At 44.1% G+C, this 55867-nt stretch overlaps 1 protein-coding gene across 1 annotated transcript; it reads right to left on the bottom strand.

Moving 5' to 3' along the window:
- Positions 1-5372: 5372 nt before the first annotated feature.
- On the bottom strand, positions 5373-42198 carry UBASH3B (ubiquitin associated and SH3 domain containing B). The gene is made up of 14 exons (XM_021711280.1): positions 42020-42198; positions 40165-40218; positions 39251-39437; positions 36853-37051; positions 33153-33322; positions 27768-27976; positions 22541-22667; positions 21042-21162; positions 20300-20422; positions 17743-17835; positions 16690-16834; positions 9989-10095; positions 8011-8120; positions 5373-6770 (listed from the first exon to the last, which is right to left on the bottom strand). Exons 1-14 carry the CDS (start codon positions 42196-42198, stop codon positions 6633-6635), a joined length of 1962 nt encoding a protein of 653 aa, XP_021566955.1. The 3' UTR covers positions 5373-6632.
- Positions 42199-55867: the final 13669 nt, after the last annotated feature.

Raw genomic sequence — 55867 nt, 5'->3', positions numbered from 1 at the left:
CATAGCCAAAAAAAAAAAAAAAAAATTAGCCAGGTGTGGTAGCTGGTAGCGTGTGCCTGTAGTTCTGGCTATTTGGAAGGCTGAGGCGGAAGGATCGCCGGAGCCCAGCAGGTCGAGGCTGCAGTGGCTGTGAGCGTGCCACTGCACTCCAGCCTGGGCAACAGAGTGAGACTCTGACTCCAAAAAAAGGTGGGGGGGGAGAAGAGTCTAAAGTTTTTAGTAGAATAGATCCCAGTTTGAGCTGGATTTGCCCTCTCTCACCCAAATTCCTCCTCTGTGGATCACTCTTGGTTCACCTTCTTGAGGTGGGTAGTGGTGAGAGATGAAGGCGTCAATGGAGTTTTGGGCCTGCTGCCCCAAAATATGACACCTGGCATATGGAATAGTTTAAGATGAAGGACTGTGAGAAAACAATAGAGCATCACTCTGACCTTCTCCGTATCCCCAACCCTCCCTCCACCTTCTTCCCTGTAGTAGGTCATAAAACCCAGGAAAGACTCTGACCTTTCCCTGAAGCATGTCAAATGGCCCTCATGTGAGAAAAGCCCTTCCTATACCTGTAAAAAAGGAGCACCCTTATCTCTGAAGACAGAGTGACACAGAATGAAATCAGAACAAACAGGTCTTACTATGTTTTCCCCAGTTTATTGCCATTAAATCATACTCTTGGCCCCATTATATTTCTCCATGACTGTCTGTTCTTTCATCAAACTCTGCATACAATTACTCAGGTCTAACTTTTTTTCAGGTCATTTCCTTATGAAGCCTCCTGTGTCATGTGGAGGAACACAGGGAACTTCACCCCCAAAATATCACTCTTTAGTATGAGCATCTTGAAATAAAGGTCCTTAGAGATCAACAGGTGCTGGATGAGACCTTTCCCCTATCTACATAAAGACTGGACAGACTCACCTAGGACAGCAATGATTTTTCCTCCCCACCACCCCCAACTTCTGTCTCTCAATCCTCTACTTCTCTCAAAGCACAGGATAAAGTTGTTCTCTGAAGCTCTCTATCTGCCTAAAGTCTAGATCTACCAAAGAAAAAACAATTACCTCTGGTCCCCTTCCCTGAGATTTTAGTTAACTGAACTCATATCATAGGAAGCAAGGCTGTCAACAAACCTAGGCAGACTTTTGTCACAAACCGTTTTCTGCTCTGCGGGCCCCAGACTTTGTCCCAGACCATTGTATGTTCAAGCCCATTGAATTCCCCCCCCAATCATTTACCATCCCCCTAAAAGCATCCATACTTCTCCACTTCTCTTTTCCCTAAGAAACAGGGTATATAAACATCTGTACCCCTCTGAAGTATTGGGCAATCGCTGTCATCCTCCCCATGTAGTAATAAATATGCCTGCCTTTTCTCCTATTAAATGGACTCTTGTCAGTGATTTTCAGTGCAGCTTCAGAGGGCGAGAGTGAAGCTTTCTTGAGGCCCCAACACATGTGAAACTTAAATTAATTTGTATGCTTTTCTTGTGTTAATCTGTCTATTGTAATGGGGGCAGAAAGAAAGACATCTTGCGCCCCCTACAGTTTGCATATAGGGCAGAGGAAGCTCTGTGAAGCCTGTTTCTTCACCCATGGGTGTTCACCTCCCTAGTCTGAATGACTCAGAGGCTTGGTGCCTAATCAGTGGGGACCAGAGACCTACAGTGCTGCCAGAGCATCCCTCCCTTCCATCAGTAGCGAGTGACCCTCTGACCCTCTGAAAGAAGAATCACACTCTTAATGGATATTTTCAAAATAATAATGACCAAAGTAAAACACCTGAAAACATGACAGTAATAGAGGCCACTCAGAATTTAATATGCGATCACTCTGGATCGACGAAGAACACAGTTTGTCTTTATTAAATCATCTATAAACCATTTAACAGAGATGCTTCTTAAAGGGAATGAACTAGTTACAATGGTGCCATAGCTATGTCAAGAGGGAGCGCTCTCAGCCAGGAAAGCACAAATGCCACGGATAGTTTACAAAGAATTTGGCAATACAGTTAGGTGTGGTTTTCTTTCTTATAATTACAAACGTTTCTCAAATAAATACACCTGAATTACATAGAAAAAAAGAAGATACAATAGCCTTATAAATGAGAAAGAAACCAATATATCTCTCCAAGATAGCCGGTTTAGAATAACCTAAGTTTGCATAACCAAAATACCTTGAGATGGTGTTCCCATCTCTAGTGGTACTCAAAGAAAGAAGCAGTACATATCTCCCATTACACATATCGATCCTGTACAGAGTCCATGAATAGTTGAACAGCTGCAAAATTCTGATTTTTGTGTGAGTAATGGCAGCTAAGTGATACCGTGTAAAATATTTGTAAGAACTGATTGTATATTAAGTTTGACTACTCATCACTATAATTTTAAGCCTACATACACCAAACCTAATGTTATATGTCTTTAAAAATCAAGTCATTTCCTCTGCATTTAGAGACTATCTTTCCCCCCTTCCTTTGAATTTTCATTATAGCTAGTCATTTTCCTAGGAAAATTCAATATGTTGAAGTATTAAAGAGAAGCAAATCCAATTTTAATCCTATGTTTAAAAATGAAAAGTATCTGCCGTCACCTAACAAAATATCCCCCATCACCTTTGTAAAGTGAATATTAGCCTAACTAGATGTTAAATCACTCCTTCCCCCCCCCCCCCCCCCCCCCCCCCCCTCGCCCTCCTCCACCAGTCTCATCTCTCCCGCAAGGCAGGCTAGTTAGACTAGCGCCTCTTCTTTCTCACACGTGTGCCGGATTACAATTTAAATGCAAATAACCCTGCACCTCATTATCTAAGTTCGTGCAGACTTGGTACAGTTGACTGTGCTGAAGCCTGTGAAAATTAAACGGAGGTTCATCTGTATTCTAACACATGCATTACTTAGAGTAATTTCAAAAGAGCAATTCATCACTGCTTTTATATTAAACACTGGAGTTGCAGAGTGCCTAGGTTACGGAGGAAAGCCTTCCTTTTACCACACTGGGAAGCCTTTTTACAAAGGCAAAAAGATAGGAACCTCTCTTACTGTAGCTGTTCAATTAGTTCCCAATGACACTAAGTAACTGAAATAAGAGACTTCATTTTAATACGAATACAGCTAGTTGAGTGGAAAAGATACATTTATGGTAATGCTAAGCACAACGGGAAGACAGTCTATATGCATTCCAAATACCACTAACAAGGAAATTATCAACAATGATTTACCAAACTGACATCACTCCAGAAGATATATTTTTTATTTTTTATTTTTTGCAAAATCATTTTTCAAATATAAGGTTACCTTAAAATAAGTCTTTGGTTAAAGTATAATTAAAATAAAAAGTAGAAACTCCCCCACGCCTTTCACTACAGGGTGAAAAATACCCCCCTCTTTTAGCCATCAGATGGCCATTTAGTCAGCCATTCAGATTCTATGAATCTAAATGTAATGGAAAACATTGTAATCTGAACTCCATACTGGGTGAAGCAATAAGCTCCTAGCTACCAGTGCAGTGATGGTGAAGAGAGCCTGGGAAAATGAAACCCCCAGCTTATGCATTAAAATGTGCCAATTAGTCTCTAGTCCGTGGAGTAATAGACGTGGCATTTTAAAATCCCAGAAAACAAAGTTCCACCTGTGAATAATACTGGGGCATTATCGGATTCATGTGGCACACTTGCAGAAGCAGGAAACTATTTCAGACTTTCAATCCCAGATTAAATCCTTTAAGTTAATTTCATTTCACCTAGTTTATTTCAGATAACTTTCTACATTTAAAAAATTCCTCTGTACAAGAAACCACTTGATTATTATCTGGCATTTCCTTCCTTGTCCTTCCTTCCTTCTCTCCCCACAGACCACTTATTCTAATAAGCATCAGCTTCAGATCAAAAAGAACCAGTTTTAGCTTCTGGCTTTAATATCAACCTAGAATTTTTGTATGAATGTGAAATCAGGTAATACATGTGTCTGTTTCTTTTATTAGACATAGGTTCAACATGACCTTCAAAGATTTTCTCAGTTGCAGTCCAAGGTGTTTTTTAAATAGGTGAGTGTGCAATGAGAGTTTAAATGAATTCAGATCATTTGTGTCAATTTGATAAGCATTTTGGATAAGTAAAGCAGAGGAATATACTCGTTCTTGTACTCAGGGTTTCTCATCTAAATTATTTAGAAAATTATTACTATTATTATTATTTTTTGAGTTGGAGTCTCACTGTCACCCAGGCTGGAGTGCAGTGGCTCACTCACAGCCACCACAGCCTCGATCTACTGGGCTCGGGCGATCCTTCCGCCTCAGCCTTCCTAGTAGCTGGAACTACAGGAGTGTGCCACCACGCCCAGCTTTTTTTTTTTTTTTTTAATTGTAGAAATAAGGTCTCACCAATTTGTTGGTCTCAAACCCTGGGCTCAGGCAGTCCTCTCACCTCAGCCTCCCAAAGTGCTAGGATTACAGGTGTGAGCCACCGTGCCCAGCTAATTTAGAGAATTATTTCAGATCTTAGTCTCCTTTCGCTCATAAAGACCACTGCCTAAGGCTGTGTCCATACTGGACTAAGAAGGATGGATTGTAGCCCAAACTGAGTTATCAGATCATCACAGGACTAAGAAATTGAGAACAGTGATGCTGATAACCTATTCTGTACTCTATTTTATACAAGTACAGATACTGCCCAGAAAAACATTGCTACAGTTTCAAGGTGATCTGATATGAAGTGTTCAAGCATTATTCTGAGCACTCAAAGTCCACGAAAATTTGTGGTGACTCTAATAAATACTGGGCTACAGAACTGACTAGGCAGTGAAGCCACTTCTTTACAGATACCAGAAGAATGAATTGTAGTGACATAATGTTAGAGGTAATGTGACTTTTAAGAACTTTAAGGGGAATATTTCCCCCTAAAACATTTTAAGGTGAAAATATTTATATTAACATATCAATACAGGGATATCTTTATACCCAGAAGCTAGGTCTGTATTTATGCAATGCTAGAAGAAACCATTCTACATTTTTAAAATGTAGAATTCATGGCCTGTTTCTCTAAGTGACTTAAAAAAAAAACACAACTATAATCCTTCTGCTGGTTAACATTTATAGCCAGCATCCTTTCACTTCCTCTTCTTTCCAGGGGTCATCAAATTCTAGTTTCAAATATAAGCATAGATCTATTTTTATATACCATATGTTTTATGCATCTGGATTTTAAAATGTATTTAATGTTGCTATAACATATATAGATTTGTTTCATACTAACTAATGTCCCCTTTAAATGTCTGGGATTTCACTTTGCACACATATTCTGCAGAATAAACTATACCATACCGACTATTGTGGCCATCAACAGTCACCTAGTCACACCATTAAATCTAGACATTAGTAACTGGTGTTTTGGCTTGATTGTCATTTATTTTTCTTTTAAATAAACTCCCTCCAAATGCAGGAAGTAGGTGTAATGAGAAACCACAGGATGTGGTTCTCCAAATTTCCTCAAGTAGCCCTACCTATATATTTTAAATTATCATAGAAAAACAAACAAACAAAAAAACCAGCAGCACAAGTAGCAGTGCAGCCGTGAGTGTCATTTAAATTAGTTCTGTGACCTGACTTCATTATACATCCCTGGAAGAATTGACTCATTTGTGGATGTTCTGTTAAGGTTGACATGTACTGTAGGTGTACAACAACCTGACCCTTGGTATGGTTTGCAAAGGTGTCCATATTGCACAGCATGAGCTTCTTGCTGCAAATAATGTATCTAACATACATTCGTTCAAAATGTCAACATCCTGAACTAGTTACCATGGTCTAGAGTCTAGGAGCAAAGACGAGCAAATGGCAGTGATTGAGAAACAGTATGGGTAATTCCAAGTCACTTCATATTTTGCAAGTTCTCTGCGCCTAGGATTGAATACTTTACACATTTCTCTTATCTTCCTCCTGAGTATCCAAAAGTGCTTTGGAGAGCAAAAGTGCTTTGTCTCCCCATTTCACAGATAGAAGCAAGGGGGAAGGGCTGTAGCAAGGGCCAGCTGCTCTAGAGAAAATGCGGCAGTGCCAGGGCACATGTTAGAGTCTTCAAGTAGCGTCTTGAGCCGGCAACACTGGTGTGTGGGGTCTACTGAGGGTAGAATTTGATGTGTGACCTAAGAACGACTCTCTTCAGGGCACGTTTTCTAGTACCTTAAAAGGATTCCTCAGCTTGGCTCTGCCTAACTGAAAAATGGAGATCAAAAGAACATTCCATCCCCAACAGGTTGCTCGATGCTCCCCCAGCTGGACTCTGGCCATGCTCCTTCCTCATGCATCCCTTAGAGCGAGCTGGCGGCTCCCTTTGGGAGGAGTGAGGCTCCATAGCCCTGCATAGATGGAAGAAAACTACCTGCTGCTAGTGCCCCAATTCAGGAAGACAGTTCTCCAAAGCCTCGCTGGCGAGGCAAGAGTCCAGAGAGAACGATTTTTTTTTCTTCTCTGAATCAAGTCTCCCTTATTTACACAGCCCCATCACAAGAACTTTAAGCGTAAAAAGAAATATGCTAAATTATTCTGAGCTGTCCGCTTAGCATGTGGTATGGATTTTTCCACTGTTACTAAACACACAAAAAGACATGTCTCCAAAAGGCCTTTTCTTCTCATCCACTCATGTGGTTTATTCTTGAAGTAAGGTCTCTCTCCAGTTGAAGCCCCCAGTGGGTCCATGGGTAAGTGGAAGGATAGGTGGGTCTGTTAGCTGCCATATTCCAGTTTCTCCTAATTCTTCACAGGAGCAAAATCCCAGGTAGGGGATCTGAAGTAAGAGTAGTAAAGAAAGAAGAAATTGAAGACAGAGGTTTAATGCTTTAACTTTTTTACCTAGACATAAAGGTATTCAGGTAGCCCTAGAGAATAATAGGAACACACAGAGGCTTTGTAGAAATGCATTCTCTTAAAAAATCAATAAAGAAAATGAGATGGATAAAACTGATACATTACAGGAAAGAGTGTTTACATGGCAAGAGGATTTATCAGAAGGGTCCATTAAATGGGGAGCTCCCCTAGTGCAATTAAGTAATTTTTTTTAAATTGCTGCTTCATAGGGTGGGAGAAAAGAGGACAAAAATATATAACGCTAAGGTGCTAGGAGTTAACTCCTAATTGCAAGTCAAGTTAAAAAGGCAGTTCAGGCATTTCTGAAATTAGCCTTAGACATAAGGGGAAAGATTATCCAATTTTTAAAAATGTGTTTCACCCCATTTTATCTTTTTTCCCTCTTCACATGAATCTGTAACAGTCAAAGCTAAAGCTGTGCCCTCCCTAACATAAGTCATAATGCCAATTTCAAAACGTCATTTTGTATATGTGTCCAGAGCTGCATTCATAAACAATATGAAAATCTCTGAGCTCCAGCAGCTTACAGACTATTGGAAAGAACAGACGCATAAATAATCTTTTAAAAAACGTGGGGAAAAAAATTGAACAAAGTTCCCCCATGGCAGAGAAAGGAAGTATCTAACTCGCCTGAGGGGAAGTGTGTGGGAGGTGGCTGACCAGAAAACCTCTCTCAACAGGCACGGAAAGGAAGACTCCAGATGTGTGGGTCAACCTCATGGGTTTTCTGTTTTGCTGCCTTGTTCCTGGGTTTGTCTTTCAGTCTGGTCATTTTAAATTGCTGCTTTGCTTGACCTACCTGCGAGAGCCTCTCTTTGAGCTAAGTTTTCAGACGATGGATTTTGGACTCACCTCTGTTTATCCAATCCAAGGTCCCTCAGGGAAATTCAGACAATTTGTTTATAATTCTTAGCTGCTTCCTAAATTTTAGCTCTTAGAAGTTGAAACTAGTGCTAACACATTTTTTTTCTCTTATACAAGGCCTAATAAAGTGCCTTACTTTAGTGTACCACTCAATACCTCTTGGTTGAGTGAATCAATAAAAGATCTTCCAAGCTCAGCATAACCACACGCTTCAAAGAACTTAGCTCTCAGCCAGTCATTGAACTTTCATAAAACTGCTAGCCACTATGGGCCCCAAGAGTGCAAGAATGAATTACCTTTCGGACCATTTGTACAAAGTCCTTGGAGTTCTGAGGTGATAGGCCCTGAAGCTGGCAGGTACATGCTTCAAGGGAAGATGCGTGGGCCACAATCAGAATGTTATTTCCTGGGGAAAAAAAGCAAGGAATAGGAAGACCATTTATATAATGACACATGCGAACTATTTTTTTTTGAGTGGGGGTCTTACTCTGTCACTGAGGCTGGAGTGCAGTGGCATAATCACAGCTCACCACAGCCTCAACCTCCTAGACTCAGGAGATACTTCCACCTTAGCCTACTCAGTAGCTGGGCCAACACACCCAGCTAATTTTTGTATTTTTTGTAAAGATGAGGTCTTGCTTTGTTGCCCAGGTTGGTCTTGAACTCCTGGGCGCAAGCAATCCTCCAAACTCAGCCTCCCAAAGTGCTGGGATTACAGGCATGGACCACTGCACCTGGTAAACTTTGTAAATACTGGAAGCTAAGTGCTCTGGAGAGGGACAAACATACTCAAGAAGACAATTTGACCAAGCAATACTATTTTGAAAGTGGTTTGTTACTGTTAAAGCAGCCTAAAAAAAAAGACAAAAAAACCAAAAAAACTCTTATCTTAAAATAATTATAGGTTTACAGGAGGTCATACACACACACACACACACACACACACACACACACACACACACACACTCACAAATACATGCATACCAGGGAGGTCCCATGTACCCCTCACCCAGCCTCCCCCAGTGGTAACATCTCACATAACTATGTTATGTTATCAAACTCAGGAAGTGGACACTGGTACAATTCACACAGCTTATTCAGACTTTACCAGACATACAGCACTTATTTGTGTGTATGTGGGTATGCAGTTCATGCAATTCCATCATATGTGTAGCTTTGTGTAACCCCTACCACAATCAAGATACAGAACTGTTCTATGTCCATAGGGCTCTCTAATATTATTTTCAATGTTGCCACTGTAGAGTTCTTGAGATGTCCTAGTTGAGAGAACATGCTGTGCACCATTATGGTAGTGAGGGGCTAATGAGTGAAAACTGGAAGGTGGGAGTCATCCATACATCTGTTGTCCAGGGTGATCTACTGTAATATTTTCCTGTATCTAATTCTAGTCTTTGCTCTAAAAAGATAAATAATTTTTTTCTTTTTTTTTGAGTTGGAGTCTCACTCTGTCACCCAGATTGGAGTGCAAGTGTCCGCTCCTGCCACCGCAGCCTCGACCTGCTGGGCTCCAGCGATCCTTCCGCCTCAGCCCTCCAAGTAGCTGGAACTACAGGTGCGCTACCACACCTGGCTAATTTTTTTTTTTTTTTTTATTGTAGCGATGAGGTCTCACCAAGTTGCCCAGGCGGGTCTTGAACCCGCGGGCTCAGGCAATCCACTCACTTCAGCCTCCCAAGGCGCGGGATTACAGGCTGAGCCACCGAGCCCGGCTGAAGATAAATAATTTTAACAACAACAACAAAGAGGATGATGGGAATGTCCATACTCTTTTGTAATCTGCCTTTTTCATTTAAAAATTTATGGTGAGCAGTCTTACATAGCATTCAATACTTGAGTTTGATGTTTAGAAAATTCAATAGCAAACAGACTTGAGCTTTATAGGACATTGCTCTTGGTTGGTGTGTTTATGTACGTGTCTTTGTGTTTGTGTGTCTATGCTACTTGATCAATTAAAGGCAAAACAGTGGTATGCTGAAGAACTTTTGGAAGTTGTAAGAGGGAATCTTTTTACAGGGGACAAGATGCAGAATTTAAGATAATAAGTATAGTAACTAAGTCTGTATACCCCTGGAATATCTTCCATTTTGGATACTTAGAGAGTATTAGCCGTTTAATGTGAAAATAGCTAGAAGAGGGTCTGAAAATTTCTTTCTCATTAAGCAAGTTTGCCGAAGCAGGCTGAAACATCTTGAATAGCCTATTAATCATGACAGAGAAATGATCATATATGGAATCCAAAATAATACCACCTACCTTTACTTTTACATTCACTTATTATTTCTTTTGTTACTTGGAAACTTCTACTGATATAAGTGTCATAAGATTCTGAAACCACTAATTTGCTGACTGGAATGTGAGGTCTGTAATAGAAAAATGAACAAAGGAAATGAAAACATTTTGATCTTGAGACAAAAAAGGCTATAACTTTAAACTACTTTTATTTCAAGACTTTTCTAAAGTTTATCTTGGTTTTGAGACTTTTCTAAAGTTCCCATACATCTGTTTATACATTTTCTAGAAATGAAACTACTGTTCCATTATATGGACATGGGGTCGAAATGTACAGAAATGTCAGAAGCTGTCCAGTGTGGAGAAATGTACAGAAATAAAGACTCTGTGTATAGTGTCACAATGACCAATTGAAAAATGAGACATTCACTGCATGTTTCACCCACAGGATAACACCTAAGAGGTTTATTGATGGCCCTAGTCACATAGCTCACAGAAAGCAAAGGAGAGATTAGACCTCTCTACCTATTTAGATCAGCAGGAATCTCCCAAGCCTCTCTTCAGGAGCCTTATACACGATAAGCTGCAAAGATAGATTTTTAAAAGCAGACATTAGGTCCATCTGATTTGTGAGCTTATAACATTTTAGCCAGTCTTTTTCTTTTCCTCTAATTTTGAACACAGAACATATATCTGGTGCTAGAAGAAGCCGAGGGAACATAAAGATGAAGGGAACCCAGTTTCTTTTTTTTTTGAGTTAGAATCTCACTCTGTCCCAGGCTGGAGTGCAGTGGCACACTCATGGCCACTGCAGCTTCAACGTGCTAGGCTCAGGCGATCCTTCCGCTTCAGCCTTCCAAGTAGCTGGAACTATAGGTGTGCACCACCATGCCCAACTAATTTTTTGATTTATTGTAGAGACGAAGTCTTGCCAAGTTGCCCAGGCTGGACACCTTCCACATTGGACAGCTTCTTGCCTATGGGTTCAGACAATTCTCTTGCCTTAGCCTCCCAAAGTGCTGGGATTACAGGCATGAGCCACATACCCAGTGGGAATCCAATTTCTGTGCTTGAAGAGCTCTCTGTGGATGGGGTGAGGAGGTTATTAATGTAAATGATAATTATGACACAATCTCCAAAGGTGTTTACCAGGATGATCAAAGCAGAGCCTTCTGTCCTGTGACCCTGAACATCTTCAAACCCGGTTACTGATGCCCACAGAGCCTGCCTCTGCCTTCCTCCACTCCCTTTAACTATTTAGAATCCCTATGTTGTTTCTGGTCCATGAGATGTTTATCTTGGTTTTGAGTACAACTGTGTCATTTCACTTTTCTATTTTTGTATTTTGTCTTTTCTTTTTTTTGAGTTGGAGTCTCACTCCATCACCCACACTGGAGTGCAGTGGCACACTCACATCCACCCCAGTATTGACCTGCTGGGCTCAGGGGATCCTTCTGCCTCAGCCTTCCAAGTAGCCTGAACTGCAGGCGCGTGCTACCATGCCCGGCTGATTTTTTATTTATTGTAGAGATGAGATCTCACCAAGTTGCCCAGGCTGGTCTTGAACCTTGGGCTCAAGCGATTCACTCGGCTCGACCTCCCAAAGTGCTGGGATTACAACTGAGCCACCGAGCCCAGCCATATTTTCTTTTTCTTTTTTTGAGTTGGAGTCTCACTCTGTCACCCAGACTGGAGTGCGGTGGCCGTTCCACATCAGCCGCTGCAACCTCAACCTCAGCCACCGCAACCTCAACCTCAGCCACTGCAACCTCAACCTGCTGGGCTTCGGCGATTCTTCCACCTCAGCCTTCCAAGTAGCTGGAACTACAGGCATGCGCTACCACGCCCGGCTATATTTTGATTTACTGTAGAGATGAGGTCTCACCAAGTTGCCAAGGCGGGTCTTGAACCCATGGGCTCAGGCTATCCACTCACCTCAGCCTCCCAAAGCAAGGGATTACAGGCTGAGCCACCGAGCCTAGCCATATTTTGTTTTTCAGTGCTGGGTGCTTAGTGCATGGTGGAGGTGGTGGTAAATTTTCAAAGTGAATTCACATGACATCTTAATTAGAATATATGACTACTGCTACTGTTAGTACTAAAAATATTAACTGGCCAGGTGTGGTAGCTCAAGCCTGTAATCCCAGTACTTTGGGAGGCCCAGGCAAGAGGATTGACTGAGCCCAGGTGTTCAAGACCAGGTTGGGCAAGTTGGTGAGACCTTGTCTCTACAATATATAAAAAAAATTAGCTGGGTGTGGTAGTGCACACTTTTAGTTCCAGCTACATGGAAGGCTGAGGTGGAAGAATCACTTGAGCCCAGCAGGTTGAGGCTGTGGTACCCATAACTGTGCCACCGCACTCCAGCCTGGATGACAGAATGAGACTCCAACTCAGAAAAAAAAATTACTGAGAGGTTTCCAGGTATCAGACCCTGTGCAAGTGCCCTACCTGCATTCTAATATTATAATCCTCCCAGCAACCCTTTCATAAACCCTGAATTTATGGACGACAAAACAGAAGCTCAGAAAGGCTGTAGCTGACTTGCCTACACTCACACTGTTAGCAACTCTTAGAGGCTGGACTTGTACTTGGGTCTGAGATCTGCCTCATCCTCCACATCGGACAGCTTCTGACATTGTTCTCTTTAAGGCTGCCCTCTGTGCATGTGGGCTTACTGTCCAGAGAGGGATGCCGTTCCATTTGAAGGACACTTGTCCTTATCTAGCATCCTCTCAGCGTGCATGTTTCTCCCAGGAAACAGCCTTCTGAATCTCACAACACCCTGAAGGAAAAGTAGAGGCATGAATCACCACTTGGTAGGTCTGTACCTCATTGTTCTGGAGCAAATTCCTTCTTCCCTCTTCCCTCCCCATCCCTGCCAGTTCCACTTCCATTTATACCACCTGGTCTCCCAGGTCATTCCTCTATTACATAACAAAAGGCCACTTTGTATGAGAGTCATTTCAAGAGTGAGACCACACTGTAATGTGTGAGATCTATGTGAGTGAAGAATGGCATAGATGCTGGAATTTAATTCCTCCTGGCGAGTTTGTCTTTGGCTTCTCTCAGTATCCTGAAGTTGAACCTAAGAATGGCTCCAGGGTCTGACCAGCCCTGACGGGCATGGGACACAGCCGAAGCTTTCTTGCTGTTGTCAGAGGACTTGTCATGCTGTTGGCCACACTTGCAGAGCCCTTGTGCTGTCTTCAGAATCAGGTGGGCTTTCTACCACCCACTAGGCCTAGAACCCAGTGCTCTGGGTCCTCAGGTGGCATCCCCCGGAACAGTATCCTCCCTGATATATACTCCACTCCCATCCTGCTTTGCTCCAGGCTGTAGTGCATGCTCTGCCTTGAACCCACACCAAAGTTGATTTCTTGTCTGTCAAATGCTCTGGATCCATGCCCTTCCCCAGTTCCCTACCTCCTGGTCAGGACCCTATCCTGAAGCCCAACTCATCTGGTGTGTATTTTGTTTTTCTGCCTTGCTCCTTCTGGCCCAGCTACCCAAGACTGGAACTGCTTTCTATCCTTCGTCTCTAGGTTGGTCTTGCTGCCTGTGTATGAAGCTTAAATATTACTCACTAGCCTGGCTGGTTTCCCTACTTTGGCTCCAGTCCCAGCACCCTTCTGTTTTCTGCTCACCCCTATTGCAAGGTGATAGGACTCTTTGAGCAGAGCTTGCCTGACTCATACTACCCTGGATCTCAGGGCTTGCCCTTCTACCTGCCATCATGTGTCTTCAATCATTCCCCCACTCCCAACCAGCTTCTTCTTCTTTTTTTTTTTTTTGAGTTGGAGTCTCACTCTGTTGCCCAGACTGGAGTGCAGTGGCCGCTCCCGGCCACCGTAGCCTCATCCTGCTGGGCTCCGGCGATCCTTCCACCTCAGCCTTCCAAGTAGCCGGAATTATAGGCATGCACTACCACGCCCGGCTGATTTTTTGATTTATTGTAGAGATGAGGTCTCGCTGTCCAGGCGGGTCTCGAACCCGCGGGCTCAGGCAATCCACTCACCTCAGCCTCCCAAAGGTGCGGGATTACAGGCTGAGCCACTGAGCCCGGCCCAACCAGCTTCTTGCTTCAAAAGGCCTGTTCTTTTGGCATCATTAATTTCATAGGACTGTCTACATGCTTTAACTTCGGCTTTCTCAACTGAGTTTGAGTTTCTCAAACTCAATTAGTGGTTTCATCTCCTTCTCCAACTCCCTCATCAAACAGAAAATGGTTAAATTGAATTCTTTTTTTTTTTTTTTTTGAGTTGAGGTCTCACTGTTGCCTAGGCTGGAGTGCAGTGGCACAATCATGGCTCACCACAGCCCTTGACCTCCTGGGTTCAAGTGATTCTTCCACCTGAGTGGCTGGGACTAAATGTGTATACCACCATGCCTGGTTTAACAAAAAAAATTTTTTATAGAGACAGGGTCTTGCTATGTAGCCCAGGTTGGTCTCAAACTTCTGGGCTCAAATGATCCTCCTGCATTGGCCTCCCAAAATGCAGGGATTTCAGGTGTGAGCCACTGAGCACAGTTGGTTGAATTGAATTTTGATTTTCTAGAGCGGGGAAAAGAAAATCTGGAATAAGAACTGTGTCCTAGCCAGGCTTGGTGGCTCAGCCTGTAATCCCGCACTTTGAGAGGCTGAGGGGAGTGGACTGCCTGAGCCCGCGGGTTCAAGACCCACCTGGGCAACTTGGTGAGACCTCATCTCTACAATAAATAAAAAAATTAGCAGGGCATGGTAGCGCGCGCCTGTAGTTCCAGCTACTTGGAAGGCTGAGACGGAAGGATCACCAGAGCCCAGCAGGTCGAGGCTGTGGTGGCCGGGAGCGGCCACTGCACTCCAGTCTGGGCGACAGAATGAGACTCCAACTCAAAAAAAAAAAAAAAAAAAAGAACTGTGTCCTGACCCCCAGGTTTCCAACACTCATCCTTGCATTGCTGGTAGGGTGTATATTTATGTGCACATTGAAAGGCTTAGCTAGATGAATTCTGGAGACCTTTGTAAGTCAGCTTGGAAAGCACTGCAGAGTGTATCTAAGGGGGAAACTGAAGACTGAGTTGGCCCAAGTTGGCCTGGGTGGGGCTGGTAGTGAGTAATGAAAAGCACTTCACCAATGTTGGCAGCAACACCCTTCTTTCTAGGCCAGAGGGATGATGGCTGTTGGCATGGGAACAACAACTTATTGCTGTTTGTCTGCAAAGAACAAAAAAATAGTGGCTGGAGAGGGGACAGAACAAAATGTGAACTGTATTAGTAGGAGATTCTATTGATTGATCTAATTTTATTTTTGAAGAATGTTAATTCCTTTAAGACAAGAAGAAGTAGCACATAAATAATTAATGAAGTTATCTAAGGTCTTCTTTGCTGAGCAGAAAAATGAGTATGGACAAAAAGGTATTCTCTCCTACCTTATTGCTTTATTTGTGGTTTGAGCAGGTATTTGAAATGAAAGGTCAACAGATAACGCAAGAAAGAAAGTTCTGCTTATATTAACCCCTTGTTCCAAATTCTGCCCTAAGAAATATAAACTTAATTCTCCACTGTAATAGTTGTGACTATCTGTTCTTTCTCAAAGAGATTTTGCAAATGCCTGAGTGGATTTTTAATAGTTAACACAACTATATTATTATTGATTAATTCTTAATTATGCACATATGGATTATTCACCTGTGAGTAATCTACAAATACTACAAATCTACAGTACAAACAGTTGGGTAATGGAAAAAACAAAGGAACAAGAATGAGACAACTAATTGTATAGCAGAATACACAGTGCTTGATATGTAGAAAGTTATTAATAAAGGTTATGTTATTGTTATTATTATGGGTAATCACCAAATGTTTGTATAACTTTAGATGAGCTACTTGAACTCTCTCATATATAAAAGTGGCTTGTCTACATTCTGAGGTTATAGCAATAATAAATGAGGATAATAAAGAGAATTAATAATGCTTTGAGGCCAGGCATGGTGGCTCATGCCTATAATCCCAGCACTTTGGGAGGTGGAGGCAAGAAGATTGCCTGAGCCCAAGGGCTCGAGACCAGGTTGGGCATCTTGGCAAGACCTCATCTCTACAATAAATTTAAAAATTAGCCAGGCATGGAGGGGCATGTCTGTAATTCCAGCTACTTATGAGGCTGAGGTGGAAGGATCACTTGAGCCCAGCTGATCGATGCAGTGGTAGCCATGATTGTACCACTGCACTGCAGCCTGGATGACACAGTGAGACTCTGATTAAAAAAAAAAAAAATCGGCAACCCCCTCGGGTCCCCTCCCACTATGGGAGCTTTTCTGTTCTCTCAATAAATCCTGCTTTCTAAAAAAATTAAAATAAAATTTTAAAAATGTGAAAATTTAAGGCAAGACATTGTCATCTCCCTTACCTCCCAACAAACTTCTCAACCACGTCATCATTAGCTAGTGTTTATTCTTGGAAAGCAAAATGGTTTTATTAGTACACTGAAATACACATATAATAAAGTCAGAAAAATCCATCCTGGGGGGTGGGGGTGGGAATCTAATTGACACTAATGCCAAATACTAAGCGGTGTTGGCTTTTCTCTAACTTTGGCTTCTCAATTCATAGCTTGACTTCCACTAACCCGGACAACTGCCTGTAGGCAATATCTGACCCCTCCTCTCTTTAATGAGCCTGTCCTGGTGCTAGTGCGGACAATATTGCCACACTGGCCACAGGAAGAGCAGTTTCTGAGGCTTACCTGTAGGTTGTATCCACACTCAGGTTGGCTGCGGCTAACTCTGATGGAGGTATCCATGCAGGTAACGTGTTCCCAGCGACCCATTTTGTCCACTCAAATAAGCCAGGCTCTACACGGATCTTCAAGTGATTTTCTTGTTGTAAACCTTATAGGTAAAATAAAGATAAAGGAGGTACTGCTGTGTTCTCAGTGGAAAAATAATTTCTAGGTCAAATTGTTACAAAAATCCAGATATATCAGCTCTTCTCTTTCTAATGGCTGAAGGGAAGTGGTGACATATGGGTTTGGACAAGAGTTTTTAATTTTTGTATATTACAAATACATGAGTTTAATACTCTTGCCATCCCAGGATATATGCTGGTTTTAAGGGGTGTCTGGTTTAAGGAAAAAAAACCAAAACCCATGAGTCATTATCCAGATAATTTATTCAATTATGTGACTATTATAATTTCTTTTTCTAAAGTAAATTCCATGATTGAGACTTACTAAGAAACTTCAGATATTCATTTAGCTTCCACTATTTTACAATAGCTTACGTTATATTTGAATAGCATGTAAATCATTTATTTTCTCTATTAGAAAATCTAATGTTGAATATTTACAAGTAGCAATGCACAAGTCTGTGTTTTATCATAGTGGAATGACCCTCAGAGTAGCTTAGCTCTGTTTTGCATTTAGTCCAATTTTTTCTGTGCAAATTTAATATATAAATGCCTTCTGAAAGTAAAGAGAAGATTTATTTAAGGTTAAAGAATAGAAGACTCAAATATAGTGTCAAATTCTTTGTTGTCTTGTCTATTTCTTATTCTTTCTTTGGTGTCAGTAAATAGTCTAACTCTGTTTCTTTACGTTTTCCTTCTCATGAGGTGAGAATGGTTATACCTGTAACTCACACTTCCACAGACTTTAGGATGAAAGTGCTATACATTCCTTGCTATACATTACAGATTCAAACCTTTCAATTGGCTAATATTTCTTGACTTTATGATAATTTAGGTATGGGGCTGCCTAGAAAATTGGACTAACTGACTCTTGTCAACCTAAGAGCCTTACCTTTCAAGATATTGTGTGCGGTTTGAACACAGCGTAGGGATGGGGAACAATAGACGTGATCAATAATGGTGTTACTTTCTAGTAAGGCTTCACCTGTAAAGAAAATCAAAGAAGAATCAGCCTGGGCTGGGTATGGTGGCTCATGCCTGTAATCCCAGCACTTTGGGAGGCTGAGGAGGGAGGACTGCTTGAGCTCAGGGGTATGAGACCAATCTAGGCATCATAGCAAGACCTCGTCTCTACAAAAAATTAGTTGGGCATGGTGGCATGTGCCTGTAGTCCCTGCTGCTTGGGAGGCTGAGATGGGAGGATTGCTTGAGCCCAGGAGTTTGAAGTTGCAGTGAGCTCTGATCATGTCACTGCACTCCGGTCTGGGAAAGAGAGTGAAATACTGACTCAAAAAAAAAAAAAAATCAGTCTAACGGGTTTACTCAGCCTCAGTCAATGTGAGGGGATGCCAAGCAGACCCTGTAAGCCCCTCTTTCCTAGTTAGACTCATGAAGAGCCAATAGTTCCACCCTTGTTTCTAACAAGTCCCCTCATCAGTGTTCCTAGGCGAGAGGGCAAGCGACAGCCCTTCTTGTTTTTCTCTCCTTCTCTCTGGTGCTAACAAGTGGTACAGCATATATCCAGGAATGATTTAGAAACAGAATAATGCTCTGACTTCAAGTTTGTGGTACCAGCCTGGGAAACTTGGCGACACCTCATCTCTACAATAAATAAAAAAAATTAGCTGGGAGCGGTGGCGCATGCCTATAATTTCAGTTACTTGGAAGGCTGAGGTAGAAGGATCACCTGAGTCTGGCAGGTCAAGGCTGTGGTGACCGTAAACATGCCACTGCACTCCAGCCTGGGCAACAGAGTACAACTCAAAAAAAAAAGTTTGTGGTAGAGGCAAGAGGATTTATACTGTGAAAATTAGGACTTGCTTTAATTATATTCTATGCTAACCAAAATCTCCACTTGTCATATTCTTGGACATTGGAGATGAATCCCAACTCCCAATCCTTTACTGTTTTTCTCATGGAATCCACTGCTTGTCTCTACTGGATAAAGTCCAAACACCTTACTATAATTGTTGAGGTCTTCTGTGACCTTGTCTTTAGCCATCTTGCCAGCTTTATCTCACCCCCAAGCGACTTATTTTGCTTCATGATGTATGCTCTAGAAACAAGACAGCTTGTTTCCCCTGCACTCTTTCTTGAGGCGGTTTCTCACTTCTAAGACTTAGTCATCCTTCTCACTGAGAATGTCCTTCCCTCCCCTCCTGTTCCTTCTTCTCCCAGCTAACTTCCTCCTCAGCCCCCTCTCTTCTCCTCTTGGATGTCTTTTTTTGTGTTCCCATAATGCTCTGTGCACAGCTCTTTTGATAAGTATACCATATTGTATATTTATCCACACATATGACAGGGACCCCCCCCAAAAAAACCCCAGAATTATTTTTTGGAGGGCAGGTCCCTTGTAGTACAGGCCTCCTCTACTAGGTAAGTGTTCTAGGAATCCATCAGCATCAGTGTACTAACTAGGGTTGTTGTGAGAGGTCGCGTTTGGCTTCAGTGAATTTTTTTTTTTTTGTGGTTGAGATTCTTTAAACGTATTTGCCTATTTCATGATGAGTGATTTACACGAACAACCTGCCCACCCTGGGCTGAGTGTTCAGCAGTTTTTGACCAAAAAACGGCATGACCCTCATGCCGCACCCTCCCTATTCACCCGATCCCACCCCCAAGTGACTTATTTTGGTTTCCCCATGATGAAAAAAGTCTTCAAAGAGAAACATTTTGCCGTTGTGAAAGACTTGATACAAAAAACGGCAGAAGCACTAAAAGGCATCAAAATTGATGAGTTCAAACACTGTTGTGAGTAGTGGAAAAAGCATCCTGATCAAGTGTACTGTATCAAATGGAGAGTACTTTTAAGGTGACTGAAGGTTAAACATGTAAGAACAAATACAGCATTTTTTAATAAATAAATTCCAGGTTTTTTTGTGTCTCTCTCGTAAGTTTGTTTTGCTGAAACTAACAGTTGGGTCCCCAACACCTAGCCCAATACCTTGCAGAAAGTAAGTGATCAATAAATATCTGGTAAATGAATAGGACAAGGTACTATCTCTGCATGGCAGTTATGCAGAGGGCTTGCAAAGAACTGGGCATCTTCAAATTGTCAGTTGGTCTCTATAAATTTAGCAACTTCAAGGGATCCCTCCTGCTCACTCGTGCCTTCTCACAGCCATGCCGGCAGGTGCTACTGTCTTGAACAAGAAGCTGACCTGTCTGCTACACTAGTGACTTATGTAACCCAATCCTGACTGTCCCCATTGACTGAATCACACACTCCTCATATAGGGACCACATTTTGTTCACTTTGCTAAGCCAACCCAGTGCTGAGCCCAGCATCTTGAACTTAACGGTTGTGTAATACATTCCTTTGAATCGAGGAAATACATTACTTGTAGGAAAGTTATAGAAACTTTCAGGAAGTATCCTACATACCTACTGGTACCAGTCATTTGAAGAAGGAACCAGGAAATGCTGTACAGCCACTTCCGGGCACTTACCCACGAGTCTCGCTTGCATACATCCAAACACAGTGATTGGAGCATCTTTCTCATAATCCCGGAAACCACCACTCCGCTGAGGTAAGCTATGAGGCATGTTCAGGTTGGTGCGTATGTAGCGGCCTGGGCAAAAAGAATCATACAAAGGCTACATGAGTTGCTTGTTTCCTTGGTACCTCTCTTTGCCCAGACACTCTGCCCACCCCCTTACTTCTTGGCTAAAGAGACCATTGAGCTCTCTGGAGTTGATGGAAAGTGTCTGACACCTTCTTCAGTAGAGGGACTTGGAATCCACTCATTCTGCTGACAAGAGTGACAAGAGATAGTTTCTAAGTTAAAGTAATAACCAGATACTCTAAAGCAGATGGGATTCTCTGATTAGGCAAGCCTCCCTATCTTAAAATGCCACTCAAATGAAAATGGAACTGAATGAGCCAGGGGGATTGAATTGAGGGAATTCTGGCCATGGCATCAGGACATGTCTCTTCTGGTGACTTTGCCATATGACCCTAGGCAAGACATCTGCCATTTTTAAACCCTGGTGCTCCAGTTTATAGAACGGGGACAAGAATATTTACTTCTTCCCTGAAACTCAAGACAATGAGGAAGGACTTACAGACAACAGGAATTTTCTGTAGCACACAAACTATAAATGACTCCATTTGGATAAATGTAGCTTGACTGTGCCCCCAAGAGGCCACAATTGGAATGTCATTGCTAAGCTGACCCACCAACTACTCACCTTTGGCATCAAAGCACTGGGATAGCCAGTACTTCCCAAATACAACATCCATCCTCTCACCGTGCCGACACACGAAGAGGCATCGCTTTTGAGGGCCAGGCTGGCTGTTGACCCTCAGGGGCTGCAGAGAAAGAAAGGGTATTAGTAGGGCAACGTACAGCAAAGTAGACATGTCCTGGAGCCAGGTGCCAGGTGAGCTGAGCTCTAGCACAAATTGATTAAGGTATGACTTGTATAAGCCTCTTAACTGTCTTGGATTTAGGTCGGTCTATCTGTAAAACCAGGATAGTAAGACTCATCCTACAGGCCTTGCAAGTCGCAAATGAGATACACTGCAGGTGCTTTGTAAAATCGGAAGGGTTATGAAAATGGCATTATCATTGCTGTGGATGCTGTTGTTATTAGACTTAGCATTTGGCAATTCTTAAAACATGAAGTCCACTTGAAGTTACAACTCTGAGGCAAAACTCGTCATTCATGTAGAGATAGCCCTTTAGTGGATCAGCTTGCTCCCCAAAAGAGATGCGTCATCATTTTCAGCAGGAAGTGAGGTCCAAAGCAAGTCCAAATGTGTCTGCCTCATTTCTAAAGTGTGATGGTCAGACCACAGGGGCCTTGTCGTCCTGCTCCAGCAGTGAGGTCCTATTTTGCCAGTTCCGATCACCGTGTAAGGTCTGCTGTCTGACTATATACGCGTGGTGATCCCAGAAATAATTCAGGGAGGACAACTTCTGCCTCTGGGTGATGAAACAGGCGAATCTAGCCAAAGCCATGTCCAAATGACTTTGGTTTCCATATGTGCTGGCTGGAGCCTTGTAGGTGTGTCTCCATTTCTTCTTTGTGATCTAGCGGGCTGTTTCCATTTTCCTTAGTGCTGCTGGGTGCATGCTGGCCAACAATTTATACTTGCTTCTAGTTGCCCTGACAAGGTCAATATGTGGGATGGTGGCATGGTCTTTTCCAACTCTTTTTCTACTGTTCCCTAATTCAAATCCTGGTCTTCAGCCAAAGGGGTCTATTCCCTGATCCTCAACATGTCTGAACTTTCATTTTGACTTCATTTGTACTGTTCAACAACTACTCCCCGCTTCTTCTCATCTCCAGCTTTTCTTGGAAAAGCTAACAAATACTGAGCACTCACTATAGGCCGGTTATTCAGCTAAGAGCCTAGTTTATTATTTTCTTTAATCTTTACAATAACCTACAAAAGAGATACAACTATGGTATTAGTCCTGTGTTAGGGATGAAATCTCCTCCTCCTCTCTCTGTGGAACAACCTTTACTAGCCTAGACTCAAGTGCTAGTAGTCATTGTCAGAACCATTCACCTGACTCTTCCTATCCTTGAACTTCTGTATATCTTTTGTAACCGTGTGTACTTTCTCCCCAAGAGACTGGGGCCCCTTTGAAGGCAGCAAAGACAATGCCTCATACTTGAGAAATAGGTGCTCAGTGAATCCTGATTCGAGTTGAGGATGTGACCCTAATGATCAGCCTTACCTGCATGGGCTGGCAGATGATAGTAAGGGGTGTCGTCTCCCCTAGTCCCTGGTCCTCATACTGCCGCCTCTCCAATACTCCATCACCAAATGTGAGAGAGTTGGACGTATTTAAGATCGAGTAAGATCTGCAGAGGAAGATAAGGGAGATGTTAACTGCTTTGGCCAGGAGTCATCAGCACTTCATTCTGGGGCTCAGCAGGAGTGTGGGAATTAGCAGAGAAACACTAACTGGGGAGTACAATAGTTGCGAAAGCAGAGCAGGGAGCACCCTTCCTGGGGAGGAATATTTTTTTCTATGCTGAAGTCTTGCAGTTAATAAATTAGGGGCAGATAGATTTCTGTACTGAAGGCAGATGTATTCACCCCTTTGGGCAAGATTGGACCCAGTGACTCTGTGCCTATTGGGATGTCACAGACATGGTTGGCACCAAAGGCAAGCTAAAGAATAATAAGGTATTAATTATGTACCATTGTACATAATTAATTGTACAAAAGAAATAGTCTCTGTTGCCTTTAATGTTTTCCATAATAATTTTCATCTGAAGTGAAGTATGAGTGGGTATTGTTACCATCTCCACCACTTTGCCTGTGGCTCTTTTTTTTTTTTGAGTCAGAGTCTTACTCTGTCGCCCAGGCTGGGGTGCAGTGGCATTCTCACAGCCACCGCAGCCCCAACCTGCTGGGCTCAGGTGATCCTTCCACTTCAGCCTTCCAAGTAGTTGGAACCACAGGCATATACCACCATGTCTGGCTATTTTTTTTTGATTTACTGTAAAGACAAGGTCTCGCCCTGTTGCTCAGGCTGGTCTTGAACCCCTGAGCTCAGGCAATCCTCTCACCTTTGCCTCCCAAAGTGCTGGGATTACAGGTATGAGCCACTGCTCTCGGTGTCTGTGGCTCTTAAGGGTTAAAGATCGCCATGGTCAGAATCCCCTATTCCACCCTTTTCAGTCTTCAAGCCCTGTGCCTTCCTCAGTGACACCTCCAACAAGATGATTAAAGACAGAATTATGTCAGAGGAGGCCATTCTCACCAGATGTTTAGAGCTGTAAGCCAAGAACTCTCATTTCTGAGTGTAACACTGTAACTACAGAAGCTCAGCAGAGTTCCTGCTGAAAGGAAGACCGTTAAAACATGCCAGGTTTAAATTACTGTGACTAGTAAGGCTTCTGCAAAGCTTTATCTAATAAACACTGCTATTTAGATATGGTTGTTAGGCAAATCCAACAAACATCTCCTGTATTACTTTGTAGAGTCAAGGGGAAACATTTACATTTTAGATTTCTTGCTTGCTTACAACCTGCGAAGCCATTGGTCCCAGTCTGCCCAGTTATAGGGCGGGCTTGTGTCTGTCGATCCAGCAATCTGGGTTTAGCACTTGTTCTCGAGTATTCATTTTTAACACAGTATTATTACTAGAGTTTTATTTTTGAAAATAACTTTTCATATTCATCAGTATTATAAACCTAATTAGGTGCTGTTAATCTTTTTCAAAAACTTACATGATTTTAATATTTTAGCATTCTTTCTGCTCTCAGAAATGCTCCTCCTCTCCCTTATTTTTTTGATTTTTACTATAAATGACATGGTTATTCTACTTATAAACAAAGGTCTCAGAAGCCCTATAACCTGAAAAAGTGATCTTCAGCTCTTGTTCATATCAGAATCACCAAGGGACTTTAAAAAATATATTCAGGCCTGGTCCCTTCTCCTCACAAATGGGGACCCAGTAGGTCAGGGGAGGGGCCTAGGAACCTACAATTGAACAAAGCTGCATCAGTATATCTGATGTGTAGCCCAATGAAACCTATTATAGTAAAATTTAAGTACCCGTGGCTCAAGGAAATCTTGTGTCATTTACACAGTCTAATAGAGCAGGCATTCTACTTTATTTTAGACTGAGACCCTTCCAAACATCCCACAGATTAAGAAAATTCAGCTTTGCTGTCTGAGGCATCAAAGCTTCAGGGCTGAAATGTTTGATTATCTGCAATCATTCTGACATCCTGCTTGTACATATCTGTTCATTACTTTATTGCAGCTGTGAAGACATGGAAGGGATCCCTACTCTACCTCCTTCAGCTCAAATGGCAAGGAGAATGGCAGCCTCCTTTCCTTCTTAACTGTCATTGCAATCAAAGGACCTGATTCACTCTGAGGCAGCTAGGGGCTGACAGTTCCAGTAAGACAATAGTCAGAGATGCTGCATGCTGAGAGCAGCATAAGGGAGGAAGTCAGGCCTGACACCCAGAACATTATCTCAAGCACCGGGGGAGATGCTGGCTCCTCTCTGGATCATACTAGGCTCCTCCCTGGAACACACTGGGCCTGTGATAAGCCCAGAAAAGCCCGGTGGCTCACTCTCTTCGATGGACACAATGGGGCTTCATCATCTTCATGACAAATACCTAGGAATACTCACAACCAGCCAAGACGCTCCAGGAAGGGTGGTGAGAAAATATTTTCTCAGGAAGAACTCAGAGAACTGGGAAGTACAGGACAGGGAGTGTTGTGAAAGTTCACTGACCCAAGTCCCTACCTGTTGCCTGGTTCTCCTCAGCAACTTCCCATTGAGCTTCCAGGTCATGCTTGAGCCTCCCCTTTGGGCTCTATCTCCTGGAGCCTGTCTTTGGTTAGGGGCGAAAGGAGGTCTATCTTACAGAGAAGCTGAACCCTGTGTTATAGTCTTCACAACAACCTTAGGAGAGGTCAGTGCAATTATCAGCTCCATTTTCTTTCTTTTTTTTTTTAAGTCAGAGTCTTATTCTGTTGCCCAGACTGGTCTCAAACCCTGGGTTCAGGCAACCCTCTCACCTCTGTCTCCCAAAGTGCTGGGATTACAGGTGTGAATCACTGTGCTTGGCTTATCAGCTCCATTTTCTAGATGAGCAAACAGAGGCTCAGTGAAGTGATGCGATTTGGTCAAGATCACACAGCTGGTAAGTGGGAGAGTTAGGCTTTGAATCAGAGACTATTGGAATCAAAACCTGAATTCTTAATTATAGAGTGTTAATGCCTAATGTGAGTATTTCCTCACTCTCAGCAGGGTTGGCTGTGGAAGCTGATAGTTTATTGCCAGACATGGTTCCCAGGGAAGTCACATCACTAGTAATCTTTCAAAATAAAAGATGACACATAGGCTTCCCTGGGATCCACTGACTGGAGTCATCTAGGTTCACCCATACTTTAAGAGCCTGGGCTCTCATTTAGAGTGGAGTGGGTTTAGATGGAGTGATCTTAAACGAGTCAGCAGGGTTTCTCATGTGCTCTCTTCTCCCACGAGGAGGCCCAATTTTAAGAAAGAGATCTGATCAGGCAGCAACTCAGAGTACTATAAAATAAAAGACATCTGAGAACTGCTTTATCAGGCAAATGATTTCTTAGTTCTCAGCTGTTTCATGTATACTTTGCTTTATTTGTTTTTATAGGGATAAAATGACGACTTTGAAAACCCAATTTATGGGCCACGCACAGTGGCTCACGTCTTATAATCCCAGCACTTTGGGAGGCCCAGGTGAGAGACTTCCCTGAGTTCAGGAGTTCAGGACCAACCTGGGCAACACGGCAAGACCTTGTCTTTATAATAAATCAAAGAATTAGCTAGGCATGGTGGCATGTGCCTGGAGTCCTGGTTACTTGGAAGGCTGAGGTGGAAGGATTGTGAGCCCAGCAGGTTGAGGCTGCAGAAGCTGTGAGTGTGCCATTGCTCTCCAGTCTGGGCAATGGAGTGAAACTCCACCTCATAAAAAGAAAACCCTAAAAAAAAAAATGGAATCATTAAAAAAAATAAAGCCCAGCTAACGTGTTTTGATCTTCAGAAACATTTCTGACAAAGCAAACATTTGGGAAACATGAGGCAGCTTTGACCCTCAAATTTTACACCATCCAACACTGGAGGCTCATGGGCTGGAGTGGAGGGGTGGAATGAGGGAGAGGAAGGGATTCGGGGTGGGAGTCATGAAGGAGAAAACATTCTTTCCTGTCTTTGGGTTTGGTTTGTCTGCTCACTTTCTTCTGTCTCTCCAGGTAAAACACTTGCTGAAATCACCCCTTTCTGCTTCTGCTTCATGGCACTGATAATAACGTTAGCCACCAAGCAGCTGGTGCTCAGGGCTTCTGCTTCTCAGTCATGTTGCCACATGGCAAAAACAAGAGGGAGGAAAAGCAAACCAGCATGCATACCTGGCTCGATGCCCAAGTATGCTGGCTTTGAGCGCTTGGATTAAGAAAGAGAAGGTGCCTTTTGTTGCAATTTTCTCCACTGGGACAAAGCTGGCCAGACAACACAGGTTGCTCTGAACATGGGATCAGTATGGAATGAGGGAAAAGCAGTAGTGAGGAATGAGTGGAGAGTTACCACTCTAAAGAATACTTAGAGCCGGGCACGGTGACTCATGCCTGTCATCTCAGCACTTTGGGAAGCTGAGGTGGGAGGATCATTTAAATCCAGGAGTTCAAGACCAACCTGGGTAACATCGCAAGACCCTTTCTCTACAAAAATAAAAAAATAAGTTGGGCATGGTGGTGCACACCTGTAGTCCCAGCTACTAAGGAGGTTGAGTCAAAAGGATCACCTAAGCTCAGGAAGTCAAGGCTGTGGTGAGCTGTGAGTGTGCCACTGTATACTTGGCAACAGAGTGAGATTCCAACTCAAAAAATAAAGAATACTTAAGGGGGGGGGTAAATGTATCCTTTTTAGTTCTGAATGTTGCCCATTACCTTAGACACAGTCTGTTGTTTGGGCACGCATGTGCCACATTTGAGGACTGCTCATGGTCATGTAGCACGTGAGGGTACAGTTAAGCCTCCTGAAACCCCTTTACCTACTGGTCTGCCTAGTGTAGCAGGAATCTGCCCAGCTGATCTGAGGAGTCAGACCACCCCGAATAAAGACATGGATAGAAACCTTAACACAGTGAAGACACAGCACTGGGAAGATGCTACCCTTCAGCCAGAAGAGATGGACCCTCAAACAGTCTCAGTTTGGTCTGCTATCAGGAACTCAGGCAGTTAGCTACATTAAATAGGACAGGCAGAGTGAAGCAGAACAATCCATTTTGCATTTTTCCAATGCCTCAAGTCAGCTCATTTCCTGGAAGTCTAGACGCCATGGAGCCGTCTTCCCCATGCACTCCAATCAAGTCCATTTCCCTGCCACCTCTTCAAAGTCTGCAGCAGCAACGTTCTTCAATAAACAGCAGGCAAAGGCCTTTGTGTCTGCTTACCCATGAAATATCCAGGTGCTGCATTCGTCAGCCTTGGTAATGTAATTCTCAGGCAGGAGTCCAGAACAGCCGGTGGTTAAGGACGTGCCATAGATCCATCCCTCACTGGTGCTGGTCTGCTCCATTGGAGACATGAAGATAAAGTCCCCAGGGACCAGCTCCAGCTCATCATCATTTTGTGGGGTGTAGGGGTAGATCACCTGCAATGTCTGAAAAGGGAAGAGAGGATAATCTTTTGAGTGCCTTGAGGGTGGGACTGCATACCTCCAGAAGCTGCCATGTCCAGGAGCCCCTGAGGTCTGCAGACTCCGAGTAGATCTGGATTCCAATCAGAGAGCATTTCTCTCTTCAGGGCAGGGTGGGTATGTGTCCAGTGCTATGGATAGTTCTAGACTTTCCTTCAGACATTGTGGGTGTGTGCCTTGTGCTATGGATAGTTCTAGAATTTTCTTCAGGCATGTCTTCACTTCCTACCAGGATTCAAGAATGGTTTTTAGAAATAAATCTGAAAGCCTGAAGGCTCTCTGGTCCGTTGGACTTGGATATAGTTTTCCCATGTCCATCTGCTGGGGTAGGCACCATGATAGATACTTGAAACCCAGTTCACAAAAAGTCAGTCTTCCAAGGGGGGTTACAGAAGGGCCAGGTGAGTGGCTCTCCTAAAGGAAGGGTTGTGGAATAAAGTATTCTCCTTTCTATATAATTTAACTGTTTAAACCAGACATAGTCTCTGCCTTCAAGGAGCTTTTTTTAAACCTACAGTTTTAACAAAGACCCTGAAAGGAAATGTCTTTCATAGACATTAGTGTGTATGTCAGCATGTAACCAGCTTTCATCAGTGAACAGATGGAGAACACCTTCCTTCTTTGAGCTCAGAAGTCCCCAAGGGTCAATCACAGATTGTGCCACTTGGCTGATTTATTTTTTTTCTAATTTTTTTGGCCTTCCTTTCCTGATATTAATAAATGTCAAGGTATAGGCGTGAATGAGCTTTAGGAAACATTTATTGCACTATTTTTTGTTATTAATAGTAGGAGACCTCAAGAGTAAAGAAAATATTTCCTGGCTGGGTATGGTGGCTCACACCTGTAATCCCAGCACTTTGAGAGACCAAGGTATGAGGATTGCCTGAATCCAGGAGTTCAAGACCAGGCTGGGCAACTTGGCAAGACCTCGTCTCTACAATAAATTAAAAAAATTAGCCAGGCATGGTGGCATGCACCTGTAGTACCGGAAGGATTGTCTGAGCCCAGTAGGTGAAAGCTGCAGTGGCCGTGAGCATGCCACTGCACTCCCACGTGGATGACAGAAAGAGATTCTGACTCAAGAAAAGAAAAAACAGAAAAAGAAAAAAGAAAATATTTTCTATCCTATTTGTTTCATAAGGAACACCAAGATAGAGACTGCTTTAACAGCTTTCCCTAAGGTCTCAAAGTCATTAGCTGGAAGCTAAATATTCTGGTTCCTACTTTCAGATTTTTAACTTCGGCCGCAATTTTCTCATCTGTAAAATAACACCTAGATTATAAAAGTTAAATGAAGCAATCTAAGAAAACGCTTTAGGACAGGACCTTGTACACAGAAAGCACATAATTATTTCTACTGAATATGGCACCTGATCTCCCTGGTGATCTTGATCTCTGTGCCCTGTTCTGGGTAGGCCTGTGAGCTAATCAGCTTGCTGGTATCAAGGTGATACACCAGAACATGCTAAAAAGAGTGAATTTTCTTCTGAAAATCTGTATTGAAAGGAATCAGTAAAGTGTGCTTCTCAGAGGATGAAATTGTTAATGCACAGAAATCTGTGCACTGTTGGATTTCTGATTTTCCTTTTATGTAGGGCACCCGTTCCTTTCCCTGATTCTGGGTTCCAGCATCTTCCAGTTCTAGATCTTCCGGCTCTCTGATTGCCTCTTAATTCCTCCTGTCTCTCTGTCTTATACGTTCTCAAACCACCTGCCCAAACAAGACAGGAATGTTTTCTGTTGGGTTGTTAAAACAGCTTAGTCAGGCACAGTGGCTCACGCCTATAATCCCAGCATTTTGGGAGGCGGGGGCGAGAGGATTGTCCAAGTCCAGGGTCTTGAGACCAGCCTGGGCAAGTTGGCAAGGCCTCATCTCTACAATAAATAAAAAAATTAGCCAGGTGTGGTCGTGTACGACTATAGTTCCAGCTACTTGGAAGGCTGAGGCAGAAGGATCGCCTGAGCCCAGCAGGTCAAGGCTGTGGTGGCCATGAGCATGCCACTGCACTCCAGCATGGGCGACAGAGTGAGACTCCAACTTAAATTAAAAAATGAGTAAATGACTGAATGAATAAACAAACAAACAAATAAAGCAGCTTAAAAGAGAAAAAGAATTCACACAAGCTCTCATAAATCGCAAAGCTGGGTATGTGATAATCCACAAAAAGGAACATTCCTTTTCCTGGAACAAGGTAGAGAAAGGCACCGAATCATAAGGCAACAAGCCTAAGCTTGTGTTCCTCAGATACTCAGAGCAGTATGGTCTTGACTAATAACACCTTTGGCCCAGTAGTGCCTTTTCCTTGAGAAGCTCAATCAATTTCAGAGTTCTTATTTATCCTGTCATATGGGGAATAGGTATTCTATCTCTAGAGTGTCCCCAGGGAAACTGAGTTGCAGCAAAGGTTGGAGTCTGTCCTAGGTATAGGGTAGCTGGACAACAGGAAGCATTGAGTTATTGAAAGAACAGAAAAAGAATTAAGGTATTGTGACAAATCTAAAAGTATAACTGGGACCCATGTCCCCACTGTGCTTTCTCAAACACCAAAAGCAGATCCAAAACCAGCCTGAATTTGAGTGCTGTCAGGACACATGTCTAGCTTACACCACATTATACTTATTCTTTGGTTTTATGTGTAGTATCTACTCATAAGAATTCTTGCGTCTACTTCAGATATGCTTTTCCTTCCTGACTACACTGGGAATGGACTCAAAGTTTGCTGACTGAAAGGCAGTCACAGCCCTGGGTGATCTTAGAAGCTGGCCTGCATTACCTTGAAGCCCTTTTTATTCTCAGGAACAATAATAGCTGTAGCAGATTTTTGTGTGTGTGTTTGCCCGCCTTATGCTGGGTATCATGTGAGAGACTTTCTAACATCTTCTTACATAGTCCTCACAGTCCAGCAAAACATTATCACCATGTTACAGATGATAAAACTAAGGAATGGAGAGTTATACAAGCTGTCAAAGTGAATCTAACCACTGCTAAAGTGATGGAGCCTTGATATGAAGTAAGCGTGCTAGACTCCAAAATGTATGCTTTTTGTGGAACTCTGTCCTTCCTCTGTATTCTACTGCTTGGCATGTAATACTGGCATGGTCCAATGTGATCACTGACGTGGGAGAGTCTAAGTGATATACAAATAGGCGTTTGCAAGCCCATGAGTGAGAATCTCAGTGGCAGAGGAAGGAGACCTTGCAGCTTTCTTAAGCATCATTATGCCTTGCTGAGTGTCCTTGCCTAAACCACTTGCCTTCTCTGGACATCTGTTCCCTCACTGGAACAATCACTCAAAACTGCCTCCTGGGGACAGGGTGAAGAAGGCAGGCAAGAAGAGGTTTACATATGCAGACAAACTCAGGTAAGACCAAAAGACCTCAGGGGGAGGGGTCTGGTCCAAAGGGGCCGAGAGAGCTTTATCAGAACGAACAGTAATAAATGAGCTTTTACAAATAAGAGATAAAAGAGGCCAAGTTATTTTTAGAAAATAATTCATGTGGGCGCTTGCTGCCTCTTTTCTTCCATGCCAATTGAGCAGAATGTGGGTCAGGCAGAAAAGCAATTACCCTTTGAGTTAACTGGAGGGCAGTGTTGATTAGAGGATATTCCTTGTAAAATTCCATTGCCATCTTCTTGCTCTCAGAAAGGTGACTTTGCAGAGGCCATCTGCATACAACCCTTGACTTTGTTTTGGGGAGGAGTCCAATCAGCCACGCCTCTCTTGTTATCTTTCGGGCTTATTCTCACTTAAGTGATTCCATGAGATGGCATGGATCCTGCATCAAATAACTTGAAAGGACAACATGACATTCTCCTCAGCAGAGTCAGACAAAGTTGCATGTCCCTGACACTCACAGGGCACCATACTTAGCCCTGAACCTTTGATTCATGGATTGCTTCTTCCTCCCATTTCTAAAACAATGATGTTGCCCAGTCTCAACCTTGAAGTTCCATTTTTCATGTTAAAAAAAAAAGCCTAAAAGAGATGCTAAAAGGATATGTAGACTGACAAAAATGTCAGTTCTTTTGCTGTTGAAAAATTGGGAAACAAATGCAAGTATTGCTTAATAAATGTAGTTAAGTTGGAAGACAAATTGCTTATCAAATGATGTAGTGTTTTGTTTAGATGGCTTGGCCAAAATACCTAGGCTCTGTTTTCAGCTCTGGTCTTAAATTGCTATATCCCACACAGGCCTCCCAATGAGATATGCACAGACTCTCACAATGGTCGGCTTGATTTCTTTTTTCATGTGTGTTTATTTTCTTTCTCCTGCTGGACTGAAAGCTCCTTGAGGACAGGATCACATTTCAAAATTCTAGTACAAAATTCAGAAATTCAGCAAACTTGGGTCAGGCAGATCCCTACACCTGGTGCCACAGTGCAACATTACTTCATGGTTAGCAAATCGGATATCTCGAGAAAATATGGTGGCCACCCAGTCACCATATTTTTTTTTTTTGAATTCGAGTCTCACTCCGTTGTCCAGGCTGGAGTGCAATGGCATGCTCACAGCCACCCCAGTGTCAACCTGCTGGGCTCTGGTGATCCTTCCGCCTCAGCCTTCCACGTAGCCAGAACCACAGGCGTGAGCTACCACACCCAGCTAATATTTTGGTTTATTGTAGAGATGAGGTCTTACCATGCTGCCCAGGGTAGTCTCAAACCCTCAGGATCAGGCAATCCTCTAGCCTTGGCCTCCCAAAGTGGGGTTACAGGCTTGAGCCACTACGCCCAGTCAAGAGATTTTTTTTTTCTTTTTTGTATTTGGGTGCTCTTCAACTCACCTGAGGTCAGAATGGTATCTTTTGGTAACACCATAAATTTATATACTATTAAAATGTTTCCAATATATTTTCTATTTATTCTCCCATTTCATTTCTTTATCACTCCGGTAAGGTTGGCAGGGCAGACTGAACCACGGGATGTTACCCAGATGTGTAACCACTTAGGGCCCAGAGAGGAGGGAGGCATGCTGAGAGCTTCCCAGTGACTCAGGCAGAGGCTGGACAAAATCCTAGGTCAACTGACTCCTGGTCAGGTGCCTGTTCCATTTCTCCCCTTTAGTACCCATCTCCCTGCTGCAGTGAGCTGCTGATTCTGATCACATCCCTACACCTGGTACCACAGTGCAACATTACCTCATGGTTAGCAAATCGAATATCTCGAGAAAATATGGTGGCCACCCAGTCACACCCTAGTTTGACATCAATGTTCTGGGCTAGTTTCTCCAGGGTGGGTAGGTGGCTAGCTTGGAAGTGGTAAGCCAGGGTCACATGCAGCTGCTTCTTATGCGGTTCCACATGTACTTCTGGAAAGAAGAAGAAAAAGGTCAGGAATTAGAAGGTGGAAATCAGCAATGACAGGGACTTAAGGACGAGCATAGAAAAGTGCCCTGATAAATTCTGCTTCTCAAATAACAAAAGAGAGTCCCCCGGGTTAGGTAAAACGCTGTTCCTCTCCTTTTTATAGTAGAATAAGGGGGCAGGGGCAGGTGGCAAGAGTTTCTGAATCAGCCCACTATTAAGAAAGGAGGAGCCACGTGTTTGGCTTTGCTGCAGGAGCTCCGGATTGACCTGGGACAATCCTTTCGGCTGATTCTCCTCACAACCACCCCAGTAGCTTATCACCATGCTACCAGTCAGATGAGGAAACTGAGGCCTGACGGCAGATGAAATATATTTATGTAGAAATACAGAGCAAGTTGTATGATTGTGTGACTCCTTGGATTACACTGCCTTCTTTTTCGAGTCTGTTAGCTTCTGGGAGAGTCTGTTGGAGAAATGAGGGGGGAAACGATGGACATTTTCAAAGTTCAAAGCAGGATTTCTCTCAACAGCATTTTGGATCAAGTAATTATTTGTTGTGGGGTCTGTCCTGTGCACGACAGGGTGTTTAGCAGCACCTCTGGCCTCCAAGTTGTGACAACTGAAAATGACATCACAATTGCCAAATGTCACCTGGGGAGCAAAATTGCCCTTTTTAAAAAAAAAAAAAATTATGTGGGGTACAATTCAGATTTAGGTATACAAGTGGTCATTGTACAGGTAAAGTTTGGGCCTCCCTTTAGTCCCCACTTCGCCTGGTTTGAGATCAGGTACGCTTACTGATGTTGTGTTCCCCTCCCTCCTCCTCCCACCCCCGGCAATATCCCACTACTGCCAATCCCTTTCTTATAGTATTATGGTAAATGATCAGGGTCTGCTTATAAATGAGAACATGTGGTACTCAGTTCTTTGTTTCTGTGATAGATCACTGAATATGATAGACTCTAAATCCATCCAAGTTGCTGTGAAGTCCTTGCTTTTGTTCCTGAGAAGTACTGGTTTAAAGTATGCAGACTGTTATTCTAAGACTGTTCAAGAAACAAAGCCGAATGAACCTACCTACATGAGGGAATGGCTTTTATTTCTATTTTGTATGTACAATGAGAGAGAATCATTACTGTTCCAGCTAGAAAAATGTAAGACTGTATCTCCACTCAGCATTGTATGTAGGTTTTTAGTACTTGTTAACGAATATATGCATGCGGATGAATCTCCTTAAACCACCTAGAATGAAGGATGACAATAAATGTACTTAATAAAGGTATCTGGGTCTGCCAACTTATGCCCTAGGCATAAGTTCTAGGGCAAAGACATGATGGCCTGCTTTCCATGCTAGGTAAAGAGGAGCAGCTGGACCAGCTAGGCTGGGTAGGGTCACCCAGTTCTCCAAACCACCACCAGGGGGCCACACAAGGGCAGAGAAAACGAAGCTGGCCAAGTTCTTTATGACCACAGAATCTTGGAGAGGGACTGGCTCTAGTCTATCCCTTCCCACGTGGAAAGCTGGGACCTCCGCTGCCTCTCATCCAATATGCACTCTAAGAATCTGCTGCAGTCCTGGCTGAGGCCTGCTTTTTCTCATTTGTGAAGGATTTGGGTTTGGTGGCTACGACATTCGTTTTGGTTCTTGTGGGGATTTAGTGGTTCTGACAATAACTATTGTGGGATGAAAAAAAGCCATTTCCTTGAGATCGAGGGATAAGAACAGGAAGCAATTTGCCTCTCAGTTATGCTACTTCTTTGAAATATTAAGCTTCTGTCAATGTCAGGCTCCATTGAAGTCAGAAACCAGAGACTAGTCCCTGGGGGAGAAGAGGCTTGACTGGAGTCTGAGGAGACTCTCCTTCCCAAGCACAGAAGGTCTCCTAAGGGCCCAGAGTTCCTTCTGAGAGTGGAGACCTCACCATGATCCTGCAGTGATGCTGAGCTCTGATCACAACCTTCCTAGCGCCCCGAGCCTTATTTGGAGCCTTTCTGGTAAAAAGGAACATTGAGCAAAAGGGCTGAAGTTGGTAACAAAAATAGAAGAGCTGTGCATGGTGGTTCACGCCTATAATTCCAGCACTGTTGGAGGCTGAGGCGGGAGGATTGCTTGAGCTCAGGAGTTCGAGACCAGCCTAGGCAACATAGTGAGACCTCGTCTCTACAAAAATATAAAAAAATCAGCCAGGCATGGTGGTGCCTACCTGTAGTCCCAGCTCAGGAGGCCTACCTGTAGTCCCAGCTCAGGAGGCTGAGGTGGAAGGATTGTCTGACCCAGGAGGTCATGGCTGCAGTGAGCTGTGATGGTGCCACTACACTCCAGCCTGAGCAACAGAGTGAGACTCCTACTCAAAAAAAAAAAAAAAAAAAAAAGCAAGAAGGAGCAATGGCAGTGAAATATAGGTGACTAAGGAGCAAACTGTTTGTGGCTTTGCTCAGGTCTTTCTCCTCTTTGGCCCACTGTAAAAGTGGGGGTGGGCAAGCTCTGGGTCGCTCCCTGCTTTGCATTTAACACTCAGATTCATTTATACAGCTTGTACCCTCCTCTCTGCTCAGGGTAGCCTCCCCACTGTCCTCTGCTCACACCCTCTCATTCCTGCCCGTGCTCTTGCCGCCCATCCACCCGAAAGGCCCATCCTCCATTTTCCTGATCAATCTCTTCCCAGTGCACGTTTCCCTCCTTCAGCGAAGATGGAAGCACACAGTCTGCAATGGCCTCTCTCTTCTCAGAGCTGTTATTACACAGGGTCTGGCCAGGAGAAGCCACTTCTTATTCTGTTCTCAGTTGCATTCCTCATGGGTAAACACATAGCTAAGTACCTGCTGATTGGGATTTCATTCTGGAGGGAAACAACAGAGGCTCCCGCCCCCTCGGTTATCTGTCTGTAAGGCTCTCATTGAGCTAAGTGAGCTTGTCAGCACCTGTAGTCTGACCGGAGGGCTTTGCAAACTTCCCCCTCTTGCCCCTGTGTGTGTCTCCTGCCTCAAGCACCCTGTAAGCGATTTCCTTTGCTGGGAAACCTCAGTTGGCTTGAACTAAGAAGCTGCCATGAAAATAGTTGGAGACATCTTGATGAGGTTACATTTTTGGACAGACTTTTGAGGCTTAGGGGCCTCAGAGGTTTCAGCAAGTGGAAGGGTGTTAGCTTAGTGGATTTGGGTTCCACTCTTCCTTCCTATGCTATGCCCTGGGCAGGAGTTCAGGAGGAAGAAGCCAATGAGGACGTTTCCTTCATCCAAAACTGGGTGGGGATGGTGGTGCCACAAAGAAATACATTTCTAGTTCACTGTGCAACAGTCCTTGTGTACCTTCAGCTTGGGTGTTAGGGATTAAGCATTGGCAGTCTCTGCGGAACAGTCGTTGAATGTTTTTACAAGGAGCGAAGAGGTGAGGGTGCTGTGGGACAAGGCTGTGTCCTTTGTCGTGTGTGTCCATTCCTAAGGCCCTCCACCTTCTGACTCCATTCTGCTCCCCTTCTCTACGGGTTGATCGACAGGGCCCAAAGCCGGCCCAGCAGTTGTGTTTGCTCACCGGTTTTGGATGCAGCCTCTGCAGCAAAGTCAGCGGCAAACTTCTTGAGGACCTCGGCACTGTCTTCCTTTACAAAGAGGCCGATGAAGTTGGAGGAGGTGTAGAGCTCCAGGGGCAGTGGGGCAGAGAACTTACATTTCCAGCGACTGACGGTGGTCTGCAGGGCTTCCCCCAGGGCATCCACCTTGCTGTCCTCACACTGGCAGAGAAAACAAGCAGGCTTCACTCAGAGACAAAGGAGATGCAGGTCTGCTGCTACTCAACATGGCCATCTTCTCCCCAGAGATAGCAGGCTGATACTGCAGTGACTTAACCATCATTCTCATCCGTGGGGAGGGAGAAGGGCCGCACAAGCCCAGTGATCCAGACACAGATTATCCAGCTGGAACATTCGACCTCTTCCTTTCTTCCCTTACTCTGAAGTGGCCCCTGTGAACCCAGCCAAAATGCAGTGGGACTGGTCCAAGCCAAAGCAAGAAAGGAGGGATGGGATTGGAAAATGTGAATCAAAGGACACAACATTTCAGTTAGACAGGAGGAATAAGTTCGGGAGAGCTACTGTACAACATGGTGACTGTGGTTAAAACAAGGCATGATAGATTTTAAGTGTTCTCACCACAAATAAATATGTGAGGTAATGCATATATAGCTAGCTTGGTTTAGCTACTCCACAATGAGTACATATATTAGACCATAATGTTGTACAATATAAATATATACAATGGTTTTTTTGGGGTCAGAGTCTCATTGTCACTTAGGCTGGAATGTAGTGGCATGATCACTGTAGCCTTGATCTCCTGGGCTCAGGAGATCCTTCTGCCTCAGCCTCCTGAGTAGCTGGGACTGGCTATTTAAAAAATTTTTTTTTTGTTGAGATGAGGTCTCGCTATGATACCCAGGCTGGTCTCAAACTCCTGGGCTCAAGCAATCTTCCTGCCTTGGCCTCCCAAAGTGCTGGAATTACAGGTGTGAGCCAACACACCCGGCTGAATTTTTATTTGTTAATTATTAAAAAAAAGTTATCCTTGCTTGTGAAAAAAAAAAGAAAAGAAGAAGAATGTGACAGGAGACAGTCCAGCATCCCAGGATACATTGTTTTGAGTTTTCTCCTGTTTTTCATCATCTGTACTTTTCTGTTCCTCTTAGATGATCAAAAGTTGACTCTTATTTCCACCCTTCCATCCTCGTGCTAGCTGGGGAGAATGAGTCTCAGAGAGTGTGACACCATCCTCCTACCTTCCTGAGAGCATTGGAAAAAGAATGAATGTCTCTCAAGCTCTGAAGGGTTTTGAGAAAGATCCTGGGATGACTAAGAGGAAATGATAATCACTTTAATTTTCAGCGTGAATGGCAAAAGAGAAGGTGTTAGGAACATATTATTACCAAAGGCGGTTGGGGGGGGGGTTGGAGAATGTACCTGGAAAAAAACAAAGCAAAATATGTTTTTAAAAATTGTCTTAAAATGTTACCATTCTGCTTTGTCTTGAATATATGTGGATAAATCAACTCTTCTCCATTTCCACAGAGAGCTAAAGTATAAAATGTACTTACATTTATCATAGTGAGGAAGGTTTCATTTGGGCATTAAATAAGCTTTCTGGGCTAGGCGCGGTGGTTCACGCCTGTAATTCCGGCACTTTGGGAGATCCAGTGAGAGGACTGCTTGAGCCTAGCAGTTCAAGACCAGCCTAGGCAACAGGGTGAGACTTTGTCTCTACAAAAAAATCAAAAATTAGCTGGGCATAGTGGTACACACTTGTAGTCCCAGCTACTCAGAAGGGTGAGGTGGAAGGATCGCCTGAGCCCAGGAGATGAAGGCTGCGGTGAGCCATGATAGTGCCACTGCAATCTAGCCTGGGTGACAGAGAGAGACCTTGACTTTAAAAAAAAATAATAATAATAAAGAAAGAAAGAAAAAAAGCATTCTGACAGCTGGGATTATAGACTAGGTAACTATGGCAGGGAAAAGGTATCTTTGCTTTCTCTAGAAGGATGTAGGTGAAAAAACCCGAGGACAAGATTTTTCCTGTCTATAGACTATACTTCTTATTCCCCATGTTCTCAGTTTCTACTCTTCCTTGTTGTAAGAGTGGGGAGGAAAGGATAAGAGTGAATCTATTCTGGCTGCCAGCCTAGCGTGTCCTCACAGAGCGTCACAGAAGAGCACTGGGTCATCATAATGCTATACCAAACCTGGGGTGCTCCTAGGCCTCCTTTTTTAAGGAGGACTTAGGGTGAGACCCTCACTGTGGACCACTCGCTGAAGGGCCGTTCAGATCTGGGAGCCCGTGGCTATTCCTGCAGTCTTTCCAAAAGGCTCTTGCTTTACTCCAGATCCCAAGAGGTTGGCCGGGATCCTGGGAGACAGGCTCCCTGGGGGTGGGGCACTGCAGCTCACCATGAAGAACTGGCAGAGGGTGATATGGGGGAAGATGTTGTGGGCCTTGTTCTTCCCGCAGATCTGCTTTGACTGCTGCCAAAAGTCGGAAAGCTTCTGTGCTAAGGGCCCGGTGGGGCGGAGGTAGAGGACATACTCCCGGGGCAGGGGGTCATCCAGGAAGGGGTCACCGACGTGGGAGAATAACCTGTAAGACAAAAGGGAGCCAAGGAGGCCTCATTTGAGGATAACGGAAGCGAAGAAAGAACTGAGAGAGACAGACTCACTCTCCATGCATTCTGCACCCAGGGAACTGCACGGGAAAGGGTTCTCATTTGTGCTTTAAAATTCTGCCCCTCGAAGCCCACATTTCATCACCAACTCTCATATGCACCAACTTCTGTTCTGTTTGTCATATTGCCTTCTTATCCCACAACTCCCTAAAAAAAGCCTGAAACCACTCTCCAGGAAGCATCCTCAGATAAACTCCAAATCCCTTTCCAGTCCACTGGTAGACTTCCAACCCAGCTTGTCTCTCAGTTCAGCCTATGGATTAAGCCCATGCTCCACAGCCTAGGAGAGGAGGGTCGGTCGCCTTGCAGGTTCTGCCCTGGGTAGGGCCTTTTTCTAAATCAATTTTCCCAGTGTTCATACTCCTAAGTGAATCTTTAAGAGATTGGAAGTGGGCAGATATTTTTAGAAGGGTATTATCTTGGAATACTTTGAGTTTCTCTAAACAGCTCCAAGGAGAAACACGCCCTGGGGCCGGGGGCAGAGGAGGCCAGTGATTTGATAAAAAGGCTTGTCATACAGTCTCTTGGCTCATCGCCCCCTTGGAAGGGTCCATTAGAGAAGGACTGCACCTCCCCACTCATCCACATGCACTCAGAGTAAATTATACGCTATTTTTTTCAATTTATTTATTTCATACCAACCAGTCACATGCTGCCTGAACACTTCTTCCTCCTGTGGATGCCAAGGCTTTTTGTCTGGAAGAAAAAAATCAAATTTCTATTGTTAGTATTTTTAGTCTCCTCTCAGTTTTTCCCACTGCAGTGGCAAGAGTTGAGCGTGAAGGAGGCAACATCAAAGCCCGGTTCCACTCACTCCTCTGTGGTGTGTGGGGAGGAGACACCTGCAGCAGGTTTCCCCCCAAGGGTCATAGCGAGGCAGATGGAGGTTACGACTTGTAATTAATTTCCATGTAATTAGCATTGGATTTGCATGCAGCCTGACAGCCCAGGCAGTGTATTTTCAGCAGTTTCCACATTAGCGTTTTATTTTTGCTTCTTGAAAGGTTGTCATGTCTTGGTTTTTCCTCCTTCCTCTTCACCCACTCATTCTTACTGACCCAGATCCCCGACAGAGTAGATTCTTGTAGATCCCCAACGGAGCGGATTCTTGTTTGCAGCCCCTTGGCAGAATGGGTTAGAAGTGGTGTTGGTGGTTTTTAGGACATGGGGCTAAATGCTCATGGGGACAATTGGTTTGGGTCAATTTGGTGCCTCCCTTCACCCACCTCCAGCCACCACCACCAGCCCCAGGCTGGCTGCATCATTTCCAACTACTTTACAGACACCTTTGGGGACAAGTAGCACTTGGTAAAAGAGAATGGCCAGGGTAGTGCAGCTATCATTCCCACTTCTGGAGCAACAATTCAAAGCCCTACTAAAGATGGGTTGGTATTCACAGAATAGTTATAGCAGTAAGGCCCTGTGCACAGGCTTACAAGCAGAGTTCTTCTGAAATTATATACAAGTCTACGAGAGCCAGAGAGTCCTGGTTTCATATCCAGTTTTGCTATTCATCCATCCTTTCATTCATTCATTCATGCATTTGCGCTTACATTTATTCAATAAGTTATCTATTAAATCTCAACTGTTTTGTCAGCACTGTGCTAAGCTCTCTCTAGGAATACAGGCACAAACAAGACTTATATGGTCCCTGCCCTAAAGGAGTTTTCAGTCAAGTAGGCATGAAAATACTAATTGTACGGAGAACTACTTAATTACATCGTTGTTAAGTGCAATGGAGGGAAAGCACAAGGAACCACATGAACAAGACAGAAGATCTGTGTAATCTGGTCTGCGGGGTGGGAAAAGGCTGCACTGAGAATGAGACGTTTCATGTGAACTTTGAAGGATAGAGACACATCTGGGCAGGGGGTGAGCGAAGTGAGGGTGGTGGTTGTCAAAGTGGAAGATACCTGGTACATCTACTAAATAGTGAGGTGTAGAGGTTAAATCAGCTGCAGTATGGAAGGAACCTTGGACAGTCACTGATTCATCCTAAGTGATCAGTAAGTGATCATTCTTATCCCTTTATATACATTGATTCAGGGTCCTTGGGAAAGAGAAGAGATGAGAGGTAATCTGAGTGAAACTGACACTCCTGTCAAGCATCTTTTCCTCCATTGGCTGGTGAATCCAGTTCCTCCTTTTTTGTCCTACCCCTCTATGGAACAATTAGAGTGACCGATGCTGTGAGCATTTGCAGTGTCAGCTTGAAGGGACCTCAGAGATCAAAGGTGAATCCAACTGCTTCATTTGACACAAGGGGACACTCAGGTGGAAAGAAGTGAAGAAACGTGCTCAAAGCAGCCTGGCCGAGATGATGACTGAGCAAAGGCCTACTCTAAGGCCAGGCTCCATTGCTCCACATCACAACAAAAAGATACATCAAAGACCTTCCTTTGCCTCCATGAAAGTCGGAGCACAAATTCCCAATGATCAGGGTAAAGAAATCTGCAGTACTACTTAGAACAGCATTGCAAAAGACAAGCCTACTTACAGTGAGGTGAAGTTGTGGAGAAGTATAATTTTGGATCCCCTTGAAACAATTGGTACAGAAAAGGCTAAAAGCACAGAGACCCACACACGCTCATTCCCACACCTTGACAAGGTGTTTAACTGCTTCCCAGTTGCAGCCCTGTCTGCTTCCTCATGGGTTACCAGACAGAGGTCACACATCTCGCTTTTTTCAGTACAGAGGCCATGTACCCACAAAAGAACGCAAATCATAAACTTTTAGAGGTTAGAATCTCAGAAGAACTCAATTCACCAAAAAAGGGCCCATTGTTTAAAAAAACAATTGGGAAAAGGAAAACTCATTTGTGGCACTAGACAACGTGCTATTTATATAAAGGATGCAATTTCTTTCTTCCTTTCTTTTTTTTTTTTTTTACATTATTCCCCCAATGAAATATATCCGACTGAAATTTAATTTATTTCTTCTGAAGCACTAGGAGTATTCTCTAGAAATGGAAGCTCTAATTAAGTTATGGCCTCAGTAACTCAAAAGACAAGTTTTGGAAAGAGTTCAAAGAAAGAATTGAAAAAGATAATTAGAGGTTTGGGTGATAAGACTATGACGAAAGGTTAAGGAAATCTAAATTCTTCATTCTGAAGAAGGCAATTCTGAGAGGTTCTCAGTTTTATGGAAGGTTATCATATCTGATGCATCTGCTCTGGGGACGGTCAGTCAAAAGAAAATAAGCTTTGCCTACAGCACAAAGGGCTCAAGTTAACTACCAGGAAGAACTTTCTGGCAGAGATGAGCTTTAAAAGTTTGTGAGTTTTTTGGGAAAGTTTCTAGGAAGTAGCTACTTATCTGAAACAAGAGTGTGCAATTCTCTAGGCAGAGGTTGCAGGAGTAAATTCATGTTTCCCTTAGGGTCATGAGCCACAGGCAAACCCTGCTGCCCCTTCACCCACTGCCAGGCTGGCACCGCTTTGGGTTGAGTTTGTTCCCAGAACTCTGCCCACAGAACAGACTGAACATGGGCACGGTAGAACAAGCTCCGCCTCTCCACTCTGCTGAAGAAATACTGTTGCCATAGAGCACCCACCTCCATGGTCCATCCAATGGGGCTAATGCCAAGGGCAAGTGGGAATGGTGTGGGGTGGACCCTAAACCCCAGACTGAGCCTAAACATCTGCTGTTCTCAGAATGACTCAGGAGTTGGCAGAGGGTTTATTTCAGAGACTGCCTGAGACCCTGAGCAGATAAAGGAGTATCCCTTTAAACTAAATCACCAGGAGTTTAGCCTTTGGATTATGGCAATTAGTGATTTAAGTGGGAACTTCTTGATTAGAATCATTGGAACAAATCAATTTCTTTTTTCTTTTCTTTTCTTTTTTTACCTTGCTCTGTTGCCCAGGCTGGAGTGCAGGGCTCACTGCAACCTTGAACTCCTGGGCTCAAGTGATCCTCCTGCCTTAGCCTCCTGCATAGCTGGGGCTACAGCCATGTGCCATCACATCCGGCTGATTTTTTTAGAGACAGAGTCTTGTGATGATGCCCAGGCTAGTCTTGACTCCTGGCCTCAAGCAATCCTCCCACCTCAGCCTCCTGAGTAGCTGGGATTATAGTTGTGAGCTACCATGCCTGCCTGACTTGAATTATTGAAGTTCGGTCACATGCAAACCTAAATTTGACTTCAGATCTTGTCCGAAACTTCTCGGTTATGTCTCGGGTTCATTGACAGCAGAATATGGAAAGAAAAAGATGATGCAGACCCTCATGTCTGAAAAGGATGGAGAAAACAGCACAAATAAGATAAACTCAATGGCTAATCAAAAAATCAGGTCAGCAGCTGTGAGGAAATTAGCCAAGGAGAGAACTAGCAGCACCCGCTGATGGCCCTTCTATGCTCTGGCTAGGATTCCTCCCACTATTTTCCCTCAGCTCCACTGATTTTTGGATTCAAGGTTGGTCTGGCCCCAGGGTCACAGAAATACCCTTATGCCTTTGAAGAAGGTTTAGAAAGGGAAAATTCCTTTTCCATTAGTTCACCTGAGACAGCAGCATTCTTCTTTTCCTTCTTCCCTCCCTTCCTTTCTTTCTTCCTCCCCTCATTCTCTTCCTCCCTCTCTTTCCTTTCATTCCCTTTTTCCTTCTCTTCCAAAGGAACTCTTACCAGGAAACCAAATGAAAATAAAAAACAAAACCAAGAGTTTGTTGAATGTAGGTTTCTGAGCGGTTGGCACCCTTTCCAAGACAACAACTTCTGCTGCCCCTTGGTTGATTCAGGCCTGACTGAGCAGATGCTGGCTGGTTCCAGTCCCAGGTCCAACAGAACTCCCATTCTCTTTCAGAACCATAGAGCTGAGCTGGACTAGACTCTCCTGTGTAACTGTCATAGGTTGACTTCCTCTGTGTCGCCCTGGTCCTCTGAGGTTCCAGGGTGTCTTTGACCTGCCTGTTAGTTCAGTTCTTCTCAATTGAACACCAGTCAGGCCCTGCATTATCACGGGGTGTACGAAGAAGAGAAAAGCATGGTCCTTACCAAGCTTTCAGAGCCTTACAGAGAAAAAGAAAGGAAAACAAAACAAAACAAAAACAGACACACAAGCAGCTTCTTACCGTGCAATATGCTGAGGGCCGTGACGGAGACCTGCAGTGTGACAAGAGAGCTCAGGGCAAGGAATCGAATTCAGTAGGCCTGAGGTTCTCAAACTGTACACCAAACTACCATCCTAGGTCAGAACACCACAGTAAACCTGAAAAGCTTCCACGGGCTTTTTTATATTTTGTGAGAGAAACATAGCCATACACATCATTGGCTGAACACTACATAAGCTTCTTGCTCGAGGTAGTTACAGTTCATAATACGAGACTGTGTTGCATTCCTTCTGATGCCTTATCTTTGTGAAGCTGGAGTTTTGGCAACTGTTGTAATAAAAAGCAAGTCTAATAAAGCTGTATTTCAGGAAACTGTTTAGAAGGTCTCCAGTAGATCAGAAGGGCATCTTGAGAAATTGAACTGAAGCAGTGACAATAGGGGATGTTGGCCATGGTGTAGGAAGTTTAGAGCTTGAATGCCTGTGTGGATGTGGAGACACCCCTCTGAATGAGAATGCGGGAGTAAAAGCAAGTTTGAGATGAGAATGATATTGCTATTAGTTATTGCTCCAGGCTAACAGCTAGACCAAGTATCATCAACAGACTCAACAGATCTTGTTGTCAGGTACATTTTTTGTTAGCTTAACTACACTTCCTTGTCTCTTTCCATTTGTAATCCAGGAGTTTCTTTGGGGTCAACCATTGAGTTCCTATTTCCTGTTTAAAGAATACTTTCAGGTCAGACGCAGTGGCTGACACCTGTAATCCCAGCGCTTTGGGAGGCTGAGGCGAGAGGACTGCCTGAGTCCAGGGGTTCGAGACCAGGCTGAGTAACTTGGCGAGACCTTGTCTCTACAATAAATCAAAAAATTAGCTGGGTGTGGTGACACACACCTGTAGTTCCAGCTACTTGGAAGGTTGAGGTGGAAGGATCACCTGAGCCCAGCAGGTCAAGGCTGTGGTGGCTGTGAGCATGCCACTGTACTCCAGCCTGGGTGACAGAGTGAGACTCCAACCCCCCATAAAAGAATACCTTCTGCTCCCAGCCCACTTAATGCTGAGGTAAGTAAATAGTCAAGACATCCCTGACTCAGGTGGGTAGGTTAGCCCAGACTCCAAGAGTCTCTAGTGACTCCTCATGTATTTTCAGAGGAGAGTTTTCCCATTTTAGTGCCACTTGAAAAAACTCAAATATCTGAAACCAGCAGTAGAAAACAAGAGGCAGTATATATACTAATGGAACTGGAACTATACTCCCTCAGAAGAGTAAGATTTTGGTTCAGTTAAGTAGAAAAACTTTCCAAGACAACAACTTCTGCTGCCCCTTGTTGAGCTTTCCAGTTGCTTCAAGCTGTATCATGATTGGTCCTGGATTGCTGATAGACACATACATACTCATGGTCCCAGGGACCCCACCTGCTCTGGGCATTGGTTCTTGGTGACCAAGGACCTGTTGTACAGGAAAAGAGAAGACAGTGGATGAAGCGTGTAATCCTCTAAGCAGATTAAACTTCCTATGCAACCAAAATTAAATCACGTTTCATTCATGTAGCTAAGACAATCTCAAATTTTGGAAACATTTCATACTAGCTATAAGATTTTTAAAAATGTTCTCAACCTCCAAGATACCAGTTACATTTTTTCACACCTAACAGTTTGAATTCAATTAGAAGATGGTCTAATTAATCAGATGTCTCATTCTCTTCCCTCAAAATCAGTGTAACAGTCTGCAGCAGACTGGGAGATGGGCAAACTTAGACAGGATTCAAATCCTGTTTTTCCTGGTTGGAGAGTTCAATCACACAAAGAGGCCATTGGTGCCATGAAGGAAAACTGAGGTATTTTTTAGGGTGCATTTGAAAGGCAATGTTTTTTTTCATAAAATGATTTTAAGTAGAAATATCAGAGGCTTTCATCATGCTCTATGAATTACCTACTCAGTGCTACACAACTTCACAGGGCGATTAGCCTAACAGCACACCTGACGATGACAACCATCTTGCAAACAGAGGGCAAGTGGGTGAGTCTCCAGCTACTTGTTTTTCTAGTTGAACAAAAATAAAGACATCAATAATAATTGAATGGTCTTTATGTACCACCCACTTAACAGAACTTCAACTCTCACACCATGGTTTGGATATGGTTTGTTTGGCATCATAAATTCTCATGTTGAAATCTGATCCCCAGGTGGGGTATGGTGGCTCACGCTTGTTATCCCAACACTTTGGGAGGCCAAGGAGAGAGGATTGTTTGAGGCCAGGAATTCAAAGATCAGCCTGGGTAACATTGAGAGATATTGTTTCTACTAAAAAAAAAAAAATGTATTTAAAAATATATGCATATATGTCGGGTGCAGTGGCTCATGCCTATAATCCTAGCACTTTGGGAGGCCGAGGTGAGAGGATTGCCTGAGCCCATGGGTTTGAGACCAGCCTGATCAACTTGGCAAGATTTCATCTCTGCAATAAATAAAAAAATTAGCTGGACGTGGTGGTGCATGCCTGTAATTCCAGCTACTAGGAAGGCTGAGGCAGGAGGATTGTCTGAGCCCAGCAGGTCTAGGCTGTGGTGGCCGGGAAAGTGCCACTGCACTTCAGCCTGGATGACAGAGTGAGATTCTGACTCAAAAAAAAAAAAAAAAAAAGATATTTGACTGGGCACAGTGGCTCATGCCTGTAATCCCAGCTCTTTGGGAGGCTGAGGGGGAAGGATTGTTTGAGACCAGGTGTTTGAGACCAGCCTGGGTAACATAGCAAGACCATGTCACTACAAAACAAAAAAATTAGCCAGGTGTACACCTGTGGAGTGCACCTATAGTCCCCGCTACTTGGGATGCTGAGGGGGAAGGATCACCTGAGACTAGGAGGTCGAGGCTGCAATAAGCCGTGATGGTGCCACTATACACCAGCCTGGTGACAGAGTGAGACACTGACCAAAAAGAAGGAAAAGAAAAAGAAAAAAAGAAAGAAATGTGATGATTCCCCATGTTGGAGGTGTGGCCTGGTGGGAGGTTTGGGGTTCATGGGAGTGGATCCCTCAAGAATGGTTTGGTGTCATTCTCATGGGAGTAAATTCTCACTCTTAGTTCTCTAAGAACTGCTTTTTGAAGAGCCTGGCACTTCTGCCCCTTTCTCCTCCTTCCTCTCTCCATGTGATCCCTACTCCCCTTCACCTTCTGCCATGTGTGGAAGCTTCCTGAAGCCGCATCAGCTGCAGATGCTGGCACCATGCTTCCGGTACATTCTGCAGAACCACGAGCGAACTAAACCTCTTTTCTTTTAAATTACTCAGTGTCAGTGTCAGATATTCTTTTTACAGCAACACAAATGACTAAGAAGCCTCATGACAAATTTTTTTTCTTGGAGTCGGAGTCTTACTCTATTGCCCAGGCTAGAGTGCAGTGGCATGCTCCTGGCCACCCCAGCATTGACCTGCTGGGCTCTGGTGATTCTTTTGCCTCAGCCTTCCAAGTAGCTGGAACTATGGACGCACGCTACCATGCCTGGCTAATTTTTTTTATTTATTGTAGAGACGAGGTCTCGCCAAGTTGCCCAGGCTGATCTTGAACCCCTGGGCTCAGGAAATCCTCTCACCTTGGCCCCCAAAGTGCTGGGATTACAGGTTTGAGCCACCAAGCCTGGCCCCATGACAAATTGTTAGTTGCCTCCCTGTACCTGGGGGGCTCTGCCCTGGCAGGCTGGCTACCACAGAGTCAGCTCTGTGGTTTGCCTCATTCCAGGGATTGGGTTTGGAAGCTGTGACGAAAAGTCCATGAATCAGTAGTTATCAATCTTGGGAGGGTCAGATTCTTAATTCTGTTTTTAAATACATGAGTAAATACATGATTTGGGTACCCCAAACTCCTAATTCCAATAGTGTGTTTGGGTCTGCCTGACATCTGGGCAGTCCTCAGACACAGCATTTCTGTTGCTTCTCCACGGTGAGCTCTCTTGACTGGAGGGTCCCTGATCGTGGGGTGGGAAGGACACCGTGCCTATATCTAGTCACCAAATGAAGCCATTAAGTCTAGACTTCTTCTCTGTTCCCTGTATTTTCTCAGTGAAGCAATGTGGCAGTGGGATTACAGACAGCTTGGGGTTTGTGGAGATTCTTGCCCCAGAGGGATGCATGAAAATTGTCCCATATAGCAAACTACTCATAAAGGCTTCCAGCCCAGCAGTCATTTTCATCCTAGTACAGATGAGGAAACTGAGGTTCAAGGTCACACAGCCAGTAATGTAAGTCAACAGTCATTTATTCAGCACCCAAAGTCCATGTTAAATAAACACATAATGATTATTAAGATGTTACTAGGGGCTGGGGGTAGTAGACTCAGCACTTTGAGAGGCCAAGACTGGAGGATTGCTTGAGCCTAGGGGTTTGAAAACAGCCTGGGCCACTTAGCAAGACATCGTCTCTACAATAAATCAAAAAAACTAGCTGGACGTGGTGGCATATGCCTATAATTCCAGCTACTTGGAAGGCTGAAGCAGAAGGATCACCTAAGCCCAGCAGGTTGAGACTGAGGTGGCTAAGATCGTGCCACTACATTCCAGCCTGGGCGACAGAGTGAGATTCTGACTTAAAAAAAAAAAAAAAAAAAAAAATTATTATCGGTGGGCATGGTGACTCACTCCCATAATCCCAGCACTTTGGGAGGCCAAGGTGGGAGGATTGCTTGAGGCTAGGAATTCAAAACCAGCCTGGGTTTGAACACAGTGAGAACCCATCTCTATGTTTTTAAAAAATCTTTACAAGATGACTATCAGAGATTTTTGAAGTCTGGGCACTCCTATACCCATAGTTGAGTCTGACCCTGGACTCCCATCAGAAGGACTGCTACAGGAAAGGGGCTAGGGGCATGGGTGAGTGACAGGAGACTGGAAACACAATAGAGTTCAAAGGTGGGTAAAAATATCTATGCAAATGCATGTCAGAGCCAAGTAAAAATGTCCTGTGACTATATCCTATTTTATATCACCTAGGCTGCTTCTCCTAATGGACAATGACTTCCACATTCATGGCAGAACAGGACAGGCAGTTCATGATAGCTCTTATCTCACGGAGGCCACACTCGTGCTAGGAGATGCTTCTCTCTCCACTCACCTCTGCTGAGAAGGACCCTGGCTATCCACAGTAGCTATACCACTCCTCTCCTTTCACTTCTTTCTTTAACCACAGGAGACAGTCAGCTTTCACAACTCACTAAAAGGCCATCCCTGTAGCACACCCACCACACTGGGTGGCTGACACAGGAGTCTTCATACCTCGGATAAGGCCTTACCTGGTATAATTTTTTTTTTCTTTTGAGTCGGAGTCTCACTCTGTCGCCCAGACGGGAATGCAGTGGCATGCTCCTGGCCACCGCAGCCTCGACCTGCTGGGCTCCAGCGATCCTTCTGCCTCAGCCTTCCAAGCATCTGGAACTACAGGCACGCGCTACCACGCCTGACTAATTTTTTGATTTATTGTAGAGATGAGGTCTCGCCAAGTTGCAAAGGAGGGTCTCGAACCCGCGGGCTCAGGCAATCCACTCACCTCAGCCTCCCAAAGCGCGAGATTACAGACTGAGCCAACGAGCCCGGCTACTTGCTATAATTTTAAGCTGAGCAGGAAACAAGGTCTAGAGTGGTCATAGGCAATGGCATGGGAGTGAGGCTAGCATACATGAAGCTGAGTGAAATGTGGACATTTCACAAGGACACTGAAGTCACAATCGCAGTCCAGGAGCAGCCGAGGCACCAGGTCCAGGACTTAAACATACATGAGCTTCCAGGTGCGAGGCTTCCAAATGACTTATGCCTTGGAGATAGGGCCTAAACTTGAACAATTAGTGACGCGGTGGGCTGGGAGCCAGTGATCTGTATCAAGCAGTGGTTGCCAAGGTGGTTTATTAGTTATCAACCAACCACCTCTAGTCTGCTAAACTTCTTCCTCCTCTGAGGTTTAACCATGAAAAAGTTGTCACTCTTCTTCTGAAGTACCTGCCCTGTAATCTGAGGATCTGAGCAAGAAGCCTGACCAACTTCCTTCTCCTCTTCAGCCTCCAAATGACTTAGATGAGTTGGGATCTTTAAATCTCAGGTCAGAACAAGAGCCCTGCTACCTGAGCCCAGAGGCTTGGTCAGAGTCTCGGATGACTGCCTACCAGCTTGCTCTCTCCTAGAAGCCCAGGGAGAAGTGGCCACAGGCCTTTCCTTGGGCATGATCTTGGAGATCTACTCCAGACTCCTGGGGTGCCTTTCATGCTGGATGGGGTTTCTTGGCAGGAGAGGAAGTTGGGGATATTGAGAATGTCAGTGTCTGTCTGTCTAAGGGCCTGTGCGCCTGACATTCACCTTAGCTGCATCAGAAGAGGCCTTCTCTCTTGTCTTCCAAAAAAAGTGAGTAAAATCAAACCTCTGTAGGTGCAAGTTTAGACATGGGGGGAAAAAAGGCTTTTATGACTAAAAAACAAAATAAAAATCCTGCTAATCTAAAAAGGAGACACTATTCCTACATTTTTTTCCTATGTACCATAATTGACTTGCTTCTCAGGCTTTTGCTAAATACCCATTCCTCTTGGATTCTACCTTTTTCCTTTGGAGAAGTTTCAATTCCACCCCACACTATAATCAGCATGCTTCCTTTTTCTCTCTTGTTGGCTTGGGTTGGTTCCAGGGATGGAGTCTCCCCCATATGCAGAGCAGTTGGGTGTGGGGATGGGGTGGATGAACACCAAATAGAGAGCTGACATGATTCCAGACACTCCAGGGGCCAAGGAAGAGAGAGGCTGGCAGAACCACCAACCTAATTCCCTGAATTCACACACTACAGCTCATCTCATTTACCACTGCCCATTAATCGAGATTTCAGTTTCTGATATGGTCACCCTCTCAGTTACCAGTGTGTCTAAATTCCTTCCAACTGTACTCAACCTATGCCACCCTTTTCTGTAGCTTGTCACTATTTCCTCTATAATGAATTCTGTAGCTTGTCACTATTTCCTCTATAATAAAATCATCTATTCTATCACATTCAGACAAGGAATATCAGCTACTTTTTAAAAAATCACCAAGGCCAGTAAAATAGGCTTTCAGAGAGCCTGGGCAGTTTCGTTTAACAACCTTATCTCCAAAGTCTTGTCCCCTGTCGCCCCTGGCCTGCTCCCCATGAGGCTGAGGGAGGGCAGTAGAGAGGTCTGTCAATAAACTTCAACCATAATGGCCCTACCCATTTCCTTCAGAGGAAATGAAACTAATGGAGAAAGATGTATTGATCATAAAGACCCAGTTTCAGAATCAGTCTCCTGGCAGTGAACCCTTTCAGTTAGCTGGGGTTAATGGCCTCTGCTTTCAGCTGTTGACCTGTTTGAGAGCTGTACGTCTCACAATCAATGGAATAGTAAGCCTGCTGGGGACACTATCACCTAGGCTGGCCAACGGGAAGGGAAAGCTCTGGGCTTTTTTTATAAAGCTAATCAGAGAAGGGGGGTGGGGATTACTGAGCTATTTGGGGACTTAGGCAGACCTTCCAGCTGAAGGCCTCCAATCTGCCAGGAGGCTCTCTTCCCCTCCTATCAACAAGACTCTATTTTCCAACCCATAAAGAGCCTATTAGGCAGCTCTCCTCAGGGGGTGGTTAGCAGGGAAAATGCTGTTTAGGTTTCCTGATGTTTTTATGTGGCAGGGCCCAGTAGCCTGTATGGGAGGCCTTGTTTTGTTCTTGTGAAAAAGGGGCTGGAGCTCTGGCCTCTGCTGTAGGGAGGCAGCAGTTTGTAATTGGGAAACCAGCCATTAGACCATGGGTGGTGACACAATAAAACACATTTCTCTTTGCCTCTGTTATAAGTCTCTCCAGCAGCTAGACAATGCCTTTCCTCCCCCAAGATCAATGAGCTGTAGCACAGAGGCACAGGTGGGAGTGTTTGCAGTGTAAAAAGAGCACATGCTTGAGAGCCAAGCTCTCACTAGCTGTGGGACCGTGGACAAGTTAATTATCCTAAGATTCACTTTCCCAATCTCTTAAATGGTGATAATAATACCTACCTTGTAGGATCGAATGATGATTAATAGCCGATAATGTACATGAAGAGCTCAGCACAGTGTCTGGCATATATTAGGGACTTAACAGAAATAACACCTACACATACGCCTATGCATATTATCTGATCAATCTTTGTAATTTTCTAAGAATAAATGTCTGTAAGTTCCATGCTAATAGAAGTATTTTGAGACTGGGCACCAAAAGACCTAGATCTTTTCTCTGCTAAAATAATCTACTGCCATCTGGGAAGGTCTTGAGGAGTATATAGGATTTAGAGGGACAGGAAGGCTTCCTAGATAAGAAAGGAGCAGAGGTGGAAAACAGCCAGTGATGGGTGACTGTTTTAGATGTCTACCAGAGAAGAAGACAGCATGGATTGTCGGGAGCTGGGCAGGGGAGTTTTGATTTGATCAAGAAGAAAGTGGGAAGTCACTGAGAAGCCCTAAGTAGAGGAGAAAAAGAGGAAAGCAACTTTTTCCAGTCTGTCACTGTCATTTAGGTTGTCATTAGAGGGTGTGCCTTTCTGCTCAGTGGAGGTATCCAAGGAGAGGTGTGACAGCCCTGAGCAGGCTGTCTGCAGTCATCAACCACTGGGGAGAGGCTGGTTAGAACTGCCTTTTCCCTCTAAGATTCTCAGATCCCAAGTCATGAGCTACCCTGTGGAGCCTTTACTCCCCACCCTGCATCACTGCCTGCTTGGATACATCCCAAGGGAATGTGTCTCAAAAGTCCTTGCTAAAAAGGGGCTGGAGCGCTGGCCTCTGCTAATAAGTAAACTGTTATTATTCCCTGAGAAACCGAGGATCAGAAGCTGCCTCTGTTTTACCCAGGGACAACAACAAGTCAGGGACACGGTGATCCCAGAGTGAGGTCACAGGTGTTGACACGTAGCACAGTCCCCTGCCCATAGAAGATGCTTAGTTACTTTGGTCATTATTTTATTTTTATGACAGGATCCTCTCCAAGGCTTTACCATTTCTGCAGGTTTTCATATACTTTTCCTCTGAAAGATGCCGTGGGTGGAGTGGAATGTAGGTTAGTGCTCGAACTAGCCACTCACTTCAATTTCATGTGTAAGGTGTCAGTCTCTGCCTGTCAGTCCAGGAGATATTGTTTTCTAGGATAGAGGTTCTACAGAGCACTGTGGGAATCAGGCACCCCTGGAGGAATAGTGTCGGTCGTGTGGAGTCTCTGCATCCCCGCAGAGGAAAGCCCAGTTGGCTTGGAGGCAAAGGTGTCCATTGAGCCAAAGGGGTTGTGTCCCTGTGGGGCGCTGTGGAGGGTGGAAGGTGAACGCAGAGACGCAGTGAGCTCCCAGATGCCTTTCAAGGCTGGCAGCCTGACAGGGGATTGCTCCGTGGTTTGTCAAAGACAGGAAAGGTTCTGGGGGAAGATACAGAAAACTGAGAAAGCAGCGGCTGCTCCGAGGGAGGAAAAGAATGAAGCTCACTTATGAAAATGGTGTGTAACACCAGCGCCACGGTGTTCTCAAGACTTTTATGGAATCCTGCTCGTGAATTCTCAGAACACAAGGTGGGTGGGACATCGTTGTTATTTTTATTTCATAGATGAGAAAAAGGAGGCAACAGAGAGGTTAGAAGACTTGTTCAGCAACACTCATGAATGTATGAGACGTGTGACTAGAACCAGAGCTCTAAGGTCTATTGGGATCTCAGGAAGCAAAGGTGCAGCGAGGGTGGGGGGAAGTTAATCTCCACCACCACACCTAACCAGTGGAATTTAAAGCAGAGAGAGGGAACAGCTGCCACCCCACCCCACCCCACTCCACCCCACCCCACCAAAATTTTTAAAAAGAATCTGGGAAAAACATGAAAATGAGGAGTCATTTCAGGTTGCAGATGACAACAGAGACTAATTTTTTTTTCTCCTCCCATTTCCACCCCCTTTCTCTCTAAACCACTAGAATCAGCTAAAAATACTTAAACACAGATGATTTTTAGTTCTTCTGAAATGGTTTCAGCCTAAAGCTACATGAGAGGCTCTGCCTGACTCACAGCCTTGATGGGTCAGAGAAAACATACACAAACCAGACGGAGCCATCGTCACCCTTCTAGTACTCTTCTTGATAATTTATTAGCTAACCTTTATTAAGTGTTTACTAGGAGTCAGGCACTGGACTAGACATTTTATTTTATTTTTATTTATTTATTTTTTAGTTAGAACCTTACTCTGTTGCCCAGGCTGGATTGCAGTGGCATGCTCACAGCCACCACAACCTCGGCCTGATGGGTTCAGGCAATCCTTCTGCCTCAGCCTTCCAAGTAGCTGGAACTACAGGCATGCGCCATCACGCCCGGCTAATTTTTCTTGATTTATTGTAGAGATGAGGTCTCACCAAGTTGCTCAGGCTGGTCTCGAACCCATGAGTTCAGGCAATCCTCTCACCTTGGCCTCTCAAAGGGCTAAGATTATAGATGTGAGCCACCATGCTGAGCCTGGACTAGACATTTTAAACATAAATGATCTCATTCAATCCTTTCTGGGTCCTTTGAGGCAGGTGCCATTATTTCTCTCATTGCACTAGTGAGGAAAGTGAGGCTTGGAGAAATGGTAGAAAATGGCTCAGGTCACACAGTTCAAGAGAGGAGGATGTGGCACTCTGGCATGTGCTAAGTCACTGGATTCCCTGTCATCTGGAGTCAGGAAGGGAGCAGACGAATGTCAGTCCTGGCAATGGCCACTCTGCTTCTGAATCGGGCAATGCGAGGCTGAGTGACCATGTTCCACAGGGACTTTCTACAAAACATGATGGTGCTGCTGTCTCAATCCATCCTTGACAGTTTGTTCACTCATTTATTTGATTAAACATTCCTTTCACAAGCATGTATTAAGTCAAGCTCCATTGCCAGATACAGTGTTAAGGGCAAGCTCCGTTGCCAGACATTGTGTTAAGGGCTACGAATAAAAAGACAGAGAAATGGTGCTCTTGCCCTTAAGGGAAGCCATCATGCCACCACTTCAACAAACAGAGCTGGGAGAGAGAAGGAAGCTACATTAGCAAAGTACCTATTATGGGGGGTGCAATTTACAGGTATCAATTCATGTAATTCTTAAACCAATTTGGTGGGATGGGCATTACTGCCTCCACTGTGCACATGATGAAAATTAGGAACACTATTCTTTTTATTTTTTTTTTGAGTTGGAGTCTCACTCTGTCACCCAGACTGGAGTGTAGTGGCTGCTCCCGGCCACTGTAGCCTCGACCTGCTGGGCTCCGGTGATACTTCCGCCTCAGCCTTCCAAGTAGCT

Source organism: Carlito syrichta, unplaced genomic scaffold, assembly GCF_000164805.1.
Source record: "Carlito syrichta isolate Samal-C Ts95f unplaced genomic scaffold, Tarsius_syrichta-2.0.1 Scaffold301974, whole genome shotgun sequence".
In the NCBI taxonomy this organism is placed as follows: domain Eukaryota; kingdom Metazoa; phylum Chordata; class Mammalia; order Primates; family Tarsiidae; genus Carlito; species Carlito syrichta.
This window is presented reverse-complemented; position numbering and strand designations above follow the sequence as displayed.

Excerpts from the sequence above, each read along its gene's own strand:
- UBASH3B (XM_021711280.1), bottom strand. The coding sequence starts at position 42,198 with ATGTGTGACCTCTGTCTGGTAACCCATGAGGAAGCAGACAGGGCTGCA. Across the intron at positions 37,052-39,250 it reads CCCTCTGCCAGTTCTTCATG|TGTGAGGACAGCAAGGTGGA; the intron begins GTGAGCTGCAGT and ends TTTCTCTGCCAG. Across the intron at positions 33,323-36,852 it reads AGAGGCTGCATCCAAAACCG|AAGTACATGTGGAACCGCAT; the intron begins GTGAGCAAACAC and ends TCTTCTTTCCAG.